Source organism: Chelonia mydas, chromosome 1 (genome assembly GCF_015237465.2).
Source record: "Chelonia mydas isolate rCheMyd1 chromosome 1, rCheMyd1.pri.v2, whole genome shotgun sequence".
NCBI classification, from domain to species: Eukaryota; Metazoa; Chordata; order Testudines; family Cheloniidae; genus Chelonia; species Chelonia mydas.
This window is the reverse complement of record NC_057849.1, coordinates 178,991,464-179,063,552: the sequence shown is the minus strand read 5'-3', so window position 1 is coordinate 179,063,552 and position 72,089 is coordinate 178,991,464. Positions and strand designations below refer to the sequence as shown.

The window sequence follows — 72,089 nt, the reverse complement described above, 5'->3', positions numbered from 1 at the left end:
ATTCAGCGATGTGTCAAGAATATCTAGATAATTTCAATTCTGAGGAGAAGCCAATAGCTTCCTCCATTCCTCTAAATGTTAAACCATATTCAGCAAAAAGCGTAACAGCTGTCCCAATATTCCTTAAAACTTCCTTCCAGTAAGCAGTTTGCATTAAAAGCAGCTGTTGATGTGATTCTTGTCTTCTGAATGTGCTAGCTATGCAATCATGGCATTGCGATGTTCCACCCTGTTTTCATGAGAACTAGTCTTCTCTGCTTTTTTTCCAGTCAGAAAAGGCTGGGGTTGCAAAGGCACTAAGATTGTTAGGTGATTAAAAGAGTTTGCACACAAAACAGAATATTGCTCCCGAGGATTTAGAACACATCAATCAATGCCTCTGATTATGCTTTCCATTTGGTAATTTTCATTCAAAAAGAAGAGGTGAGAGATAACATTTCTGATATTTATATTGCCGCTTGGAAGCTATATATTTGTTGAGATTCTGAAAATAGAGCAGACTTTTTTTTGATACGCTGGGTGAAAATCACCTCCATTATCAAAGAAAGCCATTTAGCTGCTTCTTATTCGATACTAACAACAACATTATCTTCATCATCTTACTATTCTCTCCACTTTCTGTACGGATGGGTGTAGGAAAATTAGGTTGTCCCTTTCATCACCACTTTTGTCTGGGGTTTCAGTAATACTTGCCTTTCTTCTGCCCTCTCCGGGGGAAAAAGTTCATATCTCTACTTTCACTTTGATTATCATTTTCTGAGAAAGAGTGTCCAGCATCTTTTGGAAGATGATTCTGAAATAGCATTAGCAGAAAAATAGTACATTTGGGTAACTTGCTTACAACGTTCTCTCTTTCTAACTTAGCTTTCCTTTTTGCTACTCTGCTTGGAAATTGTTTACTGGACATCTTGTTGAAGTGAGGGTAAAACAATACTAAAGAAGTATTGTATCATGCTATCATTAGCAGGCAGTGACCGATGATTAGCACCACCTATTTGCGTGCCCATCACCAGGCTACAGAAAATCTGAAAAAAAATAATTAACTTTAACCATGAAAGCTTAAGAAATTGTTACAAAACCAGTGTCAGCTGCGACCATAAAGTTTTTTGTTCTTTTCTTTTTAGTATTAGCATGAATATGATACAATCTCCTCTCCCTACGATGTATATTTCAAGCAGTGGAAGCCTTACAGGAAAAGAGAGGCCCAGGGCTGCAGTCCCCTGAGTCCCCCTTTTTCCTTTATATGGCATTGCCTCTGTATTTGTGCAGAAAGCAAAATAATGGAGTCCTGAACCTGTCAGAAATCTTTGAGCACTTCCTCACTACAAATAATAAATAACAGGTTAACCAGTCTACTTGGAAGCACAGGTGTCCAGGTGTATCATGATGAATACAACATACAGCAATAACATTGCATATTTAAGGTGGCTCTTGCACCTTAAGTGTAGCAGAGGCCACAGAGCTTTCACAGCAACCAAGGTTGAAACTTTTGTCTTTTTGAGTACTGGGTAAAAACTAAGGCAAGATTTTCAAAAGGACCTCTGTGAATTAGCCACCCACCACTGAAAGTCAATGATAATTAGCCAACTAATTCCTTTCAGTGAGTTTGAAAACCCCACTGCTAATTTCCAAAGCACTCATTGCCTGCATTGTTCCACACAACCATGTTCTATATACTTGGTCACCCCTCCAGTGGCTGGGATATGAGCATCATAAAAGATCCATCAGACAGGTCCTTTGAGTCTCAGCTCATGACAAACTCACACGAAAGCAACAGAAGAACAGAGTGGGATACTCCAGAATGATCCTGGACAGATGATAACCAGCTCAATATGATAAGGCTTGAATTCTATGGCTAGCGTCTGCCATGTGTCCTGTAATGGCAATACACCTGTACAAAAGGAATCTGCTTAAGGAGAGTTTAGCGAATTACTCATGTAGTGGTGACATGGGAGCTTGTCCTGTTCACCAATAGCCTCTGTAATATGTAGGATGCTGAGTACCACATGTAGTTATTACTCCCATCTTAGCACAAATATCACATCCTGTTCTCCTATGTCTCCTGCTTCCTTTTTCTTCTGTTCGCCGGCCCTGATTATGCATCACGTGTTTTTCTGCATTGAACTGCATTTTGGATCACTGTGCACTTGCTGCTTTGTTCTGGGTATGTCATAGAATCATAGAACTGGAAGGGACCTCGAGAGGTCATCAGGTCCAGTCCCCTGCACTCAAGGCAGGACTAAGTATTATCTAGACCATCCCTGACAGGTGTTTGTCCAATCTGCTCTTAAAAATCCCCAATGATGGAGACCCCAGAACTTCCCTAGGCAATTTATTCCAATGCTTAACCACTCTGACAGTTAGGAAGTTTTTCCTGTTGTCCAGCCAAAACTGCCCTTGCTGCAATTTAAGCCCATTGCTTCTTGTCCTACCCTCAGAGGTTAAGAAAAACAATTTTTCTCCCTACTTCCTGTAACAACCTTTTATGTACTTGAAAACTATTATCATGTCCCCACTCAGTCGTCTCTTCTCCAGACTAAACAAACCCAATTTTTTCAATCTTCCCTCATAGCTAATGTTTTCTAGACCTTTAATCATTTTTGTTGCTCTTCTCTGGACTTTCTCCAATTTTTCCACATCTTTCCTGAAATGTGGTGCCTAGAACTGGACACAATACTCCAGTTGAGGCCTAATCAGTGTGGAGTAGAGCGGAAGAATTACTTCTCGTGCTTACAGTACTCCTGCTCATACATCCCCGAAAGATGTTTGCTTTTTTTGCAACAGCGTTACACTGTTGACTCATATTTAGCTTGTGATCCACTATGACCCCCAGATCCCTTTCCGCAGTACTCCTTTCTAGGCAGTCATTTCCCATTTTGTATGTGTGCAACTGATTGTTCCTACCTAATTGGAGTACTTTGCATTTGTCCTTATTGAATTTCATCCCATTTACTTCAGACCACTTCTCCAGTTTGTACAGATCATTTTGAATTTTAATCCTATCCTCCAAAGCACTTGCAACTCCTCCCAGCTTGGTATCGTCTGCAAACTTTGTAAGTGTACTCTCTTTGCCATTATCTAAATCATTGATGAAGATATTGAACAGAACTGGACCCAGAACCGATCCCTGGGGGATCCCACTCATTATGACCTTCCAGCATGATAGTGAACCACTGATAACCACTCTCTGGGAATGATTTTCCAACCAGCAATGCACCCACCTTATAGTAGCTCCATCTAGGTTGTATTTCCCTAGTTTGTTTATGAGAAGGTCATGCAAGACAGTATCAAAAGCCTTACTAAAGTCAAGATATACCACGTCCACCCCTTCCCCCCATCCACAAGCCTTGTTACCCAGTCAAAGAGAGCTATCAAGTTGGTTTGACACAATTTGTTCTGGTCAAATCCATGCTGACTGTTATTTATCACCTTATTATCTTCTAGATGTTTGCAAATTGATTTCTTAATTATTTGCTCCATTGTCTTTCTGGGTACAGAAGTTAAGCTGACTGGTCTGTAATTCCCTGGGTTGTCCTTAATACCCATCTATAAAAAGGGAAATATGTTTGCCCCTTTCCAGTCTTCTGGAATGTCTCCTATCTTTCATGACTTTTCAAAGATAATTGCTAATGGCTCAGATATCTCCACAGTCAGCTCCTTGAGTATTCTAGGATGCTCCTTGAGTATTCTAGGCCCTGGTGATTTGAAGACATCTCACTTGTCTAAGTAATTTTTGACTTGGTCTTTCCCTATTTTAGACTCTGATCCTGCCTCATTTTCACTGGCATTCACTATATTAGACGTCCAATCGCCACCAACCTTCTTGGTGAAAACCAAAACAAAGAAGTCATTAAGCATCTCTGCCATTTCCACATTTTCTGTTATTGTCTTCCCCCCTCATTGAGTAACAGGCCTACTCTGTCCTTGGCCTTCCTCTTGCTTCTAACGTATTTGTAGAATGTTTTCTTGTTTCCTTTTATGTCCCTACCTAGTTTGATCTCGTTTTGTGCCTTGTTTTTTTCTAATTTTGCCCCTACATACTTGTGTTATTTGATTATATTTATCCTTTGTAATTTGACTGAGTTTCCACTTTTTGTAGGACTCTCTTTTGAGTGTTAGATCTTGAAGATCTCCTGGTTAAGTCAAGGTGGTCTCTCACCATACTTCCTATCTTTCCTATGCAGTGGGATAGTTTGCTCTTATACCCTTAATAATGTCTCTCTGAAAAACTGCCAACTGTCTTCAATTGTTTTTCCCCTTAGACTTGCGTTCCATGGGATCTTATCTACCAACTCCCCCAGTTTGCTAAAGTCTGCCTTTTTGAAATCCATTGTCTTTACTGGGCTGTTCTCCCTCCTACCATTCCTTATAATTGTGAACTCTACCATTTCATGATCACTTTCACCCAAGTTGCCTTCCACTTTCAAATTCTCAACCAGTTCCTCCCTATTTCTCAAAATCAAATCTAGAACAGCCTCCCCCCAGTAGCTTTCTCCACCTTCTGAAATAAAAAATCGTCTCCAATACATTCCAAGAACTTGTTGGACAATCTGTGCCCTGCTGTGTTATTTTCCCAACAGATGTCTGCGTAGTTGAAGTCCCCCATCACCACCAAGTCCTGTGCTTTGGATGATTTTGTTAGTTTAAAAAAAGCCTTATCCACCTCTTCTTCCTTGTTTGGTGGTCTGTAGTAGACCCCTACCATGACATCACCCTTGGTTTTTTACCCCTTTTATCCTTACCCAGAGACTTTCAACAAGTCTGTCTCTTATTTCTATCTCAACCTCAGTCCAAGCGTATACATTTTTTAATATATAAGGCAACACCTCCTCCCTTTTTTCCCTGCCTGTCCTTCCTGAGCATGCTGTATCTTTCTATACCAATCTTTCAGTCATGCGTATTATCCCACCAAGTCTCCGTAATGCCAACTGTGTGATAGTTGTGTTTATTTACTAGCATTTTGAGTTCTTCCTGCTTATTCCCCATACTTCCTGCATTAGTAAACAGACATCTAAGATACTAATTTGGTTCCTTCCCTCTGCCCCCAGTTCTGTCTTGTCTCTCCCTTATTTCTGCTATAACAGCCCATGTTCCCCCCAGATTCCAACCCTTCTCCCAGGTCTCCATGTTTTTGACTTACCTGTGAGCTTTGGTTACCTGCCCCTGTTGAACCTAATTTAAAGCCCACCTCACTAGGTTAGCCAGTCTGTAGCTAAATATGCTCTTCCCCTTCCTAGATACATGGACCCCATCTCTGTTTAGCAGTCCTTTTTCCTGGAACAGCATCCTGTGGTTAAAGAAGCTGAAGCCCTCCTGGAGACACCCTCCTTGTAGTCAGACATTCACCTCCAGGATGCATCTGTCTCTGCTGAGGCCCCTACCACTGACTGGAAGGACTGAAGAGAATACCACCTGCCCTTCCAACTCCCTCACCCTTATTCCCAGAGCCCTGTAGTCACTTCTGATCTGCTGAGGGTCATACCTTGCAGTATCATTAGTGCCCACATGGATGAGTAGTATGGGGTAGTAGTCAGAGGGCTGGATGATCCTTGACAATCCCTCCATAACATCTCGGACACGGGCTTCTGGCAGGCAGCATACCTCCTAGGATGCCATGTCAGGGCGACAGATGGGTGCCTCTGTCCCCCTCAGAAGTATTATCCAACCACCACTACCCTACATTTCCTCTTGAGAGTGATGGCTGTGATCTTCCCAACCTTGGGGGTACCTGGCTTCTCCTCTTCAACCTCTGGGGGTGATTCCTCATCACTTGTTGCCAGGGCAGCATAATGTTTCTCCCTCACCATGGTGGGTGGGTTGTGAGTAGCGGTGGAACACTGCCTCCTGCCAGAAGTAACCAGCAGCCAGTGTCCTCCCTGTACAAGAGCCTTATCCTCCTCCCCCGGTGGCATGACAGCAGTCATCTCTAGCTGGATAACGTCCTCAGCCTTGGAAGTTTCCATATGAATACTGTCAATGAATTCCACATGTGTACGGATGTTCCTCAGCCTAGTCACCTCCTCCTGTAGCTCTCCCACCTGCTATTCCACCAGTAGGCACCTCTCACACTGGATGGTCCCCCCTAGCCTGGCTTTCTGTGAGTGGGAAATGCAGGCCACAGTCTCTGCAAATCCACACCAGGATCTGGATAAAGGCATCCATGGTTAGGTTCTCTCTGAATACAGGCATAGGTGGAGGAAACAGGAGCAGTGTTGGCACTGCTGATGGTACCCTTCCTAACCACAGTGATTATATTACAACTCCCTCTCTCAAACTCCCCTGTTTGTGGTCCCTTGGTTGCTTAGCCTCTGGCTTTTAAGGCCTTTCCTCCTCGGTCAGCCCTATCCCCCTGTTAATCACACAGAGGGAGGGTTATCACAAGGCTAATTGAGGCTTATGAAGGATGATCAAGGGAAAAAAGGCTCAAACTGTCCCCAGACACACAGTCACAATTGACCCAGTAACTGAAATAACCTGAAAGAAAACGAAAAACATAAAACAAACTCACTCATCCCAAGGTTAGTACTCACACCTTGTTCGTTCAGCAGGGGATCTCCTTTACCCTCTCTCAAACTTCCCGGTTTGTGGTCCCCTGTTCGCATGTCTGTTACATGCTCTGGCACTTGTCCATCACCCACTACTATTAAAATTTTGGATTATCCCATTTTCCATGTACAGGTCCTGTCATAGTTGTTCGATGGTCTGCTCAGTTCAATCTTCTGATGTGGCTTTGAAAGGATATTACATTGTGTTTTGAATGAATCACTCTGATTATTGCTTCACATCGCCCAGAGCACATCTTCCCCACTTCCACCCCCTTATTTATCTCATTGCAGCACAGGAGCAGATTTTCTAAGCAGTCAGTTTGTATTATGCAATTGTGGCTGTAATGTTAGACCACATGAGCTGTCTTTAATTGCACTGAAGATTATGTAATATTTTAGATTCACCCCATGCAGATGACCAGAGCAAAAATTATATCTCATAGTTTGAATATTTACATGGGACTTATATGGTGAATAGGCTTATGTTGGGGTGAATTTCAATCTTTCTGTCTTACCTGATATTTTCCCCCCACATATGTGCTCTGCAATAAGAGAAATATATGGTCCAAAGAGACTTGGGAAGACTTCAGCGAGTCTGAAAACTAACTTAACCCCCTTCCCTACCCCCAGCCCTTTGATTCTGGCTCAGAACATCCTCTCTAGTAACTCTCCACAATCCAATTAAGGGCGAAATTTAGAACTTTATATTTTGCTGGAAATATGTTCTGTGTCTGATTAGAAACTCCAAGCAAGCAGAGTGTAAAAGTGCAGGGTGTATGTAAGTAGGAAAACAGCTTCCTCTGATGATTAATCAAGTAAAAAAATTCATGGTTCAACAACTCTGCTGCTGTTTTCTTTGATTTGCAACACACAAAGATCATAAAAGGACATAAAGAGATTTTTTTTTTTAATCTTATAAAAATGCCTATTAGGGTATATTGTGAGGTGTGGGGTTTTTTTTTTTTGCCACCATTCACTTTGCAGTGTACTCCTCAGATACAATATTAATTCACAGCCCAAAAGTCTCCTTTATTTTTACTATGATACATTGATAGGGTCTTTCCTTGTATCTTCCTATGTGACTGTACCATGTAGTATTTCTTGTAAATTGAAAGGTGAATACTTTTTCAGCATTTCAGTTTGATTGCAGGACCCTAGAGACTTAGACTTTCAGAAGTAAAACCCCAATGTAATGTCTCTGATATTATATCTCTTCTCTCTCATTTTTATTCTTTTCACCTTCAGGTTTCTGATGATTCAGGCAGTTTTTCTTTTTTTCTTTTTTCTTGCTTGCTCTTAAATACATTTGTGTGATGACTTGAAACACATTACTTGATATTCTTCAGGACCAAAATTAGTGTTATAACCTTGTTATAATTCAGTTAGTCTGCTTTGGTTATGAATTGTTTGCTGGTGTATATGTCCGTATCTGGAGAAATTAGCTTTCTTGGTGTTTTGACTTTCTTATCCAACCCTTTGCCTTTCCACAGCCCATAAGGTAAAACTTTCCCAAGTTTTTTTTTTTCTTCTGATGCGCAATTTGAATTTCTCATGAATGCTGTGCAATTATTGGTTCTATGCAAAATGCCAGTTGTGATGAGGCAGCAGACTGTCTTTAGAATTGAATTTGCCTGAATATGCTATCTAAAGCTTTGAATTGCCTGACTAATATACCCAGCAAAAGTGGAAGATATGCTTTTAGTTTTTCATGTTGAGGCTGCATATTCGACTGATACCCATACAGAAGCTTAGCATGCAATACTTGGTGTGATAGTTGAATTTCTGATAAAACATAGATTGAATATCTAGTAAATCATAGGCGCTGGGGCTGGTAACACCGCCTAGTGTTAAGGTTGCCTGACACTTCCCATACTGAGACCTGATTATTTTCAGATGCTTATAACTTTGTCAAACTTCAACTGTTTGGGCTGAAATTTTTCACGTTTGGTGTCTGCCTCAGGCTGATCATGTTCTTATTTTTACATACATTTCAGTGATTATGAATCAGACATTTTTAAGAATGAGGCTAGGGGAAAATGTTTTGTCCATGTTAAAAATTCTGGCAACCTTTTATTTGAAAAGTTCCAAAACCCCCATTCTTCAATGCAGAGACTTGACATTTGACAGGGAGGCATCCTTTGTGTCTGGGTTGTGCATTTTTGATGTCCCTGTTAAAATACACCCAAATTTGGCAAAGTTATGGGCCTTTGAAAAAATTGCAGTTTGCACACATTCAGAAGGTTCTTAGATTTTAGCAGTTAAATTCTTGGAAGATTTCATGTACACTGAACATGCTCCATCATGGGCCTGAGCAGGACTTTCCCTGGAAATTCAGCTCTGGGCTGCTGCGAGCTGTGCTGGTTATTGGCTCAGGCTCCTGAACTGAAAGCTGGGAACCTGTCCCTCCTATGCTGTCAATTACTCCCTTTGCCAGGCTGAGCTAAGGTGGAGGGGATAGCTACCTGATTCAAATTCAGAGAGTTAAGCATAGGAACTGGGGGGACGGAAAGGAGTAGTTTGGGATAAAGAGTCTAGTGAGACTAGGGTGGGATAAGAGAAATTGGCAGAAGCTGAGATATGTGGGAAGACTGGGACTGACTAAGCAAAGCAGTTGGTACCTGGAGCCAGGGGAGAGCTCACTGGGACTGTTGGGCAAGAAGAATGGGTCTGAGAGCCAGAGAGGGATGTTGGGCAGGGGGACTGGGAGCTAGTAGTGGGGGGAATTTAGATCAGGTGAGGAGCAGGAGAGGAGACGGGTTGGATGGACAAGGATACTAGGACTGAGAACCAGTAGGGCAGGGGGGAGAAGAGATGGATCGAATGAGAAGCCAGCATGCAGGTGAATAACTGGGACTGGCTGGGCAAAAAGACTAGTACAAGGAGCTGGGAGGAGGGAGAGACACTGAGATTGGATGAGGAGGCCAGGGAGGGAGATTGGGACTCAGAACCAGGGTAGATGGAGAACACAGGCCAGAAGTGGAGGGGTGGGGTGGGGTGGAGGTGGACATTGAACATCAGGATGTGGGGAGAGAAGCAGATCAGCCGAGGAGGTGGTGGGATGGAAGGAGGCTGGCTGGTCAAAGAGACTAGGGATGAGGAGCTGGTGGGTTGAAGCTGGAGTTGGGAATGGCTACGGAAGGAGACTGGAACTGAACATTGGGGGATATTAGGGCTGGGACAGGGAGTTGTGAGAGCTAATACTCGGACTTGCTGGGCAAGGAGAGTGGAACTGGGATGAGAAGGCTCAGGAGTGGAGACTAGTAGAATTGATAGCGTTAGCAGGTTGTCCTCCTCTATGTAGGCCTTCACTAGATGGTGATAAGTTACTTTGCAAGTGATAAGTTACTTTACAAGTGAGCTTCACAGATGTTACTGCCAGCAGAGGAATGGTGAGACTTAGGTGAGAAGAACAGGAATGGGGCGAATTGCTAGGTGTGGGACAGGGACAGGTTGAAGGGAATGAAGCAGGGGAATGCAGCAGAAGGGGGTCATGCTTGGAGCAATGGTAGAAGAGTCTGTGCCCACTAGACCACACTCCGCTCCAGAGCCTGGAATGAAACCCAAGATTCCTGAGTCTCACAGTCCTCTGCTGTCAGCAATATCTGTGAAAGTCACTGGTAATATATCTCATCACCATCTAGTGCAGGCCCCCCCCACAGAGGATTAGAACCTACTACTGCTATCTGTTCTACCAAGTGGCAGAGGTCTGTGAGGTAGATCTAAATGTGTCAATATGATGCTATATTAATGGAATTTCCATATTTTTCTGTTTTCTTTTTTAAAAATTCCTAGAAAATCACACACAATAAAAACTATGTTAAAAGAACATTATTAGAGTTGCAAAAGTCAAACACTGAAAAGTTAAGAAATGCCAGAATTAAGATCGCCTACGAAACTTTCATTCAGCTCTCTTGTATGGATAGATTATGGTACAGTCTTTAATTACATTATCAAAGACTATTTTTACAACAGGACTCCTGTCTCATTCAGCATTCAGTACACAGGATAGACCTGTTCTGGAGACAAATCTGGGCTATAACGTGAAGGAGACTGTTCTATGTAGGGTTCCTGCTTTATTTGCTGGAGAAGTTGGAAGCTGTGTAATGATTAGAGCTGGTCAAGAATTTTTCAACTAAAAGATTTTTCATCAGATGATTTGTCAAAACTAAGTCATTTGAAGAAAGGGTCAGTTCTGCTGAATTTCTCATTTCAAAAGAATTTGGATATTTTTTTAATTGACAGAATGCCTTGTTTTGACATATTTAAAATTAAAATTTCCCTATTTTTTGCTTCTAAATGATTGATTTCAAAATGTGAGATAATTATAGTCAAAATCTTTAAAAATTAAACGAAACTGAAATTGAAACAAAGCATTTTAAAATGTTGAAATAATACATTATGATTGACCCAAACTGATTTATTTTTGCTGCTCATTGGCTCATGAACATTTTCAAGATTGAGACTTTGTCACAATTTGGGATGGGAAATTTTTTTCAGGATGGGATGAGAACTGTCCCCCCATCCCACTTTCGTCGTGACAGGGGCAGGAAGAAAAAGGATTAAGGTTAAGCAGATGAATGCTGCCCCAGAGAACTGGATTCTATCCCTCCCTCTGCCACAGAGTTCCTTTCTTAGGTGGTCACTAAGTGTGTGTTCCTCACTTTCTGGGTGCCCTGCCTGACAGGGTACCTCTCGCAGCTGAAGTCAATAGGATCTGTGCTTTGCCACACAAAGTGCTATATAATCCTGAGTATTCTGAAAAATCAGGTCCTGTGCGTCTCAAATTGGGCACCCAAAATAATGAATACCGATGACCTTCATTTGTCTCACCTCACAGAGGTGTTGTGAAAATAAATTAATGGTTGTGAAGCACTCAGATACTGTAGTGATGAACACCATAGTAAAGCCTATGAGTAAATTAATACTTCTGTCTCCAGAACAGGGTTTGAATAGTGTGCAGTAAATAAGATATGGGGCCACACACTGACCAATGGGGAGACAACAAATTAGTGAATAGCTCTCATTAAGTGAGCACTATCCCTCTTGTGCACTAAATGAGGAAGGGGTCCTGTGGAACAAAGAGTATGTCATAATATAATTTAAAGACCATCTCATAAGTCATATGCATAAGGGGGTCGAATTAGGATTCTGATATTTCGTAACTTTAGAGTGCTTGACTTTGCAGCCTTAATAACGTTCTTTTAACATGGGGGGGTTTTTTTGTGTGTGTAATATTCTGTGTGTTTTGATAGACACAGTAATGATTTATGGTGTGCCTTCAGCTAGTGTCCCTCCTAAGTTCTGCTGTGTTCTTACGTGGTCCACAGTGCATCACAGGGTGGTTATATATAAGCGTCAGTCCTGCAAGCTGTGATGCACTGTGGACCATGTAACAACAAAGCAGAACTTAGAAGGGACACTAGCTGAAGGCACATTACAACTGTCTGTCAAAACACAGAATGCATGTTACACCCCTCAAAAAAAAAAAAAACCCAACCCCAAACCCTCTATTAAAAGAATATTAAAGCTGCATATATAAAATCATATACTTCACAGTTGTATATTTGGTATCCTATGTCACCAACTGTCAAGTTTCCTTCCCCACTCTGAACTCTAGGGTACAGATGTGGGGACCTGCATGAAAGACCCACTAAGCTTATTCTTACCAGCTTAGGTTAAAAACTTCCTCAAGGTACAAACTTTGCCTTGTCCTTGAACTGTATGTTGCCACCACCAAGCGTTTTAAACAAAGAACAGGGAAAGAGCCCACTTGGAGACATCTTCCTCCAAAATATCCCCCCAAGCCCTACACCCCCTTTCCTGGAGAAGGCTTGATAAGAATCCTCACCAATTTGTACAGGTGAACACAGACCCAAACCCTTGGATCTTAAGAACAATGAAAAATCAATCAGGTTCTTAAAAGAAGAATTTTAATTAAAGAAAAAGTAAAAGAATCACCTCTGTAAAATCAGGATGGTAAATATCTTACAGGGTAATCAGATTCAAAACATAGATAATCCCTCTAGGCAAAACCTTAAGTTACAAAAAGAAACAAAAACAGGAATATACATTCCATCCAGCACAGCTTATTTTACCAGCCATTACACAAATGGAAATCTAACACATTTCTAGCTAGATTACTTACTAATTTAACAGGAGTTGTAAGGCTGCATTCCTGATCTGTTCCCGGCAAAAGCATCACACAGACACACAAACCCTTTGTTCCCCTCCTCCAGATTTGAAAGTATCTTGTCCCCTCATTGGTCATTTTAGGTCAGGTGCCAGCGAGGTTATCTTAGCTTCTTAACCCTTTACAGGTGAAGGGATTTTGCCTCCGGGCAGGAGGGATTTTATAGCACCATATACAGAAAAGTGGTTACCCGTCCCTTTATATTTATGACACCAACCTATATCTTGTAAATTGTTTTTGAATAACCTTGTTAATAGTGAAAATATGAGAGAAAGTATTTAAATGAGATCTAAATATTTAAATGAAATAAATCTTAGTACTAATAAAATTCAAAATGTTGTCTGTACTACTAGAGTCTTATAACCTTTCTTAAATGGACACTTAGTTAATTATTGCAAAAACTAGACATTTCAAAACATTATGCTGTGTCTAGAGATTGATATTTAACTTTTTCATATTAAACATATTTGGTTTTAAGATTAATAAAGGTAGTCCTCTGATGTTCAGCTGACATTTAAACAATTATGTTGCAAGTTAGCATTGATATATTTTGATTGCTTAACCCTTCTGTCAGCAATTTTGTATTTTATGCAGACCTTGCTAGTGTGACACTGTCATTTATAGCAAAGTGCATGTACTTTAATGGAACATTTCTTGTCCTTGTGCTTATAAGAGCAATGATTATTATCTTAAAACAGAGCAGTGTGAATCTGTGCTCAATCTGTAGTGTGCGCACACACCCCCACCCACCCACCTCCTATGAAAACTGAGACTGCTTGTGTATTAAATTTCAGCCTGTTTTTAGAAGCCATCAAATGCAACCACTAAACTTAAACTGATAATTTCTTACTTTTCAGTAACTTTAATGACAGCACAGAATTTAAACTGCCATTACAAAAATGGCTAATGCTGATCAATAACACTGGTTGAGTCTCCCTAATTCTTAGAAAAAATCTGCACCTGCCTTGGCCCTGACACAAATTAAAGTCATTTGAGAAGGTCTACTCCAACCATTGTCTGGCAGAGGTCCCAAAGGGACTATATGGTAGCAGGGCAGTGCTAGAACAAAATGTGCTTCAGCCATGCGTTTTCTTCACTCTGCTTTTTCCAGGGCTAGGTAGGAAATATGCTGGCTCTGTACCAGCTGAGCATTCCCTGATAGTAATTCTCGGTTGGCCAGATCCAGTTGCTTTAACTACCTCTTTGTATGACCGGTGTGGCACAGAAGGGATGGAACACAGAAGAGAATCTGATCCATGCTATTAAATTAATATTTGTTTCTAATACACTTACTATATTATTTTTTAAAATTGTTCAGATGGAATTGGAAGTAAGGGTGTTTTTTTTTGAATAATCTAATAATTTAACATCACTGAAGTTGCACAAATAACTGCCAGTGAATAATTAAAGTCACCAAATTGAGCTCATCAGTTTTCTCTGAGCAACTTATGATTTTCATTCTTTGAATTCTCTATTGGTCAGAAGGTCATTTGTGAGCAATTTGTCTGAATATTCAATATTCAGATCTAACATTTTGATTGTCCATATATGCGTCATGGTATATCCCATTGTGTTGTTTCTGCTCCCTATTTGGAGGAGGGTGACTTTGAATCAAGATTGTTATATGAATAATGAAATTTGAGTTCAAAGTTTGCTTCATATAACTATTCACCAGTAGTTAGTTAAATGAATGGTTTCCATGAACAGTCCTGCCACAAAACTAGAAAGCTCATCAAAGGCAGGTCCAAACACAACTAAATTACCTCAGGAATGTTTTTTCAAGAGGATTTTTTTTTAAAAAAATAGTTATGTGTTCTACCTCCGGAGAGATCAGGCCATGAGGCCTGTTTGCCTCAAAAGCTGATGTTGGATGGAATTTAAAAGTGTAACAGAGTGTGTTAGGGAAGAATTTGGCCCATTGCTTTTGCTACTGCTAGAGCGCGATGAGTGGTTTCTCCGGCTGAAAACATCAAGTAAATTCTTAATGTATTTGACAAATGGGCAAGAAAGAAAAGATATAGGGGAAGAAGTATAGAGGAGGCATCAATATTACTCATCCTCATCCTATTCTATATGTTGGTTATAGGTTCCTTTAGGCCAACAATATATTTTAAAAACTGGTTTTCCCAAAAAATTGACCTTAAGATGTATTGATATAAGATATTGGAAAATAATTTTCATTAAGTTGTAGTGCTCATGGAGAATTTCAAATTCACAGCCTCTGGACCCCTCCAAATATCCAGTACCCCTATCATATTGAGGTAAATTTGGTAGTTGTACTGAAATAAAGTCCCAATTCAGCATTGGCATCTCACAGAATCATAGAATATCAGGGTTGGAAGGGACCTCAGGAGGTCATCTAGTCCAACCCCCTGCTCAAAGCAGGACCAATCCCCAACTAAATCATTGTGCAAGGGGCTGTCCAAACACATAGGAAGATACAGTTCCTGCCATCAGATGATTACAGTGGTGCCTTCTGGTCTCAGAATCTATGGATCAAGAGCTTGCACTCTAATTTAAGACAACACTAAACCTATGAGTGTGCAAAACTATAGCTGGGAGGACAAGAGTAAAAATAGTAAATCCATGTTCTTACACACACAACTTGATGGTTATGAATCATTTAAAAGTATTGGTTTTACTTGTCTGCCCTTGTCATGATTAATGATGGCATTGCAAATAATATACCGCTCTCATTCACACAGCTTCCTTGGCTTTATATTTGGAGGGCATATGCTAACCAGAGGAATTCCAGAGGAAGTGATACTTGATCCAGAGATTTGAGACAGGTCCTCAATGCCAGAAGTATATCTACTGTTCTGAAAGCATAGGGGAGGAGGCAGGAGGCAGATGTCATGTATTTAAAGACCTTGTTTCACTTTGGATGACAACTCTGAAATGCAGTGTTTGGCACAATTCTTGCTTCAGTAAGGGGATAAGATGAGAACTGTGTGATCTTCTGATGCCTCATATTGCCTCCTGAATAGAGGGAGGATGTACATTTTCTTTGCAGGTCGAGGTGTTAACAGCCTTACATTTTTTTGGCAAGTGGTTTATTTCAAAATGTTAAAAGAAACACTAAAAGCCTCGGTTATGCTTTCTTCCCCTGTCCCCACATTGTGGCTGTTCACTTTCTCACTGCCTGTATCTTGAGGATTATATGCATGTTTCTAATACAGCTGAAATCATTCCACTGAGGTTAATACAGTCAAATGAATCTTCAAAATATAAAGCTCCCTACATGTTGCAGGAGTGGTTCTTCGTGAGCATAATCAGAAGAGGTTATACTGCACGAACAAGTATATGATCACAAGTGACTGCCAAATATTTACCACACACGTGACTTCAGACTATCCAGGTTTTTTCATGATGCACATTCAATGGACAAAAAACAATTTCCAACTAGATGTGACAAACAAAACACAATAGCAGATGACTCCTTAGTAAGAATTTACTTAATGATTGTTTCATTGTAGTATCAGACTGTGGTCGACCCGTATATATACAGTAATTTTTTTCCTAGTGGCAAAATGGTTTAATCCACAGAAAATTAGTTTATAATCTGTTTTCTAGACCCTATGGCCACAAATATATGCAGCACATTCTGCTTTCTGCTGTATCATTGAGCACAGTCTTTGAATTCTCCAAATGCAGTTTAAATGCTTGGACAGGAATGGGGGAAGGGAGAATGCACTTCTTATTTCTTATGAAAGTTAGAGTGTGTTCACAACTACAGCTTGGCAAACACTGTCATATGTTGACAGGAAACTGCAATTTTTTGGACTAATGGACTTGAAAAAGCAGAAAAAACGACTTTTTCTTTTCCTGCCCCAAACACATTTTATTTGATCTTTAGGGGCTAGATTTATTATTCATTTATCTGGAGTTCTACAGCAATAAAAAGAGGCATTTATCCAAAGCTCTAGGCAGTAATATAGTACTTACAGAATACTGCAAATACTGAAGTAATATTGTTTAGTCATCTAAGGGAAAACTGTTAAGGTTTTAAAGCCAACCAATGTACTTAGTTTATATTTCATTCTCAGTAAGGGAACAGCAAGTTCCATTCTAAATGAAATTGCTATGGTGCCAAGCCAAGCAACAGCACTTTATAAGGGAGATTTTGAAGAATGGTTCCTCCACAAGTGGTTAAATGCCCCCAAACTATTTCTGTGTGTCTCATGCCCACAGTAATTTCTGAAAATCCATGTAAATAGCAGGTACCTAGAAAAAAATCTTTAGCAGTTGGGCCTTTTATAAAGAAAGAAAATATCAATGACACTTTGAATTCTTTCTGCTTAAGATTGTATACACATTAATGAATTTCTACAAATGAATGCAATTTAAAATTAAATATTCTAATGACTTTCCATAAGCATTTACTAATTTGTACCCTTCATCTTCCAGACACAATATTTTTTTTAATCAGCACTTCAAAACTGCTCTCTTCCTGTTTTTATTTCTCTGTCATAATTTAACCATAGGTTTCAGTCAAAGTAAAGAGATCTTCTGTAAAGATTATTTATTTATTTGGCCAATTCTAGAAGTACTGTAGTGGAGTAGAGATAAGGTTGAATTCTGCTTCTTGGGCAATAGCTTATCTGCTGTACAATACCCTAAATAGAAACAATTTGGAATACAGTGTATTGTTCATGCTGTTTGGTAATTATCCATTATTGTCTGGTTCAGAGGAGATGAAGCATTTATTTAAATTAATGCCATCCACATCTATTCTGTTGTCATATTATGTCAGGTGGTTACTTATATAAAAGAGCCACCTAGCCCAAACCTTTACCTCTTATCATCTTAAGTGGCAACAGCTGTGCTTTGTTTATCACACATAGATAGGGTGCTATCACCTTAACATGTGGGCTTCATTTTTCAAATTAGCTAATTAGTGGTTGTACTACAATACTTTCCTCAAAATAGGGATAAAATTTACTCTCATTTAAACAGGTTGAATCCCACCAAATCAACTGAATTGTATCAAAATAACTAAGAGCAGAATTTTGCCTTTAGTAACTTGAGTGGTTTTGTTAAATTGAAAGAAAGAGTTTGATGTTTCATCTTCAGAACATGTTGACTATTTTTCAAGGCTTTGTATGAAATATTGTCATTGTCAAATCGGTTTCTGCCATTGCAACATTATATCCCATTTTCTGATTACCTTATTTAGAGATCTCCAGCTGATGAATGGTGTTCTCAGTTTTCTAGGCAGCCAAGAATTAAATTTTATATGTTGTGAGAATGTGCCTCTTTTTATTTGTCATTGTTGCATAATAGCTGCATGTGGACCGATTCTTCTTTTCAGGTCTGTTTGAGATTCCCCTTTCTCCTCCCCACATATTTTCCTAAGCTGAGGACTTGCTGTTAGGTCCCTCTGACCATTTTTTTCCATTTGCAAATAACATGCTACACCTCTTTCCTTTCCCCCCCTTCCTTCCCCTTTGGATTTGGCAAGATTCTGTTTGTATTTTATTTTCTATTTGGAAAGTATCATATTAGAAATAAACAAACTCTCAAGCAGCATTTTTCTGACTTTGCCTCTCTGTAAATTTTGATTATCATCAGTGGAAATATTTTTGCATTGGTTTGTGTGTGTGTACAGTGAAATTGACATTTACTGACATTTATTGATGAAAATCTAATTCTTCCAAGCCTATATCTGAATACGTGGCCTGGTGCTGCAGACGTATATATACATTAATAATTGTATGTATCAAACTCATTGGGATTGCTTATGTGTGAAAAGTTACTCTTGTGCGTATTTGCAGAATTGGGCCTTTAGATGTGTCCAATGCTCTGAAGCTGAGCCACCTAGGAAGTAAGGGGAACAGACAGTTAAACAAATAAAGACATTTTAATTAAGCACTTAAGTACATACAAGCAAGACAGTTCATACCCAGAGAGCTTACCATCTAAATAGAGAAGACAAAGAGGAAGGACAAGTATTATTTCTATTTCACAGCACAGAACTGAGGCACAATGATAGTAATATCCTGACTCAACAGAAGTCATAAGAGTTTAGCCATTGACTTCAGTGGAATCAGGGTTTAACACTAAGTGACTTGTCTAATGGCACCCAGGAAATCTGTGGCACAGCTGAGAAAATAAAACCAAAATCCCAGGCTAGTGTCATAATAACAAGACAACCTTTCCTCTAGTTTTTCTAAAACTACATGTCAATTTGGCACAAATTAAAGAAATAAACCTCTGTGTGTTTACCAGACTCCAAGTACATCATTGAAAGGTCACAAGAAAAAAGCAATTGATGCAACTCAAACCCACACAGATTAAAATTATTAATTTGATTTCACATTTCTATCTTTATAATTAATTATGTTTTTGTACTAAGTGACCACTACTATGGACACAAAATATTCAAATACTATTGTATCATCTTTTAAAATGTTATATGTATCTGTATGCATTAGTGACTGCATTCCTGACTCAGTGGGAGAGTTAGAGGATTTCCTGCAGGAACTCAAATCACTTTGGGGTAATTTATTCAAATCCCTAGGTGGGGCTGGAAAACTCTCACTGCCTGGGGAAAAATGCATACACTAGTTAGACCTGGTTCAAGAGGCCTAGAAAATCAAACAACTCAAAACTAGAGCTGGTTGAAACTCAAGCTTTTAGGTCACAAGACATCTAGAGATTTTAAAATTTGGATTTCTTCCAAATTGGAACAAAAACAATGTTTTTTAAATTCCTTGCTAGTTGGAAATCTTTAAAAAAAAATAAAAAAAATTCAGAAACATTGACACACAGCGTTTCTGAAATAAAATCTGCTCCCTGCGAGTGGCAGTTGCTGACTGAGATTGACATTCTTGTTAGTTCAACCGTTGATAGCTTCAGTCAGCAGTGGCCAAGACTCCTAGTACCTGCAGCTCCAGGGCTGGGACCCCAAGACTTCCAGACTCCTGGGACACCCAGTTTTCAGGCAGCTGGCTTCCCAGGCTGTAGAAGTGCAGCAACCCAAGATGCTAGCTGATCCAAGAGCCTGGAAGACTTGAGGTTCCCAGCCCCAGGAAAATCCACGTGGTGGTGCTGCCCCAGAACTGTGGTGCCTGGAAGCCCATCCCAGGACCTCTTTGCTCCTAGATCCATGGCAGGGAACCTAGAAGTCCTGTGAGCACTGGTAATCTGCATGGCAGGGCTATCCTGGAGCAGTTTACCATGAAAGCCTAGGTTCCCCAGCTGGCTGGTCACTGGTTAACATCATCATTGTCCATCAGAGAACAGGGCTGCAGGTATTGAACTACAGTCAGACCTCCTGAGAGAATCATAGATAGAACTGTAGGGATCTTCAGCCTAAGTTCCTGGTCTGGAGGGAGCAGCTCATGGGATCCTGCCTAAGAAATGTGATGGCAGGAGGCCTGAGCCCTGAGTGGGTTTCCCTCAGTAAGACCATGAAGAGATTCCAAGGCAGATACCCCTAAAAACTCTGGAAATAAGAAAGTATGGAACTGAAGTATAGGAAGATATGTGATCTTAAATATTTCAAATGACATTTATCTACAAACATTACATTTTCAAGAGAATAAAAAAGATATTTAAAATTATGTGAACACATAGATAATCACTGCAAAATGCACATTTTACTTCTTAATGTTACTGGCCAGCAGCATGAAGTGGCAAGTTCAATTACACTAGAATATAAATTTGACTGGAATTTGCAATGTTTCCCTTCAGTGCGCATTTAATGAAATAGTATAAAAATCTCTGAATATTTATATTATGGAGTCAGTTAGAAAGTTGAGAATATGTTTGTTGCTATTGGCATTGTTTTTACTATTGCATACTGAAATTCTAGATTTCAGGATGCTAATTTTAAGTGATCAATTATTATTCATTTATATGTCATCTTAAGAAAGTAAGAACATAAGAACAGCGATACTGGGTTAGCCCAGTATCTTGTCTTCCGACAGTTGCCAATGCCAAGTGCCCCAGAGGAATGAACAGAACAGGTAATGATCAAGTGATCCATCCCTGTCGCCCACTCCCAGCTTCTGGCAAACAGAGGCTAGGAACACCATCTCTGCTCATCCTAGCTAATAGCTATTGATGGACCTATCCTCCATGAATTTATCTAGTTCTTTTTTGAACCCTGTTATAGACTTGGCTTTCACAACATCCTCTGGCAAACAGTTCCACAGGTTGATGGTGTGTTGGGTGAATAAATACTTCCTTTTGTTTGTTTTAAACTCACTGCCTACTAATTTCATTTGGTGACCACTAGTTCTTGTGTTATAACACTTCCTTATTTACTTTCTCCGCACCAGTCATGATTTTATAGACCTCTATCATCTCCCCCCTTAGTCAAGCTACAAAGTCCCAGTCTTATTAATCTCTCCTGATATGGAAGCTTTTCCATATCCCTATTCCTTTTCTGAACCTTTTCCAATTCCAATATATCTTTTTTGAGACCAAGCAACCACATCTGCACACAGTACTGTGCTACCATGGATTTATATAGAGGCAAAAGACTAAAAGGAGCATACATTAATTAACACAGTATGCTGACAAGCAGGGCCATCCCTAGTGGGGTGTGGGGCCCGGGTTGGAATTGACGTCACTTCTGGGTCAGAAGTGATGTCACTTTCAGGACTGACCGCACCAGGTGCAAGTAGGGGAACCGGTGCCTCCTTAAACAGCCAGACATGGCCCCGCCCATGCTCCACCTCCCCAGGGCCCTGCTTTGGTGGCACTGCTGGGCTCCAGGGGGCTGGGGCCATGCCGCCCGCCTTCCCGGGCCTGGGGAGGCTGTGTGGCACCACACGCTCTCCCTCCCAGCATGCTCTCCCTTGGGTGGAAGGGGCAGGGCTGTGAGTAGCCTAGGGACTAGGTACCACCCACGCATGAGGTAATGGACTGGGGTGCCCACATCCCCACTCAATGGGGGAGCCCTTCCCGGTGTTCCAGTACTGCAGGTTGGTAGGGGAGGCCCTGGCTCTTCTCTGAGCTCCCTCCCTGCATGGGGCAACAGTCAAGAGCAGGCTGGAAACCCAATTTCTATGGATTTCTATGGAGAGCAGTGGCATTGAGGGATGACAGGGCTGCACTGTACCGTGTGCTTTACGGGCTCTGCCTTGCCCTGACATTGCGGGGCCTGCTCTTTGTGGAAAGTCTTGGCCTCAGATTGAAGCCTCACCTTCCTGCTGCTGCAGGGCCCTAGGGAAAGTGCTAGGGCCTCCCCTCCCAGCCCACAGCACCAGGACTCTGGTGGACGCTCCCCACTGGCCGGAGATGCAGGTGCCCCACCCCATTAGGTCCTGTCAGGGGAGCAAGTCCCTGGCTGCCACTCAAGCACTGCTTAAGGTCACTCATCCCCCTTCATCAGTTTAACTCTTACATAGTCTTCCAAATGTAAATGCATTAAAAATATTCATACATGCACGCAAGTACCTGGCTGATGGGTGCCAATACAAGATTCTGTTGTTACCAGATAGACTTTGTATGGCACATTACTGGAAAAATTTGACAACTCCTCTTGTGGACTTGTGGTGCAGTAAAATCTGGACTGTCCTTGTAATGGAAAAGGTTTTGCACCAAATACACCCACAAGAGAAGCGCCAAAAAGAGGATAGTTATTTAGAAGTTTGGTCACCGTTTCTCACATACTGAGAGGAAGATTGTGCCATAGTTAGCAAGCCAGAATCTTTAGCTAGGTTCTTTGAATATTAACCTGATCCTGAATAAGAAATGTACGTTTTAGTATGCTAACATTTTATTGTAACTCTGCCTCGGTGAAAAGTTTAAAATTATGATGATGATAATAATGTCTGCATTGAGAGCCTAAGTAGGCTGCTGTTACAGCTGAAATCTCAATGTCTTTAAAAGGAGGAAGCAAGTTAAAATGGGCAGTTGGATGTGAAAAAAGCTGGTTAAGCTTGTGAAGGTTGACAATCAAAACAGTGTATTGACCTGAAAACCACAGATGGCATTTTATCCTCCTAAACTGGGCTGAGATTTTTGTGGGGAATACAACAGGTAATGTTTATTACAGATGTTTGTTCCAAATGAAACCCTGAAACAGTTAATTTTTTATTAACTGCAGTGACTGAATTAGTTTAGTAATGGTGTGGTGTGATTATTTGTATTGATTATTTTGCCCTTCTAAGAAGTCATCTTTCATCAGTTCTTTGTCTAGCTAAGATTTTACTCCATGAATTACAACCAAATTTGAATGAAGACTGGTATTTATCATGGATGAAGAGAGTGTTTTCATTTAGTGACCTGGGATGCCAAATCTCTAGATATGGCCCCTATCATATTTATATTCATCCCTATACAGTTGTGTGGTGGATAAAGGACCTCCAGTGTGTATAAAACCTTCCAGAGTGTGTTGAAATACTTCACTTCCCTTTACGGAGCATCAATTGTTTTTCCTCAATATCTTTATAATAAAGTATGCATTGTAGAGAAATAAACATATTTGAGTGGTCTGCATTGCCAGGAGATGTTTCTGACATAGACATACTATCTGTCCCTGGTAGAATATTTCAGTCTTAAGAAATTGTGTGTGTGTGTGTGTGTGTGTGTGTGTGGCAGAGGGATGGTGGAGTGGAAGAGAGACCAATGACTGAGTGACTGAATTTAGGGGGGGCAGGACATTTCTAAAAGTAAATACTCCCCAATTGTATCCTTTAAATCACCTGTAAAAGAGAAAATGTATCTGGACATGTTTAACATCACAGTTTATGGCAAGATATAAATGGCTCAGAAGCTATTTAAACTCAAGGGTAGATGACTTGCGTCCTTTTTCATAGAATACATTATATATCCTATCACTTCAGGGATCATGAGATTGATAATAAGAAAGGGATATTGTCTGGAACTCTTTATATATACTACCTTCTTTCTGAAAACACATCCTAGTGGGGAATCCTCTGTGTGTGTCATTATTTATGCCCCCAAGTTATGTTTTGTTTAATGATTTACCAGATGGTAATGACTGAACCTGGGTTTGTAGACTTAGGAGCCTGATTTTCATGTATTTTGAATAACATAGAAGTCCATGAGAGCTGCAGGTGCCCAGAACCTTTGAAAATTAGGCCATTGGGGTTTGATTCTTTTTAATGTTGATTCAGTCCTGGAATACGCCAGCTTCTGCCAGCATAACCCAGGGCCAGGGCCTGCTGGCAGCAAAATTGCCTAAAGGAAAATTGACATGGCACAAGGCCCTCTTGTTCTTCCAGTTATATGGATCTGGCAAGTATAGCCCCCGAGCGATTCTGTGTATCCCTAAGCAGCTTCTGTCAGTAAAGCCTGTATGGAGCCCTAGCTGTGGTTAAAGCTACCTTTCCCTGGCAGAAATCCCCTCTTATGTACCTAAGTCCTTGAGGCACAGGTGCTATGCAGATTACAAGCCTCTCAGAACAGTGTGTGTGTGTGTGTGTAGGAATACAACCTTTAAGCTGAATTTTACACTGCCACTTGGTTACAGTTTTGGTGTACAAGTATCAGTTAATTCTTCTTCATGGGTTAAACTTTTTGAAAGAATCAAGAAAGCAACTTGCACTTGACCCAGTTCCATTAAAGAGTGCTATTTTGATCACTAGAGAGTTTGTAATTTTAAGTGGCCTTTAAAAATTAATTTTATATGATACCACAACAACTCTGCATTCATAGAGAGTGAAATGACATGAAGGGTGTGAAAGGTTTGCTATCTGCATTCAGACACCAAGAAGAATGCAGGTAACTGGATTGGAAGGAGCTGCTCCTTCTCATAATCTCGAGGCTCTCCAAAGAAAAATGGACACAGTCCTAGAAAATTATATATCTGGACAAAGAGCCACAACAATTGTATAGCTTGATGCAGCGATGCAAGATTTTAAAAAAAGGCTCATGGGGGAAGAGGAGCCAAATTGTAACTGATAAATTGCTAGAATGATATATGAAGTAGCCCAAGGAAAAATGAAAGATACTTGGTAGGCCTGATGCAAGTTAATTCAGCTGAAACTGAATCAAGATGAAATGTGCTAAATGATGTCATATCCCACTTTGAACAGGGACTGAAACCTGGCCCACAAAAATTAAAGTAATCACAAAAAGGTCTTTCCTGACATGCAAAGGACTAGAGGCAATTGTCAGCAATCTGGCACAATGTGCAAAAGGATTAACTCAGGTCTAAGTGTGCTGTAGAGACTAAAGAGGTGCAGTGGGCATACAGTGAAAAGATACAGTGGGCATACAACAGAGTCAAGTAACTGATCATCCAACAGCCTAGCCGGTTCTCAACTATCTGCAGTGTCAACCATAGTCCTTCATGTTGACATATTACAAGCTAGACTGTTATGCACAGATGGAAAGAAGACTGTCCACACTGGAGAAGTTTCACTAATACATCTCTGGGAAAAAGATTCTGGTTTAGCAGACCACAATCCTTCGGGACTCTTAGAACTCTTTAACATTACATGAAAAGCTTTTAGCATCGGTGCTAACTTGCTTCCAGTATGCTAATGATAGAGTGCCCAAGTATGTTAATTCCCTTTGCAGATATTATATTAAGCATATCCTCTTCAGTCTGCAAGGTGCACATGAGCCAGATGTCAAAAATATATAGACAATGTTGTATTTGGGGAAGGGATTACTTCTTACTATACAGTGCCTAATACAATAGGGCATTGCTCTTGATTAGAGATTCTGGGCACCATTCTAATACAGATAATTAACAATAAAATATCTCTAGCTACTCTACTTTGAACAGCTTGTCTATAGGAGGAATTAAAATATATGTCTTTGTCATAAATATAAAGGGAAGGGTAACCACCTTTCTATATACAGTGCTATAAAATCCCTCCTGGCCAGAGGCAAAGTCCTTTTACCTGTAAAGAGTTAAGAAGCTCAGGTAACCTGGCTGGCACCTGACCCAAAATGACCAATGAGGGGACAAGATACTTTCAAATCTGGAGGGGGGGAAAAGGCTTTTGTCTGTCTGTGTGATACCTTTGCTGGGAACAGGTCAAGGATGCAAGCCTTCCAACTCCTGTAAAGTTAGTAAGTAATCTAGCTAGAAAATGCATTAGGTTTTCTTTGTTTTGGCTTGTGAAATTCACTGTGCTGGAGGAAATGTGTATTCCTGTTTTTGTGTCTTTCTGTAACTTAAGCTTTTGCCTAGAGGGATTCTCTATGTTTTGAATCTGACTGCCTGTGAGATTATCTTCCATTCTAATTTCACAGAGGTGCTTCTTTTACCTTTTCTTCAAATAAAATTCTTCTTTTAAGAACCTGATTGATTTTTCATTGTTCTTAACATCCAAGGGTTTGGGTCTGTGTTCACCTGCACCAATTGGTGAGGATATTATTATCAAGCCTTTCCCAGGAAAGGGGGTATAGAGCTTGGGGGAATATTTTGGGGGAATAGGACTCCAAGTGGTCCTTTCCCTGTTCTTTGTCTAAATCACTTGGTGGTGGCAGCATACTGTTCAAGGACAAGGCGGAATTTGTTCCTGTGGAAAGTTTTTAACCTAAGCTGGTAAAAATAAACTTAGGGGGTCTTTCATGCGAGTCCCCACAACTGTACCCTAGAGTACAGAGTGTGGAGGGAACCTTAATAGTCTCTTTTTCTATTGAGTTTGACCATTTAAGGATATGGACAGGACAAGGCACTGAGGGATTTCAGCAAATCCCTCAGAAATTTGGAGCTTGTGGTATACATTATTGGTGGTGATGTACATTATTCATTGCTAGACATGTGACTAACAAAAAAACCTTTGTTGTTAGAATACTTTTTTAAACCAGCATGCAATTAATCCAATTATTTGGAGAACATATTGGATGAGTTATAGTTGAGAGCTTTAACATACTGGTTCAATTTCTAATGTACTGCAAAAACAAAAACCTACAGTGTCTAAAATTCTCAGACTTATGAAAGAAATGTACAAGTTATTAAGCGTATTTGTCTTGATATCTTGACTCTGTTTGTTGAAGATCTCATCCCCAGATATGCATGCCTTTGTCTGTTTTGTTTTTTTTCCTTTTTCCAAGACAGACACCAGACTTTGATGTCTACGTTCAGAATACCACTTAATGTGCTTTCAAATTCTCATAACTGTAATAATTTTAGGAATTATTCTGCTGAAAATGTACAAACCTTCAAGCAGTTCTATAAACCTCTAGAATTTGGAGCATTCATGAGTATCATTTGGATTATGGTAGTACCTACAGAACTGTACAAAAATGTGATAAGGAACAGCCCTTGCTGCTAAAATCTTACATTCTAAATAGGATGACAGACAACAGCTGTGAGGATATATAGATGCACAGGGAAATGGCATAGGGACTTGGCCAAGGTCACACAGAGGGTCAATGGTGGAGCAGTGAACAGAACCCAGCTCTCCTGGGTCGTAGTCTAGGATCCCATCTGCTGAATCACAGTACCCAGGCACTAGAAGTATGTTGGCATTCTGTTTGGGCACAGCAGTACCTGTCAGTGCAAGGTTGGGGCAATTCTGTCTCAGAGAGTAAGTTCTTTGGGGGCAGGGATTGTCTTTTTTGTTGTGTATTTCTGCAGTGTCTCGCACAACAATGTCTTGTGCCATGAATGGAGCCTCTAGGTTCTGCCTCAGTACAAATAATAGATGAAATTGTTCAGGACTCATCACTCACCCAGCTAAACCAGATGTCAGAATATTATGAAAGGGTACACGTTCATTTCATCTAATTTAAGGAGATAAAGGTATTAAATAAATACATTTAGGTAAAAATGTATATATAATATAGGAAAACACTATCATTTCATCAAAGAAAAATCAGTTGGCTGATCTTGTATACAAGATCACACACTGCTCTCACACTGGTGAAAACCACTAGTAACTGCATTAAAATTTGTTGGACTATAGCAGCATGAAAATAGCTTGAGATCAGAATCATGTCATGTATCTAACTGCTCTTTTCAGCACTTAGTACCTGAATAATATGTGTACCTAAGATTTTCTTCAATTTATTATAGGGAAAAATAAAGCATAATTACTAGAATACTGTACTTGTGAATAAGGGTGACTATGCTAAAAATGTGATTAATCTTTAGCTTAAGACTTGCAGAATAGAGTTAGATAAATCTCTATTTTCGCACAGTTGAATCAGGGATTGTCAAGGTTCCTTCCCCACTCTGAACTCTAGGGTACAGATGTGGGGACCTGCATGAAAGACCCCCTAAGCTTATTCTTACCAACTTAGGTTAAAACTTCCGCAGGGTACAAACTTTTACCTTTTGTCCTTGGACCTTATGCTGCTACCACCAAGCGTGTTAAACAAAGAACAGGGAAAGAGCACACTTGGAGACGTCTTCCCCGCAAAATATCCCCCCCAAGCCCTACACCCCCTTTCCTGGGGAAGGTTTGATAAATATCCTCACCAATTTGCATAGATGAACACAGACCCAATGGATCTTAAGAACAATGAAAAAGCAATCAGGTTCTTAAAAGAGAATTTTAATTAAAGAAAAAGTAAAAGAAAACCTCTGTAAAATCAGGAAGGGAAATACCTCACAGAGTAGTCAGATTCAAAACAGAGAATCCCTCTAGGCAAAACCTTAAGTTACAAAAAGACACAAAAACAGGAATATACATCCTATTCAGCACAACTTATTTTATCAGCCATTTAAACAAAACAGAATCTAACGCATATCTAACTAGATTGCTTACTAACTCTTTACAGGAGTTCTGACCTGCATTCCTGCTGTGGTCCCGGAAAAAGCATCTCACAGTCAGACAGGACCCTTTGTTTCTCCCCCCCCCTCCAGCTTTGAAGATATCTTGTCTCCTCATTGGTCATTTTGGTCAGGTGCCAGTGAGGTTATCTTAGCTTCTTAACCCTTTACAGGTGAAAGGGTTTTTCCTCTGGCCAAGAGGGATTTAAAGGGTGGTTAGCCTTCCCTTTATATTTATGACAGGGATGCATTGTTGAATGCCTTCATACTGGTGAGTTGAAACTGTGTCATGCTAAGTAAACACCCACGTAGGTGTATGTATTAGGAATATCATGCATGGGGTTCTGGAAATCTCTAGAAGGTTTCAATTGAACTCCTTTAGCCCTTTATGTGACAAGATCAAGAACAGGAAACCTATCACAGGATCCTAATATTTCTGTAAAATTGGAAAGAAGACCTGTACTATCAGTCCCCAGCACTCCCAGCTATCTTCGAGACACCACTGACTTTCTGAGGAAACTACAATCCATCGGTGATCTTCCTGAAAACACCATCCTGGCCACTATGGATGTAGAAGTCCTCTACACCAACATTCCACACAAAGATGGACAACAAGCCATCAGGAGCACTATCCCCGATAATGTCACGGCAAACCTGGTGGCTGAACTTTGTGACTTTGTCCTCACCCATAACTATTTCACATTTGGGGACAATGTATACCTTCAAATCAGCGGAACTGCTATGGGTACCCACATGGCCCCACAGTATGCCAACATTTTTATGGCTGACTTAGAACAACACTTCCTCAGCTCTCGTCCCCTAATGCCCCTACTCTACTTGCGCTATATTGATGACATCTTCATCATCTGGACCCATGGAAAAGAAGCCCTTGAGGAATTCCACCATGATTTCAACCATTTCCATCCCACCATCAACCTCAGCCTGGACCAGTCCACACAAGAAATACACTTCCTGGACACTACAGTGCTAATAAGCGATGGTCATATAAACACCACCCTATACCGGAAACCTACTGACCGCTATTCCTACCTACATGCCTCCAGCTTTTACCCAGACCACACCACACGATCCATTGTCTACAGCCAAGCTCTATGATACAACTGCATTTGCTCCAACCCCTCAGACAGAGACAAACACCTACAAGATCTCATCAAGCATTCTTACAACTACAATACCCACCTGCTGAAGTGAAGAAACAGATTGACAGAGCCAGAAGAGTACCCAGAAGTCACCTACTACAGGACAGGCCTAACAAAGAAAAGAACAGAACGCCACTAGCCGTCACCTTCAGCCCCCAACACCTCTCCAACGCATCATCAAGGATCTATAACCTATCCTGAAGGACGACCCATCACTCTCACAAATCTTGGGAGACAGGCCAGTTCTTGCCTACAGACAGCCCCCCAACCTGAAGCAAATACTCACCAGCAACCACATACCACACAACAGAACCACTAACCCAGGAACCTATCCTTGCAACAAAGCCCGTTGCCAACTGTGCCCACATATCTATTCAGGGGACACCATCATAGGGCCTAATCACATCAGTCACACTATCAGAGGCTCGTTCACCCGCACATCTACCAATGTGATATATGCCATCATATGCCAGCAATGCCCCTCTGCCGTGTACATTGGTCAAACTGGACAGTCTCTACATAAAAGAATAAATGGACACAAATCAGATGTCAAGAATTATAACATTCATAAACCAGTTGGAGAACACTTCAATCTCTCTGGTCACTCGATTTCTGATCTCAAAGTGAGTATCCTTCAACAAAAAAACTTTGAAAACAGACTCCAGAGAGAGACTGCTGAATTGGAATTAATTTGCAAATTGGATAGAATTAACTTAGGCTTGAATAGAGACTGGGAGTGGTTGAGTCATTATACTAAGTGAAACTATTTTCCCTTGTTTTTTCCCCCCCCCTCAGATATTCTTGTTAACTCCTCGAAATGTGCTGGAAATGGCCCACCTTGATTATCACTTCAAAAGGTTTTCCTCTCCCCCCACCCCACTCTCCTGCTGGTAATAGCTCATCTTAAGTGATCACTCTCCTTACAATGTATATTTTTTCATGGTCTGTGTGTATATATAAAATCTCCTTACTGTACTTTCCACTTTATGCATCCGATGAAGTGAGCTGTAGCTCATGAAAGCTTATGCTCAAATAAATTGGTTAGTCTTTAAGGTGCCACAAGTACTCCTTTTCTTTTTGCGAATATAGACTAGCACGGCTGCTACTCTGAAACCAGTGCCCTCATTGAGACTCTTAAAGGAGCAGATTGACTTACTACCATATGCAAATCAGTAATACTTGCATAGATTTCCATGAAGTTACTCTAGGTATTCATGGTTCTCTAGCAGTTCAGCATCTGGTCCTTTGCTCAGAGCTAGATTCAGTAGAAAAACAAATCCAAAATGCAATTCAGAGGCTGGAAGCAAGTATTGGGTCACTGAGACAGAAGAATTACCTGGGAGAGCTATGAACCAGCAAACTACTCTTATTATGTCTTTAATGGGGTGAGGGAGTGGGGGGGAAGCTCTGTTCCTTGTGATATTTTTGCCGAGGATCATTGTATAGAAAATAATCCTGTAAAATCATCTGCTACAGAACAGTGTAACCCACCAATAAAATGGATCTGTCTATCTGTCTAGTCCACTTCTAATGATGCAATCATTGTGCTATCTAGGTGTTAAGATGATTGTGTGACTTAGGACTTGTCTACACTATTGTGTGGGTTGATCTAAGATATGCAACTTCAGTTACGTGAATAGCGTAGCTGAAGTCGACGTACTTAGATCTAATCACTGTAGTAAGTTGACAGCTGACTTACTTATGCTTACGCTTATGCTTCTCATTCTGGTGGAGTACCGGAGTTGATGGGAGAGCACTCAGTGGCTGATTTATTGCATCTTTACTAGATACATCGACCCCCCCGCTAGATCGATCGCTGCCCGCCGACCCGGTGGGTAGAGTAGACAAGCCCTTTGAAAGTTCTGAAGAAAACTCACTTATCAAATGCTCACAGCATTCTGGGTGGGTGGCCCACAATGGACAAACTGGACAACAAGTATTTTCTAAAGAACATGCACAAATTATGCAGTGTGAGCAAAATATAGTAAAAATAACTGTGAAGTCACTCACCAGGTTTGAGCTTGATCTGAAATTTACAATACCAGATGATACTATTATCCTCTGATGTTCCTATAAAAGAGAAATGTAGGTATTAGTAACACTATCTGTGCTATAAGCAGTACCATAAGAGTAAGTTTAATTGTTTTGGATCAAGAAATGAGATTGTAATGAGCTCAGTGTGATCTCATTGAGGAAAAAGAAATTTACATTCTTGATAACTACTCACAAGAAGAATAGGAACCTTGCTAATGTTCTGTTTCCCTTGAGGTGAGGGAGACTTGGTAGAGCAATATCACTCTCATTAAAAAGCCAACGTAGCTTTACCCTATAGGATTAGCTCTTTTCACTGAAAAATTTGCAGTCATCTGACACACATTCCTCTATTCCTAATGGATGAACAAATCTAATTTAGCATATACATATACAATTAAATCTCTTTATGACTCCATTGGTGTGGGAGGTTGCTAAACTGTTTTAAAAACAGATTTAGATCAACTGCTGGGGATATAGACTTATAATTCAAGTTACCTGATAATAAAAAGAAATGTTATCATGCTACCCAATTAATTTGGAAAAGGGAGTTGTTATAGGATTATCAGACTCTTTGGGCCAGATCTGAATAAGCTTTTACTATACCAAGTCCCTGTATTATTAGAGGGGTTCTAATGAGTCCTAGATGAAGCTGTTGCAAATAACCCACATCAGGATTTAATGGTTCAAAAAAGTCCCTAAACGTTTCATTCCATTTTTACATGTCTTCCTGACATAGTAATGATACTATATAAAGAATTTCGAAGCTGAGGGTTTGAAAAGTTGAGCTGATTTGTGCATAGTTTTATAGACCAGGCTAAAAACACTCTTTCTGTATAGAGCATCACACGGTTTCTTGGAATGATGACCCATAAGGATACATTGGAGCTTAGCATTAATTGGGGAGGGATGGGGTGTTGGGTTTAAAATACATATGAGTAAAATCCTGCCAAATTTAAGGTAATATATTAACTGTCAATATTTGTTTCATTCAGAATTTTCAGTAATTTTCATGCTGAGGCAGATTTCTGTGCTCCGACTTATAACCTTCCTACTGCTCATATGCAATTTCACTTGATTTGATGACATGGTTTGAGGCCTGTAGTATGAAACTTGTCCCCCAGATGATCATCTAAAGTTGTATTTGAAAAAATTTCTCTCCAACCATTTTGACAGAAAAAATAGGGAAAAAATGAAAGTGCAAATTATTATTAGAGGGTTCTTGACCTTTGTCAAGGGTTTTTTAATTTCTCAGTATATCACTTTTCTGTAGTCTCACAAATACATTTACAGCAGTGGATACAAGTTTCTAGGGTTATTAAGTTTCCAAAAACGCAAGAGCATGGTGGGAGGTATTTTGGCATGAATTTTGGAGTTCCAACGTTTTTCAGTTGTTGTTTTTTGGCACTTTTTCATCTGTGTCCCCAGGCTGTCCGCCTTCTTCCTCTTGCCAGTGTGGAATGCAGAAGCAAAAAGCTGATACCACGGGATGCAGACACTGTCACGTTTGAGGAATGGTCAGGGCCAAATTCAACACTAATTTCCACCCTTTACATTCATGCCTGGATATAACACAGAGCAGAGTTTGGCTCTTGGTGGTTTGGGATAAAGCCTGCATTTGATTGATATTTGAAATTTTGTTTCTGCAGACATTCAGTAAATGGAACACTGTGCATTATCCAGCTTATATAATTGTATTACCCAAGGCTTTGAGCGGGAGTTATAATCTTTGCAAGCATTAATGCTCATGTCTGACGTTTAAGATAAAATAGTATTTCCATAGTACATCCATTAACTGTAGGGAAGCAGAACATGTTTTGAAAAAAGTGTTTGACAGTTTTTAATTTTGTTTTTTTACTCCTTTCTCCTTTCCATTGTCCTCCCTCATCTCCTTTATATTAATATCATTTAATACTTCTATAGTAAGTTACATCTTCTAATATTCAACCATCTCTCCCTTCTTTCTTTACCTTTTGTCTTTAATTCTCATGGTCTTCTTTCCTTTCCTGTTTTAATTGTAAAGACATTTTACTGCCTTTTTCTGCTTCTACTAGCTAATTCAGTGGCTGCCTTGTTCATCTGCATAAAATTGTCATCTTTTCTTAATGAGTAACAGAAGAGGTTTTCTCTAGAGAAAGACTGAGGACCCAGTACAGTGGCCTTTGAAATCTTTGGTTATCTTTCCCATTGACTTCAGTGGATGCTGGATCGGGCTCTGAGTGTGGTGAAGACCGCCATACTGCTAGCAGGTGTGAAACTATGGTGTTGACCTGCTGGAACATAACTGGACTGGCCTTGGTCCATATCATAAATGTTTCCAAAAGAGCAGCAAAAACAGTGGTTATTTTATACCTATATCTTCACTGGCCTTGGCCTCCTGCACTATCAGCACCTCCACTTCTGCAGATTATTTCTTTCAGGAGCAAGATTAATCTGTGTAGTTTGCTGTGCATTGGGTCATGGATAACAAGGATAAAAGCAAACATTTCACATTGTTTATACAGCAGGCATATTTCTGCCAGAGCAGGAGTAATCTGATTCTGCAGTAGTGTATTGGTCCCATTGCCAGGTACGCATCCAAACATGTCGGCTTCCTGAGCTCTAGCTCTTATCCTGGAACACTCCTCTATGCTATAGGTCATGAGTAAGCTTGCAGAGTAGCATCTCTATGGGTTAGGAAGTGGAGCCAAAATGGAGATCTAAATTTTCTACTCTGTGTTCCCACTAGGCCTTTTTCAGTCAAGGGCATAGCTACAACAATCCATGAGAATTGAGTGTACCATAGATTTATAATTCAAATAATTTTAATGCATGAAAATTATAAAACGCTAACATTTGCCACTGTAGGGTTTTATTACCAGGTGTTTCACTTAAAATACATTAGTGCATTCTGGGGAATATGCAAAATATTCTTTTGCCTCTGTTAAGAAGAGTTTATTTAATGGTTAGAAAGCTAAAGGTGACATGTGACTAGATACAGGAGCCCTGTTTAAACTCAACTTTACTTGAAAAAAGTGTAATTCAGGAATTTTTATTTATTAAATTCAATTTTTCTTGGCATCAACCAGAAGATTTTTTTATTATTAGGATGTGAAGCTTTATATTTTTTTAAAAGAGTAGTGAAGATTTTGCACAATAACACAGAGGCCAAATTGCTACTTAAATCCATGTCTGTCTTTCCACTGGGGCTCTGGTGTCAAACTTCAAACAGGGCTGAATAAGAGAATCCATTAAAACAAGTTAGAACACAATAATTTAGAAACTAAGCTCACATTTATTATATTTTTTTTAATAAAACTTACCCTTTTGATGTCTTTCCAAACTAGACCTCGGAGGCCTCTAGTAGAAGTAGAACCATGTTCACCTCATTAATATTCATTAAGCATCAGTTATTAAAACCTGATTTGCTATTAATACCTTGCAGTATAATATACTAGTATGAAATTTTCTTTGATTTGCAAAGCTTCAATATAGCAGACAAGGCTTCCTAGAATGGTGTCGGCTCTTAGTTTCCGTATTGGAACTTCTAAAGGAACAATAACATTTTTTTAGGAACCCTATACAGCATTTTCTTCAAAATAAAATGGCAGGGCCAGATCCTTCAAGGTGCTGAGGTCTCCTCTAATTTCAATGGGCATTGTAGGTGCTCAACACCTTACAAGATTGAACATATGAAGAGTACTTAAACTACAGCATTTGACTCCTATGGAACCTATGGCATTTAGTTCCTATAGTGTTTTGTAAACCATTGCATCATGATAGATTAGGGCATTATAATTAACACTATAAGAAAGATGTTATTCCTTTCATGTGCTAGCCTTCACCTTAAAAAAAAAAAGGAAAAAGTAACTAAGGTTGTGGTCCAGTGCTCACTGAAGTCAATAGGTATTAGATCATGCTCTCAATTTGTAAGAAATTTCCAGACATTGATCACAGATAACCAAAGATTTTTTTAAAATTATTATTTGTATTACCATAATTGCTAGGGTTCCTGTTAATACATATGTATTCTTGAGGCTGGGAAAGAAATAGCTGAGTGGTATACACTGGGAGAAATCCTCTTCTCTCTTGCTAGTCTGTGCTAGGCTCTTCATTTGTTAGTGCAGCCTCATGGCTACAGATTGGTTTTGTCCCTCTCATCTACTACCATGGAGGGAATGGCCAATCAATCTTCATAATTGTTTCCAGTTGGCCTACCCCTGCAATATCTGTCCTGCTTCCAAAACCCAGCCCACCGTGTCAGTGCTTTAAGGACCCCAAAGCCCTGATCCAACCCATGGAACTCAAGGGGAGCCCTGCTTGTGATTTCAGTAGGAGTTGAATTGAGTCTCTACAGAGCTGAGCTGCATGCATAATCCCTTTGTCAGCTTTTGGAATCGTGTCCTCTTCCCCTACATATGGTTCTTCTGCGAGTAATGTCCTCTGTGTCAGTGGAGGAGGCAGAGAGATGTGCCCACAAGAGAGGTTTTGGAAGCTTAGAATAAAGGTGTTAAAGTAGATATGAACAAGTTACAGCATTTCCCATCAAAAGGACTCTGGCTGTGGTGTGGTAATCTCAATCATGTTGGAAATAGCATGTAAATACATTACACTGTTAGTTGTGACATTTAAAATTAAGCAGGAAAAAAATCCAAACTTCATTATTACAAAATAAAAAAACAAAATCGGAAACATGTAAAGGGGGGGGGGGGGGGAGTATCTATTTCCAGAAATGTTTTAAGCATAATGAGTCTATTGGAATCTTTCAGGCATGACATGCTATCCATTTAATAATCATTATGGTGACTTCTTGCATAATAGCGACTATGGTGCTTAAGGCTCAAACATTAAATCAATGCACTTCGTAGTTTTCTTGACCAACTGATTATAAATGGAGTAAATAGGTGTTAAATATTTTTGGATTCAGTAGGGAGGTTCAGAAGAAATTCCCGATAGGCTAGGTGACTGCCTATCCATTTAACAGTGTTGGCAAATCAAACTGGCAGTAAAACACATTACAAAGGAAACTTCTGTTTAAATAAGTGGGTTATTACTGACTTCTATCAGCTATCCTTTAAATTAAATTACTTATGGCATCACCCCAGGAGCTCTGGTAACACTATCACAAGGGTCAGATAAGAACCTAGATAGTTTTGACTCGAACTGAGGGATATGGTACTGTATCTGCAGTACAACGGGTACAAAAACAGAAAGCAAACAGACAAACACGTGGATCAAAAATATATATGTATGCTATCTACTGTCAGTAATATGTTTTAAATATTGGACTTATTAGATCACACAGAGACATACATTAACTAATGTGACAGTAGCTCCTCTGATATATTACAGTCCACAAAATTTTACATGTGAAAAAATATAGTGCTATTATACATATGAAACGTATCTCTTTTTCATGTGGGAACAGCCAAGAAATCCCATTTTAAACACTCTGAACACCTAAAACATTTTTAAAAATTAATTATTAAACTGCTACTAATGTAGTGTTTATGTGCGGGTTGGTTTTTTATTTATTTATTTATTTTTGAAGTGAAGGAGTAATAGGTGCAGAAGGACTTTTATTAAATTAAAAGTGTAAGGGTTTTTTGAAAGATGAACATACCTTGTAATGGAAACAGTCATTTAATAATAGTGAGTCAGCTGCTTGAGTTATGCTGTAGCCATTAATATACAACTTTTTCTTCATTAAAAAAATGGTTAATTAGTTGGAAAGTTAGGTACAGAAAACCATTGTGAATGATATGTGTTAAGTCTCTTTTCTGTCTGTGCCTCTTTCTGTCTCTGCAGTCCAGGTTCAGAAAGGGCAAAGGTGTCTGTTTAATTGGACTTGCCTTAGTGCATTGTATTGTCTTCCTTCACCAACACTGTGGGAAATGTTCTATAGTTAAAATAAACATTTTTCTCCATTCTAAAGTTGTTGGGTGGGAATATTGATGCGTACATCAGAGAGTTTCCTGCTGTTTCTCAGAAGATTTAACTGGGAAAGAGTACCTCCCCACACTGCTAATTGTTGCATATGAAGTGGTCACAGAAGACCAGGATATAAGGAAAAAAGATCTTACAGTGTGGAGTGTTGGGCAACCTTAAAAAGAGGCAGTGTGTAGTGAAGTAGAGGGTCCTCACTCAGGTTCAGAGGGTGTTAACTCACCCTGTTGGGTGAAGCTAACTCCGCCCCACCCCTTTCACAGGAAATGATGGGGTGGGACAGGAATTATAAAAGCAGAGCCCTGCAACTCAGTTGGGGCTGGACTAGTGAAGGAGGCAGACATCCCTGCTAGGGAGCTGTGACCCACAGCAGAGGGAAAAGGCAAGCCACCACCCTGGGAGGTGGATGACACCATAGAGAGAGTGGAAGAAAGGTGTCCCGACAGCAACACTGGGATCCAGGCCCCAGCAGTGACGGAGCAGCCCCACCAAGAGCTGATAGGAAGAAGTCCAGGGAAATGAGACTTTGGTCCTGTTGTGCTGCCATGGAGTGAGGCAGCAACCCCACATTTCCCCCCAGACCCTGTGGGTTTATCGGGATCACCTGTTACTTCAAGGGCCCTGGGCTGTGACCTGGTAGATCAAGGTGGCCTGGGCCCCCCTAGCTCTGGCACCACATGGGAGCTGGATGTGCACTAACCTTTAGGCCAGAGATACTGACTGCTTATTGGCTCGGCTCTCAACCAGGTGGCCCAAGCCATTAACTGTGGCTGGCTCAACACTCATCCTAGAAGGCTTGAACAACTATTGTTATTTGCTCCAGCAACGTGGACTGATCTATACACTGTTTCAGTGCTTGAACCCCAGATGGTGTTCCTTAATCTACCCTTCCCTGGGACTGTTTAATGGCACAGCTCTCTACCTGGAGGACAGAGCCCTAGATCTTAGTTGTTTACACCAGCTAGAGGGCCTGAGAGATGGACTGTTTAATTGCGCAACCCCCACCTAGAAGACCAGAGCCATAGACAGCTAGACTGCACAGTCCTTGGCCAGGAGACAAGAACTGTAGACTGCTTGTTTATTTGTTGAACTCTCACCCAGTAGGTTTGAACTGTCAGTTGCATAACCACCAACCAGGGTGCCCGACAGCTTTGTCCGGTGTGCGTATCAATCCCCCGCCACAGGGAGTGCCTTGACCCTGAGCCACAGAAGGCTACACAATACTTCCAGTTCCTCCTGTAATATATGAATATAGATATCGGAGCCGAATTAACACCTCAAACATTTTTCAGTGAATATATGCTGGAATAAAGAAAAATAATTTGAATTTGTTTTAACTGTATTCCTGCCTCTTTTAGTAAATGTTTAACAAATTTAATTATTGTCAAGAATATTTATGGAAACTGAATTTTAGGTAAAGAATAGAAAATATTTGAAAGCCTCTTTCGAATTCTTCAACATGACTATTCTGAATACAACCCTGATTCTAAGAATTATTCTCATCCAGTCTGAGAACAGTAACAGGACAGGTTTCAAAGTAGCAGCCGTGTTAGTCTGTATTCGCAAAAAGAAAAGGCGTACTTAATTTGTTAGTCTCTAAGGTGCCACAAATACTCCTTTTCTTTTTTAGTAACAGGACAGTGCATGGTCAATCAAAACGTACCAATACAGCTTGATATTCACACCTTCTTGCTTGCAAACAATCTACAGCCCAAAAATTAGTTTTAGGAATTATTTTGTGAATAATTTTGTATGAAAAAAAATGCGTATCATAAGTTGCTTTTGAACAATTTATGAACAAGTAGAGACTAATTTACCAAGTTATCTGCTAGGAATCAATATATGTGATAGATAGGCTTAGTAGAATTTATTTATTTGGTTTTTTAAAAATAATTTGATGGATAATATCAATTTATTTTACACATTTTTTTCTATTTTCATCTTACATTTTTACAGTTGTGGGGATCAGACAATAGGAGGGATCAGACAATAATTTAATGGCAATAGACAATGAGATTCAAAAAGTAAAAGCTTAATAACCATTAAAACACAAATTGTCAACATCACACTTTATAATATACAAAGTAAATATCCTTAAATTCTAAGTTCTCAAGCAGCATTTTTCTTACTTTGCTTATCTTTGACTATCAACTCTGACTGTCATCACTGGAAATATTTTTTCATCTGTTGTGTGAGTGGGAAAATCAACACTTACCAATACTTACTGATAAAAATCTAATCCTTGCAAGGCAAGTTGTAGGGCTGGTCCAGCTACAGTACATACCCCATGCCAATCATTTTACTTCAAATGAGTTAAGAATAGTCCCTTGCCATAAAGTAGCTCTGGATAGCTTCCTATTTTGAGAAGGTATGTCCCTATCAGACAGCATTCACCTCTCAAAGTGTCTATAGCTGTGATTTAACTCCAAGGAGAGTCTAATTGCTACCTTACCACCCATATATTGCTTTTGCCAGGTGCCTCTTGGGAGTGACCCTTCTGTAGCCCCCAAATGGCATTCCAGTGCTCCTCTCTTCATCCTGCCCCAAAAATATCCAATCATTTTCATATAAAACAGAAACAATTTTTTTTACATACCCATGGAATTACTCTTGGGCAATTCCCATTGGCCAAGCATTTTTGGGATAGAAACAACCAACCAAGAATTATGTATTTGGGAGATGGGACCACCAGTAAGGCAGGCTCCCCAAAGGTTCATGCTCAATTCAAAATCTAGAGAGAGTTGGTTCTTTTTTCTTTTTCTTTTTTCTTTTTTTTTTTTGCACTGGTTCATTTATCCCTACTTGTATTTGAAAAATTCCCCCCCCCCCCCGGCAATGTACAAAACACCTCAGACCCTTTGCTTTTCTTCAGGGTACAGCATGGTAATTAAATTCTATTTTGAAGCTTTTTCAATTTTGCATATACTATAAAATAGTGTAGCATTTCTGGTGGCCTCCTGGTATAATCTTGAGTGTAGCAAGAACACTTTTAATCTTAAAATGACTCTCACTTTGTGTCTGACACTAAAAATGAGACTTGTGGGTAATCATTCTATATGTTGATAAGGTTAGTTAGGGGGAGTTGAACAAAGATAATAAGGACTCTGTCATACTTGTAGCAGAAAAGAATTTCAACCTAAGAAGTACCCTTGAGGAGGGGCGGCCATTACTGACCCTGCTCGCATTTTATGGCCCTAAAGAGAGAGGGTGCTGTGAATGGTTATGGTGAATCTCCCAGGCCTCCAGGATGTATGCTGTAGAGTATAGCACAAAGTAGTCCAAGCACTTACTACTAGCACTTACTCCTCCTTTTTGGATGTTACTGCATTAGGAAATGCCATCTTAGCAGGGGGGAAAGCTAACAAATAATTCTAAAATTACTTGTATTAAAATATCTCAAGAAGGATTCATAAACTTTAATTTAACTTTTTTCTTTCCCCCAAATGGAGATATTTCTTTCTAGAATATAATGATTTTGCAAAATAGAAACACATTTATTCAAATTCTCTACTGGTTGCATTTTGAGGGAGTGTTGGTATATGGGGAAAGCAGGAAATGTTGCACTTGTTATCAGTGAGACAAAGTTAATTAGTAACTAGAATAACTTTAGACTCTTTCGCTTCATTATTTTTTGCCACCTGTTCTTTTACCCCCAGTGTAAGAATATGTAGCTTTAAGATAAGAAGAATTCTGTTTCTCACTTTACGAAACCTTAAATCATTCATAATCCTATACTGAGCACATAATTTTCTCTTTGCCATAGGTGGTCATGGATCCACAACAGTATTGAATGTTTAGGGCCATATTTTCAAAAGTTCGTAGGGACAGCTTTTGAAGTGCTCAGCACCCATAATTGGAACTAGAATTTCAATAGAGCTCAGCTCCTATTTAGGTGCTTGAATAAACATTAGATTTTCAGAAGTATTCAGCAGCTCTCATTCTAATACTGGTGGCCAAATATTCAAAGGAACTCAAAACCCAATGTGCCCAGCTTTTTGAAAATCAGGACACTGATTTCATGCCTAAATGGGAGCTGAGCTATTCTGAAAATTTTTTGCCCTGTCGTGAGTGCTGAGCTCGGGGCCACTGAGTAGAATTCACTGGTGATGTGGAGGAGTGTGCAAAACCCTGCACTCTATTTATTTTTGATGAAAATTAATATGTAACAAATGGTGTTTCCTTATTCAACAGATCTTATTTTTTTCTCTTTTTTATTAAGGCAATGTTACAATAAACCATTAGCATACTACATCATATGCAAACTGATCTTGAATAAGTAAATGTTCCAAGAACCTGTTTAAAGATGCTGGCTTGCTGGCGGGTGAGTCCTCCTCCTATGTGTATACTGAAAAGGGTGCCATATTTCTAAATACCTCTCCTCTTTATGGCATGTCTCTTGGGCACATACGTAGCCCTGGTCTACACTATGAGTTTAGGTTGAATTTAGCAGCATTAGATCGATTTAACCCTGCATACAACGTCCACACAATGAAGCCATTTTTGTTGACTAAATGGGCTCTTAAAATCAATTTCTGTACTCCTCCCCGACAAGGTGATTAGCGCCGAAATTGACATCGCCAGGTTGAATTTGGGGTAGTATGGATGCAATTTAACGGTATTGGCTTCTGGGAGCTATCCCAGAGTGCTCCATTGGGATTGCTCTGGACAGCACTCTCAACTCAGATGCACTGGCCAGGTAGACAGGAAAAGCCCCGCAAACTTTTGAATTTCATTTCCTGTTTGGCCACCATGGCAAGCTGATCAGCACAGGTGACCGTGCAGATCTCCCATCAGCAGAAGTGACCATGGAGTCCCAGAATCGCAAAAGAGCTCCAGCATGGACCGAATGGGAGGTACTGGATCTGATCGCTGTATGGGGAGATGAATCCGTGCTATCAGAACTCCATTCCAGAAGATGAAATGCCAAAATATTTGAAAAAATTTCCAAGGGCATGAAGGACAGAGGCTATAACAGGGACCTGCAGCAGTGCTGCGTGAAACTTAAGGAGCTCAGGGAAGCCTACCAAAAAACCACTGAGGCAAACACCCGCTTGGGGTCAGATCCCCAGACATGATGCTTCTATGATGAGCTGCATGCAATTCTAGGGGGTGCCCCTATAAATACCCCACACCTGTACGTGGACTCTTGCAAGGGAGTCTCACACAACAGGGATGAGGATTTTATGGACGAGGAAGATGATGAGGAGGGGGAGGTGGAAGATGATGAGGAGGTGCAGGTTATAGATAGCACACACCAGGCAAGTGGAGAAACCGTTCTCCCCGACAGCCAGGAACTGTTTATTACCCTGGAGCCAATACCCTACCAACCCGGGCTCCCGGACCTTGAAGGGGGAGAAGACACCTCTGGTGAGTGTACCTTTGAAAATATAATACATGGTTTAAAAGCAAGAGTGTTTAATGATTAATTTGCCCTGAAGACTTGGGATGCATTCGCGGCCAGTACAGCTACTGGAAAAGTCTGTTAGTGTGCCTGGGGATGGAGCGGAAATCCTCCAGGGACATCTCAATGAAGCTCTCCTGGAGGTACTCCCAAAGCCTTTGCAAAAGGTTTCTGGGAAGGGCAGCCTTATTGCGTCCTCCATGGTAGGACACTTTACCACGCCAGGCCAGTGACATGTAGTCTGGAATCATTGCATAAGAAAGCATGGCAGTGTGTGGTCCCAGTGTTTGCTGGCATTCAAGCAACATCCATTCTTTATCTCTCTGGGTTATCCTCAGGAGAGTGAAATCATTCATGGTCACCTGGTTGAAATAGGGGAATTTTACTAAGGGGACATTCAGAGGTGGCCATTCCTGCTGGGCTGTTTGCCTGTGGCTGAAAAGAAATCATCCCCACTATTAGCCACGTGATGGGGGGAGGGGTGAAGCGATCATCCCAGAGAATTGGGTGTGTGGGAGGTTTAGTTGGGTTTGTGCTGCACGTTAACCCGAAACCATCAGCCCCTCCTTTTAAATGGCCAATGTGTCTTTTTCAGTTTTACTCTCCCTTTTTTTCCTCCCGCAGCTGCAAAAGTTTCAACACTGCGACTAGCATCTCTGTCCCAGATGCTAGTGCAGATAAGAAGGCGAAAATAACGCATTTGTGATGAAATGTTCTCTGAGCTTATGCAGTCCTCCTGCACTGAAAGAGCCCAGCAGAATGCATGGAGGCAGACAATGTCAGAGTCCAGGAAAGCTCAAAATGAACGTGAGGACAGGAGGGATGCGTGAGAGGATAGATGGCTGGAGCAACAGGAGAGGTGGCAGCAGTGTGATGAGAGGAGGCTGGATGCAATGCTGAGGCTACTGGAGGATCAAACTGATATGCTCCGGCATATGGTTGAGGTGCAGAAAAGGCACAGACTGCCACTTCAGCCCCTGTGTAATCAATCGCCCTCCTCCCCAAGTTCCATAGCCTCTCACCCAGACACCCAAGAACACGGGGGAGAAGGAGGGTTCTCCTGGCACCCAACCGCTCCACCCCAGAGGACTGCCCAAGCAACAAAACTTATTGAATGCCAGCCTTCTGAAGTGCAGTGTGGCCTTGTCCTTCCCTCCTCCCCTTCTCCCCAACCACACCCAGTGGGCCTCCCCCCATGATGTGTGATGAATTAATAAAGAATGCATGAATTTGAAACAACAATGACTTTATTGCCTCTGCAAATGGTGATTGAAGGGGATGGGCGGTTGGCTTACATGAAAGCAGAGTGAACCAAGGGGGCGGATTTTCATCAAGGAGAAACAAACAGAACTGTCACACCGTAGCCTGGTCGGCCATGAAACTCCATGCTTGCTGTGGTATGGTGTCTGCAGGAGAGCAGAGTTGCAGGGGAAGCGGTGGTTGGATGACTAGTTTTGCAGACCTACTGCACCATCTGCTGCCAGGACACAACAGCTGAGTGGGCTGCACGCTTGCTGAGGTATGGTGAGACAAGAGCAGCCGAGCAGAGTTGCAGCGGAAGCGGCAGATGACGACGGTCATATAGAGGACCTGCGAGGTGAATTCATAGCACTCAATTACGACGGTTTGCAGCCCTACTGCACCGTCTGCTGAAAGCAGTACGGCGCCCGCACGGAAAAAAGGCAAGAAACGATTGTCTGCCGTTGCTTTCACGGAGGGAGGGAAGACTGACGACATGTACCCAAAACCACCCGCGACAATGTTTTTGCTTCATCAGGCATTGGGATCTCAACCCAGAATTCCAATGGGCAGCGGAGACTGTGGGAACTGTGGGATAGCTATCCACAGTGCAACGCTCCGAAAGTCGACGCTAGCCGCGGTACTGTGGACGCACTCCGATGACTTAATGCGCTTAGTGGGGATGCACACAATCGACTGTATAAAATCGCTTCCTAAAAATAGACTTCTATAAATTCGACCTAATTTTGTAGTGTGGACATACCCTTGGTGTGAAAGCTTTTCCATTACAAGGCCAATCCATATTTTACTATCCCACATCACATTTTTCAAATAATTTTCAACACAGAGTCTAGCTGCTAATGATAAAAAATAAATTTATTTGTTGTTCTGTTTAAAATATAGATAGTTTTCTGGAGCATTAAGTAAGCAGGTCAGGTGATCTCTAGAAAGCTGGCATTTCATAATGAGAAATCTCTCTAATAACTTTGTCAAAAAAGTCTAATTCCTGGACACAGCCAGAACATGTACAAGTATGTTCCTCTTAAGTTCCAGTTCTAGTGTCAAATTCTCCCTTCAATTACACCTTTGCTATCCCACTGAGGACAATGAATGTAATTCTTTCCTTATGTGTTCTTGCTCAAGTTTATGGCCTGACAGTGCTTAATGTATAATAACAGCAATTTTTTTACATTCATAACTGATGCCTCAAGCCCAGAGGTGCTGGGGCTAAGCCCTGGCACAAAGTAAGCACTGTGGCCTGGGAGATATAGAGTCTGCCGGTGGCCTGTGGCCCTATCGGTGGATTTAGGGTGGGTGGGTAATTCCATTAATCACAGAGAATCCCAATTATTCTGGCTTTGTCTATGGAACAGGTGTGGGGTGACTTTGTGGCTGCAGATTGCACCTGAAGAGGCAGCCCTTCTTTAAGCCAAACTCCTATAGATTTCAGTTGGAGCTGTGTCGGAGTAAGGGGAGGAGTATTAGGCCCATAGTTTGAAGAGTCTGTGTGTGTGTGTGTGTGTGCGGGGGGAGATTGGTTGAAGGATTGGTAAAGGGAATAAACAACCAAAATACACAATAAAGGAAGTTAATTTTCTACTCTACATTTTTATGATTTCTGTGTTGGGATAGACTTATAATGTACTGTTTCTCCTACATCAAATCATACATGCACGATGGCTTTGTTAAAAATGAAAAGACAGAACACCTGTCTGTCATGGAAGGTGCTCAGCTAGTATGGTGATGATGGGCAGGAGTACAAAACTCTAAGCTAGACAGACACAGGCAGTGATTGTCCCCTCCTGTGGCAAAACCTTGTCAGAGGTAGAAAAATCCTTTAGAAACATGGAGTTTCTCTGCTTTACAAGGGAAGGGTTTTCAGTCACTTACTGCATGCAAGGGCCTGAGACACAGAACCCCATAGAGCCCTAGGCTCCATGAAGAATCCAGCTTGTAAATCCACAGATGCTGGGATGGTCGAGCGGAATGTCCATAGCTACCTGGTATTCTCTGAGCCCGCCTAGCAACATAGCTTCATCAGGGGCTATGCTGTCTTTAATACTGTCTTAACGGAACTTTCAAACCAGTAGTGCCCACACTTACCATATACCATCTACTGCTCCTCCACATACTGCCGCCATGCACACTTCCACCAACTTTAATGCCCCTATGCCAATGCAAGAAGAGGGGAGCATACCATAGGCTAGGGGTGGGCAAACATTTTGGCCTGAGGGCCACATCTGGGTAGGGAAATTGCCTGGTGGGCCATGAATGTTCACAAAATTGGGATTGGGGTTGGGGTTCAGGAGAGGGTGAGGGCTCTGGCTTGGGGATGTGGGCTCTGGGGTGGGGCCAGAAATGAGGAGTTCAGGGTGTGGAAGGGGGCTCTGGGCTGGGGCAGAGGGTTGGGGTGCGGGATGGCGTGAGGGCTCTGTCCATCCAGAATATAAGTGGATGATTTAAATAAAATTGGGTTTGCCAGCACTGATTTATAGTGTATTTCCACAGCACTTTTTATTTATTTATTTTAAATAAAGCTCTTTTTGTTACTTCCTGACAAGTATTTCACATCTGTCCTTGCCAGCAGTAGCTATGGAAAAGGAAAAAAAAAACATGGTTTTTATAAATTGAGCTTTTTAACATTAAATTATTGCATTACATGACTTTTTCTGAGGGAAAGGGAGGAAGGAGTGGAGCAAGTGTGGGGGAATGGATCTCTGTCTCCCTCCAAAGGCTCCAAATAAAAGTGTCTTGAATTGGGACTCCTTGGCAGAATGAAGGAGGGGAGTAGAAGATAAATTAAACAACAAAGTCACAGAAAGAGAGGTTCCCTTCAGACTTTTGAAGGTGTTTATATCTGTAGCCAAGGCTTCATGCCTGATTCTGAAAAGCACTTAAGCACATGCTTAAATTCAATTCCAAGGAGGAATTTGGACTGAGAGAGACACACTGGACTAGATTCACAAAGGGTCTTCTGTGCCTAATTAATACTTTAGGCACCTGTGTCCCAGAATCAGGCCCTGCTTGGATTCACAAAGCTCCCACTCAGCTGCTGCCAAACCCTGTAGGTGCCTAGTCTCACTTGGCTTGTAAGTTTTCCCTAGGTGCCTATGTTTCTGCCTATGCATGCACACTGCTACGTCACTTTTGGTGTCTAGTTCTCAAAAAACTCTGGGTGATGAGGGAAGATAGGCATTCATCCACCTAACTCACCTTCTGGGTCTGATTTGGTGAGCAGAAACTTTTTTGGTGCTTGTCTCCCACCATTCATTGTAAAGAAAGCCTGAATGCCTAACTCAGGCATTATGACAGGTTTCAGAGTAGCAGCCATGTTAGTCTGTATTCGCAAAAAGAAAAGGAGTACTTGTGGCACCTTAGAGACTAACACATTTATTTGAGCATAAGCTTTCGTGAGCTAGAGCTCACTTCATCGGATGCATCTGATGAAGTGAGCTGTAGCTCATGAAAGCTTATGCTCAAATAAATTGGTTAGTCTCTAAGGTGCCACAAGTCCTCCTTTTCTTTTTTCGGGCATTATGAATCCCAGTGATATACTAGGTGCCTAAGTTCCTTTGTGAATCTAGCCCACTGGGTCACCCCTGAATACTCCTCTGAGCACAGCCCTTCAGTGTAGGCCTTAAGCCACAATCTAGACCATAATCATAATTCTTTCCTGTTTCATGATAATATACCTGCACATCAATAATGGAGTGAAAAAATTGGAAAGGATTGTTCAGGATGCTTGTTTGCCCTCACCTGCTTATAATTCTGCTTTTGTCATTTTCTCTGCTTATCAGCACAGTTTGGCAGTGATATGGACCCCTTGCATTATTTTCTTGATTGAATCATTCTAAACAAGCTTAAATGGTTTTATTGTTTTATGTCATAATTAAAAAAAAACAAACAACCACCTTGCTTTCAAGTCTGATAATGCAAGACACATTAAAGAAATCCCTTAGTTTAGTAAAATTCACTGGTTGAGAAATTACAGCGTCACCACTATTTTTTTTACTTTTATTTTTCCTAACTAAATTAGATCTTGCTGCTAGAAAATGTAGTTTGGATATTTTTATAAGCAAACATTTTATATGTAATTTATGTGTTGTGCACCTGAATTTGAGTATAAGCTTCAGTGGCAGTTGTTCTGTATTTAAAAACACATTTCGACTCTGGCAATTTTGTAAATGATGGCTTATAACAAAAGTGACTGTGTGCTTTTGTGAAGCTGAAATTATTTTAATTATAAAATAGCTAAAGAGAGTTCTGCATTGGAATCACTAACAGTCTTCTCTAAGAAGTTTGAGTTCTGAGTCACATAAACATACAAGGCTTGATTCTCATGTACACTAATTGCCCCTGACACAGTTCTGGTAATGCAAAAGGGCCTTCATGGTGCTGGGTAGATGTGGTCATATTTTTTTTCCAATGAAACTTTTTTTTCAACAAATAAGGGCTTTTCCAAATAAAAAGAAAATGTTCATGGATTTTTTTGACAATGTTCTAGATTTTAACTGAGAAACTGGAAACCAAATATGTTCTATTTTCAGGATAAATTTACAATTTGGTCTAGAAGAAAACTTCAAAAATTTTTTTTTCATAATTTTCTGCAAACAAATTGGCTTTTTTGACTAGCTCTATCTTCCTTTCAAGGAACTAATGCTGCTATATAACTGCTGTCTTTTGGGGGACACAATATTTTTCATTTGTCACTTTCTGACGCCCTTTACATAATGTCTAAAAGAAACGCTTCTGCTCATGAATGTGAGACATTACTTTTTATCATTGTTTTATGATCCCTAATATGAATGACAGCTCAGTTGGTCCAAACTCAGATTTTAAGGGCAGTTGAGTTCTGTGTGGATATGACAGTGGATATATACATATTGATTCTGGCTTCTCTCTCCTGATGAAGTGCTGGACTTCTCAGCAGTGTTGTTAGGAACAAAGAACATAGGCCATTCTTACATGATTGGGGGACTCCATCCTGGGAAGTATTGATTCTGAAAACAACTTTGAGATCATAGTGGATCTTAGTGCAACACTGTGGCCAAAAGGACTAATGTGGTCCTTGGATGTATAAACATGAAAATGTCACATAAAGGAGGGAGGTTATAGTACTTCCTATTTTTGGCACTGGTGTGACTGCTGCTGGAATATTGTGTCCAGTTCTGGTGTCCACAATTCATGAAGGATGTTGATAAATTGGGGAGAATTCAGAGAAGAGCCACGAGAATGATTAAAGGATTGGAAATACATGCTTATAGTGAAAGCCTAAAGGAACTCAATCTATATGTCTTAACAAAGAGAAAGTCAAAGGGTGACTTGATTATAGTCTAAAAGTACTTAATGGGGGAGAAAAAAATTGATAATGGGATCTTCAGTCTAGTAGACAAAGGTATAGCAAGATCTAGTGTCTGGTGAAGCTAGACAACTCCAGGCTGGAAATAAGGCATGAAGATAATTATAATTGAAATAACTTGTTAAATGTAGTGGTGGATTCTCCATCACTGGCAATTTTTAAATCAAGATTGGATTTTTTTTTAAATAAAGATATCCTCTATTTTAAAGAGGAATTCTCTCTCTCATGCATATGGTATCTGCAGAGCAACATTCTGTAAGATGCAAATGTAGCCCATTAATTCATTTCAAGACTGTGTTGGACCAGAAAAAGTAGGTTTATTTTGTTGCTTTTTTGACCTGGAGGTTGATGGTCAACATTAATTTGCCAGTTTGAAGATGTTGGTCATGGTTTCTCACTTAACAGGATGGACTGCGTGAGGGCTGTCATCTTCCACCCCAATCAGGAATTAATTCAGCTAAGTTGTATGGCTCATGTTAGATGATCACTGTGGTCCCTTCTGGCCTTAGAAGCTATGAAAATCCATGTCCTTTGCTTCTCTGTAGTTTCTAATCAGCTTGGCTAAGTGACTACTTTTAGACCATGACATGCTATTGTCTGACTGTTTAATGGAACTATAACAATTATTGGGCTGTCACCTCCTCCGCAACTCCCGTAGTGCTACAAGGCAGAGGATTTCAAGACTCTGATATCTGTTCTACTTTGATTCAGTTTTGGGGAAGAGATAGAGAACCAGATTCCCATTTAAAGGATAAAGGAACTAAAGTGAATGTGAATATAATTTACTCCTATTTCAAGGACCCTTCATATTGCCAGAATGGGGTAAAGTGGTCCTGGTATAAATAAGAATCTGATCCTGTGTCTTTTATCTATAGGCTCTTATACCTAATGCAGATTCATTTTTCTGTGCATGCAAAATTGTAGCTACAGTTGCAGAGGATATTTTAAAATAGACATGACACCATGTACAGTGATCTCAGCATCCATCATAACTTTATACATTGTACAGTGAAGGGAACATAAGGAATGTAGTCCAACTAAAGCAAAAATGTCTCTTAATTGCACTCTTTTCAGAGGTAGTGTTTCAACTTAAAATTACACTATTACACTTTTTGCTGTTATTTTGCGGTGAAGCTGTAATAGGTGTACTTTACAGTTGGTGGAACCAGACTTTCACACCAAAGCTACCATGCCACATCTTTATCTCAGCCTGAAAGCACTGTAATTCCATGCCTCTTAATTTTTTAAAGTAAATCTAAACTGAGATGTATATGAACTCTTGTTTGAGATATTTTCAAATAAAAAGGATTTATTCCAAACTGCTGAGGTGGTTAATCCACTTATATTGGGTTTTGCAGCTAAGCTTTTGTATTCCTACTCATTTGCCTGTTCTCCTAATGTACGCTCTCATCAAATAGTTACATATGCTATTCTAGTATTCAATAACTGCTTTTCCTTTTTTTAAAGTACTCTTCTTCTGAGTGTCCAACTACCTCTGCTGGTCAGAAAGTTAGGGGGTAGGTGATGGTTCTGCCTTTGTCCTTCCTTGCCAACATGATCCCATGTGGAGCATCTCCAGTAGAAACCCAGTGGGTTAAGATAAATGAGAAAAAGGCACTCTTATTCCACAATAGGAGTGTCCACATGGAGAGCTAATGCAGAATATTTTTTCTGTAATAGCTATTCTGGTCAACTTCCCCATGTTGACAAGCCCAAAGTGTAACCAATGCTGTGATGTCTGTGAGTCTGTGATGCAGTGATGTCTGTGAGACTGCAGAGAGCCTGGAATAGCTTACAAAGGTCTGAGCTGCCTCATTCATTCCCATGTAATGTAAACTCAGATTTCTAGTGATGATCATTTAAATGTCAGCATTGTTAACTACTTTGTTCATCCTGTAAGAAAGGAGAGGGCAGGTTGCAACTCTGCACAATGTACTGTGAGTGATGTGTCATTTTAGTGCCAAAAGTGGAAGGGATTTGAGAGATACCAGCATTTTTTTCTTCAGTCATTTGGATCAGTGCCTTCACTTTTATTTTTCCACCTAATCAAGCCTAATAGAGTTTATGAGCATATTCTAGCCCTGTTGATAGAGAGCCTTTACAATCATATATTGGACATCTGCATAATCTACCATGAGCAGCACCTCATTTTGATAATTTACATGGATGGAATTTATTTTGTGGGTGGAGCTTGGGAGATTACCACCATCCACCATCTCTTTCCCCCCAGTTTGATCCTTGTCTGCAAGAGTTGGATATCCTATTCATGCCAAAGGTATATGTAATAAATTTTCAAAGAATGTTAAAAAATAGAAGAGGAGTCAAAGAGGAGCTACAAAAATATTCAAAGTCTGGAAAGTAAACTTCAGACTAAGAGACTTATGGAGTTCAATCTATTTTATTTATCAAAAAAAAAAGTTAAGGGACAACTTGATCATGGTTTATAAATACTTACAAAGGGAGACACTATCTAATAATGGGGCTCTTTAAGCTAGCAGACAGAGGCATAACAAGACCTAGTGGCCTTAAGCTGAAGCTAGTAAATATTCATATTGGAAATAAGACACAACTTTTAAAAGAGACAGTAATTAACCATTGGAACAGATTACCAAGGGAAGTGATTAATTCATTATCACTTGGAGCCTCAGAGACAAGACTGGATGTCTTTCTAAAAGATATGCTCTAGTTGTCCCACAAGTTATTGGGCTCAATAGTGTTCACTTCTGTTGTAGAGAAGTATAATGCCTTTCTCTGCAGGATTTACTGTTGAAATTCTATGGCTTGTGTTATGCAGGAAATCAGACTAGATGACCATGGCCTATGTTGTACAGGATGGCCCCTTTTGGTCCTAAAATCTATGCATCTTCATAAGAACCAACTTCTCATGGGACAGAATAATTGGTAGGCATATGGGAGGGAGGGATTCACACACTGTAAAGGGTAATGTAACTTAGGGTATGTCTACACTGCATTCTGAGGTGCAATTGTGTAACACTGACAGACCCTGGTCATTCGTGGCTGGGATCAAACCTGGGACCTCTGGAGTTTAATGCATGAGACTCTACTGCATGAACTAAAAGACGCATCTCTCTTAGTCAACACTGTAGCAGGGTCATCAATCTCTAGCTGCCACTAGAGGGGGACAGAGTGCCACACCAAACAGGCATGGGTATTGCAGCATGAGTAGGTACATCCATGCTAACTTTAATCTCTCTAGCATTACAAACAACTTCAGTGAAGGCATGGTGTCATGGATTCCTGTGCAGGCTAGGAACCTGAGTACATAAGAAAACCATAGATGGGTTTCTATAGCTTGTGCTGAAGGCCATTGAATCTTCACTGTTATTTTTAGCCACAGTACCTGGATTAAAGCTAGTGAGGGTATGTCTATGTGAGCTGCAATCACACCTTTTATTGCAGTATAGATAGCCCTGAGTCCCTACTCAGAGCAGTGGGGGAAAGCAGCAAAGGACTGGTCTTCTGAAGCACAGTTCTTTCCCTGAGCTCCTCCTGGGTTGGTGCAGCTGCAGTTTAATGGCTCAGTCTAGCTCTCAGAAGACCAATAATTGCCCTAAGATGCAATTCCTGTTATGCCTTATTGCAGTTATGCAATAGAGTTTATACATGCATTAACAGGAGAAAAACGTTATTCTGTTGACTGATGTGTGTCACTGATTATACATTCATAACATGTATATCTTAAAAGTATTTTATATGTGAATGTAGTGGGATTGCCATTTACCGAGTGCCACCCTTCTGGCCAGAGCTGCCTCTCCAGTGCCCTTGCACTGTTCTCCTCCCCCGCCTACCCTGTCTTCAGGGCCCCTTGGGAACTCCCCACAGTCTTTCTCGGAATTACCAAAAATCACTACCTGGGGCTGGATTAATAGCTGAAAGCAGTTCAAAATAGTCCTCAAGGTCCTCAAAATAAAGTCCACTACAGTAGCACAAATGTTCATATTCACCTCTGGCTCTCCTGATGCACATGGAGCAATTACTCTGTCTCAGACTGTTCTTCATGGAGCTATGGCTACTGTCCTTCCCAGTGGGCTCTCAGCCTTCTGGCTCTATCTTCCTTCACCCTGTCAGTGGGCTTCCTCTTCTGAGAGAGAGGGAAGTACGATGGATCCATACTATCCTCCTTCAGAGAGCTTCCCCCTGATTGTTTGGGAGAGAGGGGAGCTCAGCCACACTCTACACTACAGGGTTCTTAGTCCCAGGCCCTTAAAGGGACAGTGTCCTGGTTTTCCTATGCAGCTATTCATTCCTCAGGACCGCTTCCACTCTTCCTGCTACAAGGTCATTTCCCAGGGCCTTTGTTACTTCCGAAGTCCCTGGGGTCTTCTGGTTCTTTCTAGTCTTAAAGGGCTAGGGTACCCCGTTTCAGTGCAAGCAGTAAAATCCATGCAGTTAATGAACACTGGACATGGGTGTCATCATTGATAGAAAAAACAAAAATTTCCAGTTTTGGATAGAAACCTGAGATAATTTTTTTAAAATGTTAGATTGTTTGGGTTTGTTTTCTGAGGTAAGCTTACCAATCTGACAATGAAAAATCACTTATCTTTGCAATTTCTAGGGGTTTCGTGTTTTCACTTTTTAGAACTGAAAGATTTTAGAGACGCTGGAAACCTACTATACTGACATATTTGTTCAATTTGATTCTTCGCAATAGGTTAAACAAAGTGGCATTAAGGTGTCTTTTTAACATTTCCAGTACTAGTAACAGTAAAATAATGCATATACACGATAAATTTTAAGCTTAAAATCATTGAGCCATATTCTGTTGTTTTACATATGATGAGTAAGCCGAACTGAAGACTAAAGGACTCAAAGTACTACTCAGTGTGGATTAAGGGTGGTGCCTTGATTTTTCTTCTGACACTTTAGCGCCATATTGAATAAATCTGATTATCAGTATTGACCTGGTGATTGTTACATATTTTCTGCTTCATGAATCACTTTACACCAGGTTTGCCGCTCTTACTTACTCTGAATAATACCTTACTTCATTAGTTAGTTGTATAGTATTACTAAGCTTGAATAAGGGTTGCAGAATCTGGCCCTTTTAGTATTTCTTTAAATAGAAGTTCTTGAAGAAAGGCAATGCTCATATACTTGCAACATAGAAGCATGAATTGAAATGATCCATTCAGTCTAGCTCATTTATTCTGAAATGCTATCTATTTCCCAAGTTATAGTTTTGTCTCTTACTTGATACTGCCTATGTGCTCCAACAAGTGCCTCAAGGCGTTCAGTTTTGCTTCCATGGTATGTACCAGATGGCTTTCTCAAAGTAACAATTATCAGCCTAGATTCACTAATGGCTATCCAGCAGCATGCTCATTCAGCTATCTGAAGTTAAGTGGAACCCATTAGTTCTACCATCTTGCAATGACTTCTATCTTTCATTCAGTTCTAAAATATGTTTTCTTACCATTTTTGCTTGCCATCCCCAGTCCTTCACACTGCTTATTTTTCAGCTCTGCAGTTACCAGTAAAACAGACAGACATTTCTCCAGAGTCCTGTGTTGTCATAAGAAGAGCCAACATGAAATTTAGAACCATCCAAAAAGAAAACTAGCAGCCAGCAACATAGACAGTAAAATATACATGTTTCCATACATTCACCTTAATCTTTTTAGGTATAATTGTGATGTTATTGACATATAAGGTAGATAGAAAGCTGGCTAGATCATCAGGCTCAACGGGTAATGATCAATGGCTCCATGTCTAATTGGCAGACGGTATCAAGCAGAGTGTCCCACGGGTTGGCCCTGGGGCCAGTTTTCTTCAATATCTTCATTAATGATTTGGAGGATGGTGTGGACTGCACCCTCAGCAAGTTTGCAGATGACACTAAACTGAGAGGAGTGGTAGATACACTGGAGGGTAGGGTTAGGATACAGAGGGACCTAGCAACTTAGAGGATTGGGCCAAAAGAAATATGATGAGGTTCAAGAAGGACAAGTGCAGAGTCCTGCACTAAGGACGGAAAAATCCTATGCACTGCTACAGACTAGGGACCAAGTGGCTAGGCAGCAGTTCTGCAGAAAAGGACCTAGGGGTTACAGTGGACAAGAAGCTGGATATGAGTCTACTGTGTGCCCATGTTGCCAAGAAGGCCAACGGCATTTTGGGCTGTATAAGTAGGAGCATTGCCAGCAGACCGAGAGACTTGATCATTCCCCTCTATTCAGCATTGGAGAGGCCTCATCTGGAGTAGTGTGTCCAGTTTGGGGTCCCACACTACAAGAAGGATGTGGAAAAATTGGAAAGAGTCCAGTGGAGGACAACAAAAATGATTAGGGGGCTGGGGCACATGACTTATGAGAAGAGACTGAGGGAACTGGGATTATTTAGTCTGCAGAAGAGAAGAATGAGGGGGGATTTGATAGCTGCTTTCTACTACCTGAAGTGGGGTTCCAAAGAGGATGGATCTAGACTGTTCTCAGTGGTAGCAGATGACAGAACAAGGAGTAATGGTCTCAAGTTGCAGTGGGGGAGGTTTAGGTTGGATATTAGGCAACACCTTTTCACTAGGAGGGTGGTGAAGCAGTGGCATGGGTTACCTAGGGAGGTGGTGGAATCTCCTTCCTTTGAGGTTTTTAAGGTCAGGCTTGACAAAGCCGTGTCTGGGATGATTTAGTTGGGGATTGGTCCTGCTTTGAGCAGGAGGTTGGACAAGATGACCTCCTGAGGTCACTTCCACCCCTGATATTCTGTGAACTGTGACCATTCATTAGATCAATAGATCATTGTTGCAACCAGGGTCCTATGGTTGCACCAGGTCTTGTACAGAGGAGGTCAAGTGGGGTGTCTGTGGAAGGTTATAGTTTGCTGGTTATGATTATGTTGTCTGTATGGTTTCAGAGTAGCAGCTGTGTTAGTCTGTATTCACAAAAAGAAAAGGAGTACTAGTGGCACCTTAGAGACTAATCAATGTATTTGAGCATAAGCTTTCGTGAGCTACAGCTCACTTCATCGGATGCATTCAGTGGAAAATACAGTGAGGAGATTCATATACACACAGAACATGAAAAAATGGGTGTTATCATACACATTGTAAGGAGAGTGATCACTTAAAACTATTTCCCCATTTTTATTTCCCCCACTCCCACCCCCCACTGCTCCTCAGACGTTCCTGTTAACTGCTGGCAATGGCCCACCTTGATTATCACTACAAAAGGTTTTCTTCCCCCTCCCCGCTCTCTAGTAATAGCTCATCTTAAGTGATCACTCTCCTTACAATGTGTATGATAACACCCATTTTTTCATGTTCTGTGTGTATATAAATCTCCTCACTGTATTTTCCACTGAATGCATCCAATGAAGTGAGCTGTAGCTCACGAAAGCTTATGCTCAAATAAATTGGTTAGTCTCTAAGGTGCCACTAGTACTTCTTTTCTTTTTGTCTGTATGGTGTATATAATATTTGTTTTTGAAGTTATGAATATTGGCTATGTACTTGTATCTAAATGTGTTTGATTCTAAGTAGCCTCAGTGAAGCATTTGGTCAGCTTCTTGGGAAAGGACTATTCTCAGTAAGTGCCCAATCAAGAATCACTTAACTGACAATGGACTTTGGGGACACCAATCCAAATCTGAGTTTTCCTTGGAATGTTCAGACTAACATGTAAACAATGGCGTCGGCCTGCAAAAAGCTGAATAGTTCATGGACATGTGACTTGCCCAGGTGGCTACAAACTCCATCTTGTTGCTGTGATTTTGCACAGAAGAACAAGAGAGAGAATATAAAAGGCCCTAGAAGCCTCTCTATTTTGGTCTTCAGCTGGCTCAAGAGATGGCCTCTCCACCCCAAAGAGATGCCTGAAAGAAACTGGAACAAAGGACAGTAACTACAGGGGTGTAAGTGATTGCTGGACCCAGACTAGGAAGGAGTCCAGTCTCTGAAATAAGCTTATTGGAATATCTCTGGGGGTGAGATTTCATCTGTAATCCGTTCTTACTGTATTAGGCTTAGACTTGCGTGTTTTGTTGTATTTTGTTGGTAACTTACTTTGTTCTGTCTGTTATTTATTTAAACCACTTAAATCCTACTTTATATACTTAATAAAATCACTTTTTGCTTATTATTTAACCCAGAGTAAGTAATTAATACCTGGGGGAGGAAAGAGCTGTGTATATCTCTCTATCAGTGTTATAGAGGTTGGACAACTTATGAGTTTACCCTGTATAAGCTTTATATAGAGTAAAACAGATTTATTTGGGGTCTCGGCTCCCAGAAAGACTGAATAGTGGGTGCTGGGAAAGTCTCTGTTAACTAAAAAGCCCCTGAGCTGAGTGGATCTCAGTTTCAGTGAACTAAGGGGGGGCGTGGCCCAAACTCTTGGTCTGTACTGTAGTTGACTGCAAAAAGAAAGGGAGTACTTGTGGCACCTTAGAGACTAACCAGTTTATTTGAGCATAAGCTTTCGTGAGCTACAGCTCACTTCATCGGATGCATACTGTGGAAAGTGTAGAAGATCTTATTATATACACACAAAGCATGAAAAAATACCTCCTCCCACCCCACTCTCCTGCTGGTAATAGCTTATCTAAAGTGATCACTCTCCTTACAATGTGTATGATAATCAAGTTGGGCCATTTCCAGCACAAATCCAGGTTTTCTCACCCCCCTCCCCCCACACACAAACTCACTCTCCTGCTGGTAATAGCTTATCTAAAGTGACCACTCTCCTTACAATGTGTATGATAATCAAGGTGGGCCATTTCCAACACAAATCCAGGTTTTCTCACCCCCCCCCCCCACACACAAACTCACTCTCCTGCTGGTAATAGCTTATCCAAAGTGACCACTCTCCTTACATTGTGTATGATAATCAAGGTGGGCCATTTCCAGCACAAATCCAGGGTTTAACAAGAACATCGGGGGCGGGGGAGGGGGGGAGGAAAAAACAAGGGGAAATAGGCTACCTTGCATAATGACTAAGCCACTCCCAGTCTCTATTCAAGCCTAAGTTAATTGTATCCAATTTGCAAATGAATTCCAATCCAATCCACCCCGTCCCCGATGTTCTTGTTAAACCCTGGATTTGTGCTGGAAATGGCCCACCTTGATTATCATACACAATGTAAGGAGAGTGGTCACTTTGGATAAGCTATTACCAGCAGGAGAGTGAGTTTGTGTGTGTGTGTGGGGGGGTGAGAAAACCTGGATTTGTGCTGGAAATGGCCCAACTTGATTATCATACACATTGTAAGGAGAGTGATCACTTTAGATAAGCTATTACCAGCAGGAGAGTGGGGTGGGAGGAGGTATTTTTTCATGCTTTGTGTGTATATAATAAGATCTTCTACACTTTCCACAGTATGCATCCGATGAAGTGAGCTGTAGCTCACGAAAGCTTATGCTCAAATAAATTGGTTAGTCTCTAAGGTGCCACAAGTACTCCTTTTCTTTTTGCGAATACAGACTAACTCGGCTGTTACTCTGAAACCTGTGGTTGACTGGAGTGTCTTACTGAGCAAGACAGGAGTGGAGGGAAACCTTCTCTGACAGGGGGTTTGTTCTCAGTGGTATCCCAGCACATCTAGTGATAGTCTTGAGGGAGTTTCTGTGACTGAACTGTAACAATAATACTGAGAGTTTTGCTCAATTAATGCTAGAGCATATATTTATAGCATAAATAGATTAGTCTAAAAGATGAAACTGCAGCACTTTTCCACAAAAGGAATAAAATAATCTTTTCAGACTACTAATTATTCCTTGCTTCCTCTACTAACAGCCTCAGCATCCACATTGCACCTCTTAATTCCTTTGCCAGAATCCATTGCATGTCTTTTTTTCTGGCCTCCTCTTTCTGTGCTCCTTCTGTGTATTAATAGAAAAATGCTAAGACATTCAACTGTGGAGAAACACAGATTATATTACTTAGCGAGAGAGAGGAGTTCAGATTTTGCAGTGGGCTGCTAGGCATTGTGCATTTCTTTCAAACTGAGGAGAAAACAAAGCCATTTATAGCACTGATCCAATGTCCATCTCCTACAGCTTTTTACTGAGTTAAACAGCATTAACCGACTCTCCAATAATATGCTACTACTCCCAAACCCTCTTCTTTTTTAATAAAGGAGATAGATTAGGTCTTTTCTTCTTTATCATCTTTTCAGATGGCCTTTCCATTTTTGCCCCTAATTCAGTAACTCACGTGCTTGAGTGCTTTGACTTGGGGTCTTAGTGATCATTTTTGGTTACCAGCTACAATTCCTGATTGTACATAGAGCTCTTCTTAGTTCTCAAGCTCCAGTATTCTGTTTTCTTCTATTTTGTCTCTTTTTGTCTCCATCTTGGACAGCCAGGAGACTGGAAAATCTGGATGGTGAAGCTGCAAATAGTATCCCAACAATCACGATTCCTATCTTTTTAAGTCCAGGGGTATTATCCACAATGATTGGCTACTCGTTAGTAGCTTTTGTCAATGTCCAGTTCTATTCGATGTCAAGTCTGTAAATTTTCCAGTTGTCTGTTCTATATACTGTCAGCATCTCCTCTACTTGACTGTTCCATTGGTATTTTATCTCCTGTAGTCCTCCAAGCTTTGTTTAAGCCACTGTCATCTTGGGTATCTTGCCAAACTTTTAGGAGACACAGATATCCAGATCGTCTTTTATGGTTTGCAGTGAATAAATTTTGTGATATCATTTCAAAGTCTTCTGTAGGAGAGAAATAGATAACTACCTCTAGAGTATTATAGCTTTTTACCCAGTTCCAGTAATTCTACATTTTATGAATAGCATAAAGCTTTCTCTTTACAAATTATTCCCATCTCCAACACAGGAATTTGCATCTACCTCATAGTCAGTCTTTTACTGGTATGTGTGCACTCTTATTTTGATTTTCTGTGTGAAGTTATTTTGGTATTTTTCCTTGATGACTTTTGCCCCTCTTTCCTCCTTAATCTACATAATGGTTTAAGGATTGATTTCTTATTTTCTCAACCCAAGCTGTATTGTAAATGCAATTTGGAACCAGAGTGAACTGGGTCACAAAATAATTAAATAGTAGTACATATTTCTGTAGTAACTTTTCATATTTTTAGAAATATAGCGAATTGGTGAGTAATATTAGAGGTATTTTTTTTTAAATTCAGAGTTGGATAATAAGTCTGAATCCTTATATAGAAGTTCTGGGTGCCCAAGTAATGCAGGATAATGCCCTAAGAATGTAAGTTATTTAGACAATTCTCAGTCTAAAAATAAATAAATACCCTTGCCCCCCAATCCATTTCCTCCATGTGTCCATCCTATTGAGAACACAAAGTCCTCTTGGTAATTTCTGTGCTGCTCTAACAATGATATGTAAACAAATTCACACACTTAAACAAACACTCTTGCTAAATGAGGCTGGCTAAGATTTCCAAAACTGGGTGTCTAAAGTTATGGTTCTAAATCCATATTTAAATTGAAGCAATGGCCCAATCTCCAAAAGTGCTGAGCACCCAGCATTCCCACTGAAGCTTGAGGCATGCTCAACATACTTGAAATCAAGACACTCAGGCCTGGTCTACACACAGTTAACTATGTTGATTAATTATACTTTTACAACTGGTAGTGTAGATGCAACTATATGGGTATCCCCCTTTAACAGAATACTTATTCCCCTTCCCATACAGAAATAGCTAGGCTGGTGCTCATACAAGTATAAGTTTTCCCATGGAGGGCAGGGGGGTGTTGTTCTGCTTTAAGTATGCTGATAAAATTAAACCAGTAGAACTTTCTAGTATAGAGAAGGCCTGTTTTAAATCCTAGTCAACACAAGGTTTTATTTAGATGCCTAAATATGGATTAGGAGCCTAATTTAAGACATTCACTTTTGAAAATCATGTCTATATATTGTTGTTTGGATTTAGGAGATGAAATAATTATTTCAGAATTATAGAAATAGGCAGAAGACTATACATTTCATGAAATGTCAAGATAGTAGTGAAAAAAAGTTTTTAAAATCCTTAAGGATATGCTGAAATTTAACTCTAACATCATGAACCAAGAGAAAACCAAAGTTGTTTTCTAAATTAAAAAAAAAACTGTCAACAATTTAGTAGTTTTATAGTGGGTTTACTAAACTTTAGAACATTGATGCTCTAAGATTAAACTAAGATATAGGACATTTTTGGTGGGTTTATAGTGAATTTAATGAAACATGAAACATGCTAATGATGTTCATAATGATAATTGATAATGTTCTTAGAATAGATAATCTCATAATGAAGGCATCAAAACCTACTGCAAATTTTTTTGCCCCCTGTAAAATGGAGGTAAGACTCATCAGTTACTTTTTTGTATGTAATTTTAAATGATGATACAACAAAAGTAAATGTTCTCATCCAAATTCTAATGAAGTCAGATATCTGTTAAGTTGGATATGATGCTGCAGCTGCTTTATTTCCAATTGCTGGGTGTTGGGCTTTTTAATAATGAATCTACCCTCATTGGCTGCAGCTCTTACTTCCTGAATCTTTCCATGCTACTTTAGTTTTGTTCTGTCCTTCATATTTGTCCCTTTTCTAAATTTGATTACTGATGGATTTTCACCTCCAGGTCATCTGAAAAAAGTTATAAACCTAGTGTTCAGAGTGCAGCGGGAGACTTGTTTGGGGTTTTGAGTTTAGTTGGTCAAAAAAACATCTGGAGACCACAATAGAATCCTGAATTAAGCTACAATACCAGGAAGCATCACTGTTTCAAGACTTGTAGTTACAGAAACTGTTTTGTAGAAAATTTAGGCGCTTTCTGCGGACCTCCCGTGATCTGCAGATTATAGTTTGAGAGCTACTGTCTTGAAGGATTGGTAACGACCGACAAACTTTTCTTTAGGTCACTGGAGGTGTGTAAGGGAACACAATAGTTGACTCCATAACAAGAATCATACATAATATATGGTAATACCAACTCAGATTATGCATCTGGGCACAATTACAATTTGGACAAAAGATTTGGCCTGGGGATTGTCAAAGAAGCCTAAGAGAATTAGGCACCTAACTCACTTCAGAACTCACTGGTCATCTACAAAATGGGTTGAAAGGAGGGTGGATAGCCACTTCTTTACCATTACCTCCCACCTCCTCAGGATCCACCAAAGGGCTCTCCTATTTTCATCTAGGGTGCATGAACCAGGAAAGATGTGGAGGAAAAGAGGGAGGGCCTGAGGCTAGGGAACACACTATCCATTTCCTTGCCCAGTTATAAATTCTTTGTACATATCTTTTGTGCAAAACCCCTTCTTTATGGAGGAACTCTGCCTCCTTAAGATATTGAGTGGGGAGATTTTGGGGGAAGCTCCCACGGGCAAACATTGCAGGAGAAACCATGACACCAAAAATCCACTCTGAGGGAAAAGCAATTACTATAAAAATTGCAGCCGGATTTACATAAGAGTCCACCCCTTCCAGGGTAGTAAAATCCAAATAAAAGCTCCTCCTGGGTGCAACTCAGTTCCTCCCACTCTCTTATCGAGCACCAACTCTCAGGGATGCTCTCCCTGGAGTCCTTTCACCTGTCTCTGTCCTCTCCTCTGACCCAAACCTTTCTGCAGAACACCCAAATACCACATCAATTTCTTCTCTCCCTGTGAGCTTTTCCAAAGCTTTCTAAAGGGCAAGGTACTCCCCATCAGGTAGTACAGCCACAGTTGAGAAGCAGCTAATCATTATCAGGTGGGGCTGGACCCATCTACTCCTTAAAGGGCCAGTGATTCTGTGACAGTTCCATTTTGATTATCCAGCATCACAAAGTACCATTATGTGAACCTCTGATTATTCATAGACACTAAAGTCAGAAGGGACCATTATGATCATCTAGTCCAACCTCCTGCACAACGCAGGCCACAGAATCTCATTCACCCACTCCTGCGAAAAACCTCACCTATGTCTGAGCTATTGAAGTCCTCAAATCGTGGTTTAAAGATTTCAAGGAGCGGAGAATCCTCCAGCAAGTGACCCGTGCCCCATGCTACAGAGGAAGGTGAAAAACTTCCAGGGCCTCTTCCAATCTGCCCTGGAGGAAAATTCCTTCCCAACCCCAAAAAGGGCAATCAACTAAACCCTGAGCATATGGGCAAGATTCACCAGCCAGATACTACAGAAAATTCCTTCCTGGGTAACTCAGATCCCACCCCATCTAACATCCCATCACAGGCCATTGGGCCTATTTACCATGAATATTTAAAGATCAATTAATTACCAAAATCATGTTATCCCATCATACCATCTCCTCCATAAACTTATTGAGTTTAATCTTAAAGCCAGATAGGTCTTTTGCCCACTGCTTCCCTTTGTGTTGTTTCTTCCCCCTTGAATGTCACCTGCTGTCCCAGTGTTGCATGTGAGTCAGTTTGTACATACAGTGGTATCCTTTAGAGTTGGTACATAGTAACAATTGATACCAAATGTTATTGACAGTCACAGGCCTTTATAGAAGTTAATTATTGGACAAGAACCATGAAAAATCAATTTGTATGCAACTCACCTTTAATCGTGTGGTACCCCAAGACTCAGGAAAGGACACTGTTTTTTTCTGCAGTCATTACAGTAATTATTACGATTGTTGAAATATTGGAGACTATTTTGCTCAAATATTTCTTTATTTTGCTCAAACCTCCTAGGCAAGGCTGCTGGGGTACTATTGATGCCTTTGGCTTAGTTTCTTTTGAAACTCCCACCCAAAATATCATTTATAGCTAGGCTCAACGAAATTCAATTTTATTTTTTTAAATAATTTTGTTGGATAATATCTGTTTATTTTTAAGCATTTTTAAAATTTTTATCAACTTACATTTTCATAATTGTGGAAAATTATGGGTTTAAAACACTTTGTTTAGCGATTAAAATTTTCACACTTGTGGGAAACTGTAGGGGAATCAGACAATAATTAAAGATACTAAATGTTGAGATTCAAAATATCAACATCATAGGTCAAAATATACAAAGTAACTATCCTTCAGTCAAACTCTATGTTCTCAAGCAGCATTTTTCTTACTTTTGCCTCTCTGTAAACTTCAATGATTATTGAGGGAAATATTTTTTGTTGTTGCTTTGTCCGTGTGCAGTGAAATCATCATTTACTGACATTTATCAATAAAAATCCAGTCCTTCCAAGCCTAGTGATAGCAGAGAAAGAAAGGCAACTATTACCTCTGTCTTTGACAATCCTGATGTTGTCACAATAGTATGTTCTGTATCCTCCCATCCTCCCCCCACAAAATTATTCTCAGCTCTTGTCAAGCCTGGAGCCTTTTGGCATGTCTACCTGCATTAGCGCATACCACCTGGGTATAAATTCTAGTGTGCACCAGTGTGTCATACATGAACTATCTGTGTGGCCCCTGCTGGGATGCACTAAAAGTTTCCTAGTGCACATTAAAGTAGTACTGTTAGGGAGTGGACTATGGCAATGCAAACAAGCAAAATGTTAGTGTGCACCAGCAGAGTCCACATGGGCAGTTTGTGTGCAACATGCTGGTGCACGTTAGAATTTACACCGCAGTGCGCACTGCACACCATGTAGAGTGATTAACACAGCTGCCCTTGCCCTGGCCCTACCCCACCTCTGCTAAGAAAAATCCTCTTGCAGCCTCACTTCATTATTTCCATGGGCTTTTCCTCTTCAGGAACCCTCCCACTGCCTCCACATCCTAATGAACTTCTAGTTAACCTCTTTCCCCCATTATTGCCTGATAAGAGTCTTTTCAACAATCCAATAAATACAGGTGAAATGAAAACCAAGGCCAAGATTTTCAAAAGTGACTTGTGATTTTAGTTGCCTCAGTTTCGGCTACCCAGCTGGAGACAACCTACTGGGCTGATTTTCTGAATGAGCTAAGCAGTGCACCTCTCCAGAGCCCTTCTTGAAAAGCAAGCAACTTAATGGCTCCAATTTTGCACCCAGAATCACCAGTCCCTTTAAAAAGATTGTGTTTACTATACTTGTAATGTATTCATTTGGCTACCTTGATCCAAAGTAAATACATACAAATAGAATTCTAATAGTGCCAATAGCTTGGTCCAAGGAATGATTTGACAAATGGGTTCAGCCTAGCCAAAGGAGCCTCTGAATAAAAATAGCATATATACATTTATTTGTGGAATATTGTTTCATTTACAACAATTCCATATGACACTGGTGATGGTTAGTAATCCAAGTAACTCACCATGGTAACCCCATCTTTGCTTAGAAGAAGACTGCACACACAGCCCCACCTGGCTAAAGTCAGTGAGCATACAGGGTGAATAATCACCACCTACTGGTTTCGAGCAATCCATACTGTTAGCAGTATCAAAGCCCAAGAAACTGGGGCATTTCACAGGCTGGCACTTTGACTGCATGTTATTTTTTCCCCCGCCAATGTCAACCACTACATGTTTTGTTTTATGCAAGTAAAGATCTTAAATTCAGTGTCTCAAGAAGACAAAAACAAACTACACTAACTCAGTTATATAAGACACAAATTACTACTACTAGGAAGCCAGTGTTCAGCTTTTCTGGACAGCATCTCAAGTAAAGGCTCATATTTTCCCCAATGAAATGGCAGAAATAATGATCTGACATTTGGCTTTTGTGATTAGGGCCCTTCTAGCTAAAATGCCATAATTTTCACATTGTAAATATTAAATCTAGAAAACAATGTTTCAATAACTTAAGGTGGTGGCATTAACTGAGAAAAAACAGGGAGTTCAAAGTTAATGCTTACAGTCTTTAATTCCTGTCCCAGTGAATCTCTCAATATTTTTGGCACGTCTATGATTTATATATGTAATGACAAAATCCCTTTTTATTACTTGGCATGGACTGCTGCTGCTAGTCCACCTCTCTACTGCATCTCTCAGGATATTTCCCAGATACCTATCCTCAATCAGGTCTTTGAGTTCATTTAGAGGAAAAGTCCTCTGATTAATTAACCTAGAGAGTAACAGCTAAATAGTTTTTTTTAAAGGGCTAGATTGGGACTTTACATCCTGCCATTTGGGGTGGCATCTAGCTGCACCACTCCAGGAACAGTGCAGTGAACAAACTGCAACTGAGTCACAGATGCTCAGACAGTCACACAACCCTTGACTTCCTCATTGTTACTGGCAGGGTTGAGGAGGGAGAATAATTTGCTACAGCATATGCTACGGTAGTCAGCATATTACCCCTCATGCAGCACTGCTGGCTGACACCTTGTGGGCAGAGCCAAAGCTCCATTCTTCTCTGCCTAGTCCCAGCCACATACACAGAGGCAAGTGGTAGCTTCACAGTCTGTTGTCCCCTGGTGTGTGCGCAGGGGAGTGGAGGATCCAGGCAGGTCACTCCAGCTCTTATTTATTCCTGCCCCCACAACTCTTAATCGACACTCCATTATCCTAAGGGCAAGTCACAACTTTGTATGTTTTTAGTAGGGCCTCTATCCTGCAAACAAGTTTAACTGCTTTGCTACATCCGAGCCTTACTGCTGGGTATAGTGTATGGTGGTAAGCAGTGTATCTCCCAGTGTTTGCACAACTGGGCTATGTGTAGGTATATGCGTAAAAATTCAGTCTTGCAAAACTGTCATGAATATTCATAAGCCAAAGAATCACAAAGTCTACTCAAATATCCTTTACCACAATAAAGAGAGAGAAAAATGCTTACCTGGGTGAATGAACTTGTACAATACTGATTGTATATGTAAGTGTGCTCAGTGGTATATGTAAATGGGGGTGAAAGTGAGTCATGTCACATGTAAAGCATGTGGCTGAAATATGCCACAACTCCATCTCAATATTATCAAAACCTCAAAATATTAAATCTCTTACATCTATCCTTAAAAATATTTCAAACACTGAAAATGTCCATAAAAGTGCACAGGTCAAAATGAAGAGCCCACAGTACCATTACAAATGTTTTACAAGGGACTAAACATGAGGTTATGTGTTTGTTTTTGAATTGCAGACCTCTAGTGGAAATGGAGAAACTGTAATTGACTGAACCATTGAAAATCAGAGCTTCAAACTTGTTTTACGGAAAGCTCTAACATTTTGTGAATGTAATAGCTGAAATCAAAATGTTAAGGATACTTAGAAGATACATAGCATTTTCCATCTTCTCTGTTCTCTACAAATATTAGCTGCTTAATCAATCCTCAACACTCATGTTAGGGTGGTAGTTATCACTTACAAATTGGGAAAATGTGGCAAAGAGATAAAGCGATAATCAAAAGAGAGTGGCAATGAGAGTGCTTATTAATTATTTCTACAGCACCATAGTTATTCATGGCTCTTATGAGAAGAAAGAGGAGGATCCTTCACTTCCTCTCCTTTCTGTACCCTTTTCTTTTCCCATTTTCTCGTTCACTGTATTTTCTGTGTGAGCAGCGTTAAAGAACAAGAGGTATATTAGGTTATCTTGGCTGCCTTAGTAAACTACAAAATGTAAATACCTAAATGAAAAATACAAATGCTACAACTCAGACACACCTGTAGAATCTGAGGACAAGGAATTTTGGTGTAAGTGAGAGGAAGGTGACATTGGCCATTCAAAGGAAAAAAGCTAAAAGAACTCATGAGAGAACTAACACCTTTGTCTCAAATGTGATAATCTTGTACCTATGGCTAAATCTAGGAGAGTTGTTCATGACAAACCCGAGGATAAATTTGTTCAAGTTGTTGCAGAATCACAGGATAAGATTTTTTTTTGAAGACTAATCCTCTTAAGTTAGCTTCATTAATTAAAGAATCTGTCAGCTTTGGTTATTTCAGTAAAGTAACAGAGGAGGTAATCTATTCATTAATTATAAAGGCATGGAACAAATGGGCAAGCTGTTCCAGATTAATGGGTTTGGGAATGTCTAATTCAGATGGATTGTTCGTATATTTTCTAGTATATGTAGAGGGGTAACTCTTATTTTTCCTGTTGATTTGGATATGGAAGAGACTTTTGGTTCTTGAAAAGAGATTAAAGTCATTAATGGCAAATGGGTGATAAAGAGGAATCCAGAAATGCTTTTTTTTTTTTTTTTTGCCATGCCACCTTTGCTTTAAAAACTGCAGGTATGCCAGACCACATAAAACACTGAATTATATACCTCTCATGGTACATAATGCAGCAGCAGAACTGAATAGTAAAATGTACCTCTCCTTGTATTCAGACAGTAATTATATTAAGGAAAGTTAAGAAAAAAGACTTCTCCAAAAGCTGCAGCCATTTGATCTCATATTTTTGTCTACTTGGACAAATTTAAATAGGGTTGCAAATAAATTGATAATAGTTTTATTTGGATACATTTCCATACTGTATGAAAGTGGAGATATGTTTTAGGTAATTTTGTGTGTGTGTATCCTGGGGATTAGTACTTGGAGCTATTAGTATTAAAATGAGATTATTAGGAGAATATTCATTTTTTTTCTAGTCCACCTGATTGTAAGGTCACAACTAACTCCCATCTTGTTTAAATAATTAGCTGTAACTTTCATTAAATTGTTGGTGGTGTCTGAACTCAACATAGTAGAATCTTTTCCCACCTTTATTCATAATACAAGTATCTTGTATTTTCCTCCTACTTAATGACCTAGAGTGTCATTGAAGTCAAAGAGGGTGTTGCCAATTACTTTAGGAGTGCCAGGATTTCACCCTGGTAGTTTAATTCTACTCATGAAATGTACTTCCATTGCAATTGACAAGAATACTCCAATAAGAGTGATTGTGATAAAGTTCTTGGGCCAGGTCCACAAAGGGACTCAGGTGGCTAAGTCTCCATTTTAGGCATCATTGCAATCCACAAACCTACCCTTGGCTACTGTGGAATCCTCTAGGCACTTAAACTCACTTGGAGCCTAATTTTTTGCTGTAAAAATTCCCTGGGCACCTAAATTTCTGACTGTGGACATGCATGCTGCTGCCTCAGGTGGGCATTCAAATGCCTATCTCACACCTAAACTCTCCTGGAGTTTAGGATGCCTATCTTGCCTATAGGGCTTGATTTGCTAGTCTTTCTCTGAGCCTGCCTAACTCCACACAAAATGAGGAGGCCTTTAGCACAATGACTTGGGTACTCACCCAAGATGGGGGAGACACCTCCCTCAATTCTCCCCACTGCCTGACAAGAAGTGACTTGAACAGGGATTCCCTACCTATCATGTGAGTGCTCAAACTACATGATGATGGGATATTCTGATATGGGTCAATTTTGTAGTGTAGATATCCCCTCAGTCTCTCTTGTTGAATCTGTTCGACTTTAATTGAGCCAGAAAGAGGGTGAGAATCACTTGATAGTTCAATAGGTAGAGCACTCCCCGACAGGTGGGGATACTTGTTCAGATCCCTTATCTACATCAGCCAGAGAGGGGGAATTCAAATAAGGTCTCCCACATACCAGCTTAGTACCCTAACCACTTGGCTAAGATTAGAAGGAAGAGCCTCCCCCACTCTGCTAGCTGTTTTGTGTGGAGTTAGGCAAATTCCTATCTCATTCTTGAAAGAAACAGCTTAGGTTCCTAAGCTGCTTAAGCCCAGGATAGGGGTTCCTGGTTGTGGCTCACAAGCATCAATAGATACCTCCCCATAGCTCAGATTTAGGTGTCGAACTCTGCGAGAAGGCTGGGACTTAGGACACACCCCTCCCATCAGCATGTCTCATTGGTTGGTTTAGGTGGCTCCCTGCTTAGCATGCTAACTTTTGTGGATCCCATTCTTGGATATCTATCATCTCCATTGACTGTATATTCTGAAGATATCTGCTGACGTTTCATTGGAGTTACTAGAGCCTGAGAGTCATAGTAGTCCCATTTGTTAAAAGGTAGAAGTTTAAAGCAGTTGGGAGAAGGAGACCTAGTAGAGAAGAAGTTTGGAATTCCCTTTGTATGGAAGAGCCTGACAGGAGCCAGGCAGAGGGAGAACTGTAGGAAAGCTACAGGACTGGAATTAACTTCTGTGGTGGGCCTTGAAAAAGGAACAAGAGTCCAGAGACAGCACTTTGTGGGTCAGTCTTATGTAGGAGAGCAGAGAACTTGGGAGAGCCTAAGATGGGTGGAAGTTGCTTAGTTTGTGTTTTTACTTGGTGTCTGAGTTTTACTAAGGGAGTCTAGGGAGAAGTCCTGGAGAGGTACTACTCTGAAAGAAGTGTGAGACTGAAGATCAGGAGAAGTCAATGATATTGTGCTGACTACCATTATCTTGTCAGTCATTATTTGCGTGGACATTGATACTCCCATAAAGGGTGGACGTGACTTCAAGGCCACGTCATCATCAGATCACAGAACTCCCGAGAAAGACAGCAAGGCAGAGTTGCTGAAACATGCCACAAAGGGGTGCTCCAGGATGGTGAGTCTACAACACTTCCTTGTTATAATCTTTTTTAATAACTGGGGACAGTTTTTCTGTTGAAATGGTGAATAGGAGAAAGAAAACAAGACCGCCTCAGGGTATGGATTGTTTAGCATAAAGAAACATGTTCACCCTCAGCCAACAGCAAGATCTATCCACTTCTTACATTCTGTTTGAGCTTTATTGTGATTGCTTAAATAGGTCTTGTGTTGCCTTTCGACACAGGGATGAACTTCCTCTCTGTAGAGTTTTTGTTGTGGTGGCTTTTGAAGTACTAGATGTATATTAGATGCTACAAGCGAGTTCCAAAATCGTGTGCTAAAAATGGTAAAATATTCAGTGTGTTACATGTAAGCACTCAAGCATAAGGTGAATTGGTCTCCTTTGATAACAATTATCATTGCTCAGGGTGATATGGTTTGAGGGACCTATAACATTAGTTGCCATTCAAAATTATTCTATTATTCAGGGTCTTAAACTTTATGCTTTGGACCCAATATTTGATGGACTCCTTTTGATAGTGAATCCAGATAACTGAATTTAAAAACCTTTAATCCAAAATGATCTTTTAACCCTTGAGAGCAGAAAGGTATGTTTTCTCTCACATCTCTCCCTTTCTCACCTTCTGTACTCTGAGTATGGAGAAAGTGTTAACTTCATTTGAGAAGCAGTATTTTTCAATCTTTTATCCTCTTATATCAGGAGGAGGCATCCCTACTCCCATGCACTTCACCTCTTTGATCTTCCCTGTAATATCAGGCAATAGGGAAGCAGGGAAAGAATGATGAGCAGCTGTGCTGCCAATGACTCTCCTTTTGCTTCACAGGATGACTGTTTTGGCAGATTTTTGATTTGTTGGTATTGCTAGTGATACTCTCAAAGGACGAGAGAGATCTTTTCTTGGCTGCAATTTTGTTTTTAAGTGGGATGGGTAGTAATTTTAGGTCTGCAATAGCAGGGATGCTAACATTTCCCTTTTGTTAATAAATGGTGGGGGGAGTGTTATGTAGGGTGTTTTTGTAGTACACAAATATTAATTCAACTGAGCTACAGCCACTGGCCTGTGGTTTGCATAATCCACTACCCTACTCAGTATGTCTGTCTTCCATTTTGGGTCTTGCCTAGTTTCTACCTGGTAAGATTTTATACTTTGGATGCTCCCCTGGCCCATTTGCCATCTACTTATGTTCATTACACCACTCTGCAAATCCCACAGGAGTTCTTGCACCTCATAACAAACGAAACATAAAATAAGTGCTCTAGAGACAGACAAGTTAGGACCCTTGTTCT

The 72,089-nt window shown here is 40.4% G+C and overlaps 1 long non-coding RNA gene across 1 annotated transcript; it reads right to left on the bottom strand.

The window, feature by feature from the left end:
• Positions 1 to 44,111: 44,111 nt before the first annotated feature.
• LOC122462181 lies at positions 44,112 to 59,027 on the bottom strand. The gene is made up of 4 exons (XR_006284590.1): positions 59,017 to 59,027; positions 50,685 to 50,689; positions 46,147 to 46,154; positions 44,112 to 44,288 (listed from the first exon to the last, which is right to left on the bottom strand). It is a non-coding gene; the product is annotated as an uncharacterized LOC122462181 (long non-coding RNA).
• Between the last annotated feature and the right edge of the window lie 13,062 nt (positions 59,028 to 72,089).